We start from the raw sequence: 72,089 nt of genomic DNA, 5'->3' as shown, positions 1-72,089 counted from the left end.
TCTGGCAGCCAGACCTTTCTCACTGCTTCATGAGCTGAAAGACCCCCAGTGCCCCCAACCACTCCCATGTGGCACTGGCAGGGTCTGATGTAGCCATCACATCAGAGAACCATTTAGATTCCAAAGACCTTTATGACTTCAAGTCCCCCCATTAAGCCAGCTCTAAGCTGTGTCCCTAAGCACCACACCCATGAGTGTTTTCAATACCTCCAGAGCTGGGCACTCAACCACTTCCCTGAGCAGCCTGTTCCACTGCTTGGCAAACCTTTCAAAGTGATGAAATTTTTCCAAATATCCAATGTAAACCTTCATTGATGCAACTTGAGTCCATTTCCTCATTTCTTATCACTTGTTACTTGAGAAAAGAGAGGTCAAGCAGATATAAGGGAGTTCTGAAGAACAAAACTCGACCAACTAAATTAGGACACCTAAAATGCCAGCTGACTGAGTGTGCAAGTGTCCGATTTTAGTAAATTGACCAAATAATTGAAATCTGAAGGGCTGATCCCAGACCAGTACAGCAAACTTACTGGAACCACCAGTGACAAATAAGCAAGTCATGAAAGCGGCCAAGAATGATTCCCAAAGTTACATAAACACTAAATATGTCACTTTTCCATTTTATGTCTCCCATGATAAACTGTTATGAGACATGCACATGGCTTGGAACAGATAATTGTTGATAACCCTGACTGGTGGGAGAAGGAACCATCTGGCAGATGGAAAACAAGAAGGTGCCAAGAATTTAGCAGACTAGGGGGCCTGCGAATTTATGCATAGAGGTCTGCAGAGAGGAATATTTAGACAAAAGTTCAGCAACTCTGTTTCTATCTATACACAAAACAAATTGGAACATCAAAACTATCCAAATAATTATGAAAATTATTCCTGTTAGAAATTCATCTTGAAACTGTGAGGGAAACCAGTGAATCTAAAACTGTGAACTTTGAAGTGAGGAATTCTTTCTGCATATCATGATTAATCACAAATGGTTACAGCACATAGCATCACATTTCATTTTCTGTCCTTCAGGTTTCTATCCTCACTGCTTTTAACATGCAAATGCCTTTATTCATCCTCTCCTGACCTTGCTGTGTGGTATCATTTGTTTCTTTCAATTTTCCTTAAAAGTATTTCTTTCTCGCTATAGCAGAGAAAGAGCAACCTCTGATAAGCCCCGCTTTGTATTCCTTTCCTTTCTTCTAAGTGAATTTCTTTTGCCTCTGCTCTCCTCTTTATCCCTCCTTGGTAGAACAAGGGATATTGCTGGATGCAGCATTCTAATTGTGAATCCACATTTTTCCACTGAGATCACCAGTAATCAGCCACTTCACTGCTGACCCTTTGCAACAGCTGTGCTGCAGCCAACATCTCTTACAGTTAAAGGGAAGTGAGGACATGACCCATGTCAGTAGTCACAGGCAAAACACATTAATAAATGTATGTAACATATTTGGTGATTTTGGGGCTGGTTTTGCTGAAGCATCATGGATCACCACAAGGACCACACAGCACTGAGGTTTCCCAGGGAGATGATGCAGGCTTACAAGACCCACCAAGATAAAACAGGTTTTATCCAGGAGTAACCTAGTTTGATCTCATAAGCTGACCCTGCTTCGAGCAATAGCTTGGACCAGAAACCCCCATAGGCCTCCTCCAATACAAATTGATGAGACCATGATTTCCAGAGGCACTCTGAAATATAACTTCTGCTGACTCCTGTATAATATTTCAATTCCAGTGAAAATGGTACATGCAGATATTCTTGAAAAATCCCACTTAAAGCTTACTAGAATCTTCAGATTTCTTAATATTGTATCTGTAGAGTCCCTTCCAATTAGCAACTTCCACTTCAGTTGATGCTGTGACAAAGGTGGCTCAGCAGATCCTTCCTCGCTCAGGCTGCTTCACTAATAATATTTCATTTGGGAGTTACTGCAACCACATTTTCATCTTGTTTTTCAGTATGAAAGACCCATTTCCATTCAAATCCCATCAGAATAATGACATTATACCCAGATAGAAATTTGCAGTACCTCATACTAAAAGCCCTGCAGGCTGTGCTGGCTACTCACCAATTTTTCTGAGAGGAACAAAGAGATGGTATCCCACCACTGGACCTCAATTCCCTGCCCATCACCCTGTCTATAACAAGCATATTCCTATCTCAGAACTGCAGTGGACACCAAAGAGCTCACCCACATCAGTTGGTATAAATGAGTCTCTCACATACACAATTTTCTTCAGTAAAGAAATATGCCATATATTTTTACACACATTTTACAGCTTTGTGTTTCACTGCAGAAGCAGATGATTCTTTAATCCCAGTTCTCCCATTTTCAAGGTCATTATATGATTATTTTTTTTCACAGGAATGCCAGCTCTTCATGGATCAAGGGAAGACAGGACACCTGACATTTTGCACTGATTCTCACTGAATTTGCATTGACCCAGACTCTGCACAGTCAATAATGCAGGCCTATTCTTGCGTTCCTTTCACAATCTCATGATGCAGGGAGCCCCAAGCTGCAAATTAAAATAAATACAAGGAAATCTTCCAACTTGCAAATATAAAACAGTCTGTGTTGTACCAATTTTATGCATTTTCTTTGCAGAAATGACAACTTACATGAAGAATCATGGAGGTCACGACAGCCAAGAGCAGTTATTTAGACACATTAAGAGAACTCATTTGTTTCCAGGGAATCCAAATAAACCAGATAAACCTTATTTTTTACTTTAAATATGTGCAATATAATGAGTATTGCTGAAATGTTATTCTATGTATTCTTTAATTCTAAAACATGCACATTTTTGTAAGATCTTGCTCAGGCTCTCTGATAAATGCAAACCCTATGTACTGACTGCCAGGATAACTAGCAGAAGACACTGACAGTTGAAGTCAGATACATCAATGGCAAGCAGTCTCAGACTCACTCACAGCTTCCAAATTAAATCTGCTTACCTTATTCACATGCATAATTCCAGCAGAGTAATATGTATACAACACCCTTAACTGAAATGGCAGTAGAAAAAGAACATTTTTTATCCATTTGATGAAGTAACAACACAGGCAGCACTTGCCCCATGTTCACTCTGTTCACTTAAAGCAGCCCCACTCAACTGGGCACAGCTGGCATTCGCTGCTCCAAAAGGACCCATGCCTGCATTTATGGGGAAAAGCTGGAACAAGGTGTGCAAGAGCTCACATTAAACACCTTTCATTTTCAACACACCACTAGCAATTAGAAATTAAAGGGGGAAATAATCTCACTACTCTTCTCATGGCATACAGGATGAGAAACACTTGTTTCAGGATTGCTTATAACCATCAGTGTTTCACCTCTAAAGACCCAAGTTCTAATCATAATGGAAATACAAGGTTTGTGGGTTTAAATTATGTTCCTCTTCCCAGTCATGGCATGAAGTTTAATGTCTGACAAATTACACAGTGATTGGAAAAATAAGGGACTTCCTCCTTTTATTAAGAACGAAAGATACTTGATCTAACATTTTATCATTGTCAGCTCTATGGTTAGCAGCAGCAACTTGCACTTTTACACATCTTGTGGTTTAGTTGATTCAGTGGAAGACAGAGGGTTTTCCTGTTCTCATGCACTGAATGATCATTGCAATTTACCACACCTGTTTGATGCTCTGCCTTTGCTCACAGCAGAAAGCAACACTTAGTGGCCCATTGGCCTTTCTCTTCCATCAAACCAATGTGCCAAGTCTTCAGAACCATCTCCCACATAACTGAGTGCACCCTGTACTTTGTTTATGATATTTATCCTTCACCAACAGAAGCACTAGCTTCAGCTGAAAAAGCACGCTGTGATTCTTAAATCAGACAGAAAGCAAACCCAGGACTATTTTCAAACTTAAAACTCAAGTTTATTCTGACCACAGCTAGCTGTCCCTCCTCACAAAAGGAAAACTTCTTTTGTACCATGTTCTTCGTCTTTCTGACATGCTATTTTTATCCTGTAATTTTCCACATTTAAAACTTTTTTTCAACTCTGTTTGGCTTGTTAAAATTCCTCCAATTCTATTTCCTGAATATAAAAAAGGGCTAAAAATTGTGTTTTAATTGCCAGTTGTTCACATACTTATTAAACAGAGCAGCATTAAACATAGGGCTTAGCCCACCAGCATTTTACACAATCAGGATCCCATTCAGTTTTCCTGAAGCTTTACCTGAACAAACATGCAGTCCTTTATTTTCACAAAATGAACATTGCATTATTTCTTCTGTTCACCAAAGCACACCAGGGTACAATGTACAGGATGTTGGGTGATTCCTTGCTGCAATGTAGTAGGTGGAGCCCAAATTATGGACCAGATTCAGATGCTGTAACTCTACTGGCAGTGTTTGTATCAGGAAAGTGAAGCAGATGCTTGTAATGCACCACTATTAGAAGAGCAGCGAGTGCTCTCTCAGAACGACAGGATGATCTTTTTAACATAATTAGGAGCCAAAGAACATTTTTGGAAGCTAAATCAATTGGGCTCATCTGTTTCACACTCCCAGAGGCAATTGATTCCTGTTCACTTTACTAATCCTGAAAACTTTCCCAAAAAAGACCATGCAGAAATGACCGTGCTTCAGCTCCCAAAATCAAAAGAGCTTTTGCATCTCCAGACCTGTGCAAAGTTCCACGCTGAGGCCAGCGGAGCCCAGGCGGTGTCCGGAGCTGGGCTGGGGCTCCAGAGGGGCTCCCAGCTCCATCTGCCTGTCCTGCCCACAGCAGCGCTGCCAGAGCACCGCCAGGGCAGGGGGCAGCTTCAGAAAGCAGGCATGGACAAAAAGCAAGTGTCCTGCTCGACAAGCAGCTCAGATTTTCAAGCACTGTCCCCAGACACAACAACTGAAGAAAATAAAAAACCCCACTGGGTACAGCCCAAAGCCAAACATTCAAAATCCTCTCAGCACGGCACTGAACATGCACAGTGGTAACAGAAAACACATCATTCCAAAACAACACAAGTACCTTAATCTGTATTTTAAATACCAAATTAACTATCCCTCCCGTTTCTAGCACTGCTGTCTGAAATCTGGAAATATATCCTAACAGGACAATTAAAAGATCTCCCATTGCTAGATTTGATGTTATTTCACTGATGGTGAAAATGAGCTGAGGGAACCGATGTGTAATGCAGTCATTCAGCAAGTGTATAGGCAACCTTATGCAATAATCTTTTAACTAGTTTATTAAATGTTTTTCTTTTTCAGAATAAATTCAACATCTAATGCCAAAATTTTATCAAGAACTCAAAAATCTTAGTAGCCAGTTATCAGCTCTTTGAGTTACAAGAAATAGACATATTACACATCACTAAAATTTTCACACATACACCCACACATACACACACACTTATCAGCATCCTGTTTATATTAATTTATTTTCACAAATCAATCTCCTTTTTCCTACTCATACTCTTCACATTTTCTGAAGGCACAACACCCAAATAGGCAATGTAAAATGTACTTCCTGTAGAAAAGTCTGTAGTCTCCTAAGAGAACTGTTTGGCAAAACTACGTTTGTTTAAAAACTCAAGTTCCAAAATGAGCCTTCAAAGAGCAGCAGAGAACACCAAGATTAAAAACTACTTAGGGTGTCTGCACTTTTCATATGCAACACACCACTTAACCTTTAATAAATCAGGACTTTTTCCAAGAAATTACAAAAGCAGAAGTAGTAAAATCTCTTTTTTCTTTTTTTTTTTTTAATCATCAAGTTTTAACGATGGGACAGACTCTAGGCAGAGCTCCCAGAAAGAGCCAGACCACCATCTGGCTCCATCACAGAGCAATGACAATTCACAGGCAACGAGTCTCCAACCAGCACTCTGAAATCAAACGCTGGGCTGGCTCCATAAAAGCTCTATTACAGCCATGAACACACAGCTGTACATTTCCTCCCTCTTAGTATATAAATATACCCTCAGACACAGACAAAGGGAAAAAATTAATCATTTTATGCATTTTTCTATGCTTCCCTGCTATGCCTGTTACCAATCAATGTCAAGAAATATCTTACATATGTTTTGTTAGCACTATAGAATATATATAATATATATAATTTTATTTTTGTTTTCACACATGCTAATGTTTCCAGAATGATAAATGTCTTTTTAAATCCTGCATTTCTTGTCACGCCATAAATCCACTTCTATTTGACAGTGACTCCTGGACATACATGTCAAGACAAAAATAAATACTGCTGCGATGGCAAACGTTTTAAAACTCTTAGGACACTAATACAGTGGCACTTGAAAGACTTTTTAAATACAACTGAAAAGACAATAGTTCAGTAGAAACCTGCTTTGACATAGTCATACAACCTGCACTACACTTGCGAGATCTGTACTGTTCCTGCAAGAGCAGCTCCTGATCTTTGTACACGTCAAACGTTGCACTCCAGCCCTCCACCCATACCCTTTAAGAAGTCCATGTTGTTATTTTAAGCAAGCATCCCCTCCAGCTGTACATAAGCAACACTCTATTTCCCAAACAATTGAGGTAATTATAAAAATGAATATCATTTATTATTTTCTTTTATTACTATCATGTCTGAACATTTGCTTTCATACAAAAGTCTGATTTTCAGCATTATGTTTTCCAAGGGCATCCCCTCCGCACCAAGGGAGATAAAGATGTGTTAGGAATTGTGCAAGTTTTTGTTACCATCTTCAAACCCTCAAGAACTTCATGAACACAATTTTGGTACAGATTAACTGCCTGATGTTTTAGAGAAGGAGGAAGGGGCTTTACACATATTTTCAGTTCCACTTGATTTTTTTTTTTTTTTTAAATCATATCTAACCCAATGTAAGGGGTGGGTAATAAAAAAAAAAAAAAAAAAAAAAAAAGAAAATTAAAAAGGAAGAACGAAATCATCACATTGCTGTATGTTACCCTTCAGCAGTCTTTGGAGGAAATCGGAGACCAGGTTGCTTTCCCCGGCTCCCTCCCTCCCTCCCTCAAGGCAGCGGGAGCGGCTCCCCTGCCCGGGCTCCGCAGCCCCGGGTGCCCGGCGGGCGCCGCTGCCCCGTCACAGCCGCGGCTTCCTGAGCAACGTTCTGCTGAGGTCCTTCACCTCCTCGGGGCTGCCGACCCGCTCGTAGCCCAGCAGGGCCATGGGCTGGTGGCAGTACTCCTCGACCTGCTTGATCTGCTGGTAGCTGAGCGCAGTCCTCCAGGCACTCAGCGCCTGGGTGGCGTTCCTGGCCGACACCACGAACGGCTTGGAGGAGTAGCCGGGGCCACTGGTCATGTTGAGGGCGAACTTCTCCATCTCCGGGCTGACCGCCAGGTTCACAAAGCCGTACACCTGCCGCAGGGTCTTGATGGGCTCCACCACCAGGTCCTCGTAGCGCACGGCCATGTAATTGCCCTGGAGCCAGTCAGGGGGGTGCAGAGCAGTCTGCAGGGTCTTGGCCATGCTGCTGCAGATGACCTCCATGGCACCCAGGGCATGGTAGTCCGAGCCGCCCCCCGCCTCCTTCTTCCCGCCCAGCTTGTGGCCAGCATCAAGGAAGGGCATGCGGTGGATGTGGGGGTCCCGGCTCCTCACCACCTGCAGGCTCTCCCGGATGAGGCCGTGCCGGGACTTGATGCGGGAGCTGGCGACGGCCCGGGGGTCCCGCACCAGGTGGATGACTTTGAGGTCCAGGGTCGGGTCCCGCATGAGCGGGGCGAGGACGGCCAGGTCAAAGACGCGTACGCCCTTGATGACCAGCGTGTGGTACTTGTGGCATTCCTCCTGGAAGCGGCTGAGGCGCTGCGGGGGACACTTTTTGCACACCCGGTCGTCCACCATACCCACCACCTCCTTGCGATAGGCCGGGCAGAGGGGCGAGGAGCAGATGACCTTGTTGGTGGCCGCCCCGAAGATGCCGAGCGTGGTGAGGTTCTTGCCGGCGCCCGCCGTGCTGTAGAGCTGGAAGACGGAGAGGTCGCATCGGTACAGGGAGCTCAGCATGTCGCGGGCCGCCCCTTGCAGCGACACGGCGTCACCGGGGTACAGCTTCTGCCAGACGTGCCACACCGGCTCGTAGAGGAAAAAGACCTCGGGGTTCTGGTTGAAGAGCTCCCCGAAGAAGGACGAGCCCGAGCGCCAGGTGGTGAAGACATAGACCAGCTGCCGCCGGGTGCCCGCCGGGCCGCGGCTCCCGGCCGGCGGCGGCGGCGGCGGGGGGTGGTGGCGGGGGGCTGCCGGGGGCTCCCCGCAGCGCCGCGGCTCCCGTCGCCACTTGTACTCCAGCAGGTTGAGCGCGGCGAGCAGCAGCAGCAGCGCGTAGCCCAGGCACAGCGCCAGCGCCTTCCGCCGGCACACTTTCATGCTGGGCGGCGGCGGGGCCAACTGTTGCTCAGCGCCCCGGTGCCCCGGGGCCCGCGGCGGGCAGCAGGGCGCGCCGCCCCCGGCGCCGTCTCCCGGCCGGCCCCCCGCGCCCGGCCCGCATAGCGCAGCCGCCGCGACGGCCCCGCCGCCGCCGCCCCCGCCCCTGCCCTACTTAGCAGCGGCACGGCCGCTCGCCCGCCCCGCGCTTCTCCCGCGCCGCCATCGCCGAGCGGCCGCGGGCGCCGCCGCAGCGCAGCTCACGGCGGCCGCCGGGGCGAGGCGGAACCGCGCTCCGCTCCGCCCCACGGCGCGGGGCGGCAGCGAGGGGCGGGCGGGGGCTGCGCCGCCCCGCCGGAGCGCATCGCTCCCCGCCCCGCCCCCGCCGCGCCGGGAGAGCTCCGGTGCCCACCGAGGGGCGGCCCCGACCGGTGGCGCCCGCCCCGCGCTCGCCATTGGCGGCCCCGCCCCGCCGGGCTCGGGCTGCCGCGCTCCTCCCGCTCCGCCCGGCCGCCTCCGGGGACACCCGGGCTGAGCGGCACCGAGCCCGGCCGCGGCCCCGCACCGCCGGACTGCGGCGGGCGCTTCTGGAGCCCCTCGCTGCCGGGGCGCTTCCGTCAGCCCTGCCCGGCGGGAGGCTCCGCACCGGGTGGCCCTCGCACGGCGGAGCTGCGCCGGTAACGGGAAAAACAGAAGAGGCGGAAAAACGCCTGAAAGGCCTGAGGGGATTCCGGGCTCAGCCCCGTCTGCCTTATCTTGGTTTGTGCAGAAATTCGGAGTTCTCAAAGCTTCTCCAGAACCTAAAAAAAACCCTCACGCTGGATGTTCCTGACAGAGCTCAGCACAAACGCATCGGCCCGCAGCGTTTTCATAAGCGGTGCCCCTCGGCCGTGCGGTGGCCGGCGCGCGGTGCTGCCGCGGCCCTTGCGCAGCCAGCTCGGCGGTGGGGCCCGCAACTCCCGGGCCCAGGTGGGAATCAAAACGGGCAGGGCTTTCTCCTGTGTCCTGGACACACAGCGCTGTGTGAAGGGCAGCGTAAGCAGTGCTGCAGCTCCGGCAGCGCCGGTGCTTTAAAGACGACCACATCCCCAAAACGCGCCTGAAAAGGGCACGGAGTGGCGGGTCCCCCGTGGCCAGCGCGCTTGTGGGACACCGGCTGCCCGATGGGCTTCCGGCAATGCCCAGTGACTCTTTTGGAATTTTCTCCGCGGTTTCCTCCGTCCCCGGCCGAGCTCGGAGCAGTCCGGGGCTGCTCACGAGTTACAGAACATTTGGCGGATCTCTCCTGTCCATTGCTTTCTCCAGCCAGCGGCTCTCGATAGCCACGGCCCATCTCCCCGGGCAGCTGGGAGCTGCTGGGCGGCTGCCCCTGGCTCAGACCAGTCCCTCCACAACAGATGACACTGGTGAGATTTTGCTGGAACGTTTATTAACAGCACGGATCTGACACTACAGCAAAAGCTTTTACACTCAGAAAGCAGATGAAGCACAAATTCACCCGGTGTGTGTCTTGCCTGGTAGCACACTGTTTAATAAAGGCAAGAGAACAGTACAAGAGGGTGAAGGAGCTAAATGTGTAAGCAATCTTCATATCCCTTAGAAAAAAATTTCAATACTCCCACATTTTCTGCAGGGATATTAACAGCCATGCTCTCTTTCTGGAAAAACTTCTAAGCCCTTTCCAGCCTCAAAGTAAAAAGTAAGATCCGTAGCAGGAGGGCTCCTCTGTTCCCTGCTTGATCCTCCGAGCCCTGGCAGGGCAGGGCGGCAGCGGGCTGCGAGCACGGAGCTCTCCTGGTGTGCGACACCAGTGCCACCCTCAGCCGCTGGCCCGGCTGCGACACGGCCATCAAACCACACAGGCCAGCCAGAACCGCGCCACGAGCTGCCAGGGAGGCTGGTGGCAGTGCTTAAATGTCACTGTGACTTTTCGTACAGAAGTAATTTGTTAACAGCAGACTTTAAATAACCATTAAATATTCAAGAAAAAGTCTCTATTTCATCAAAAGTGAGGGGGAAGAGGAAGCCGGGTTTTTTTTTACCCAACAGTGCTCCAGAGGAAATCTTTAAAGCCGCATTGTGTACAAATTATTTGTATCTACTTGGCAAAAGAAATGTGCAGTTTAAACTTGATGAGCTTAAAACGATTGACTTGTAACTCTTGAAGCACCGTATATAATGAAAAATAATAAACCTCTGGAGCGTCTTGTAGTACAAAATTCTCAGTTCATTTATTCTTTAGCTTAATCCATGAGCTATTCACATAAAACAAGACTTCTGCTTTTTTAATATACTTTTATAAAGGTTCACATCAAATATTTATTTGGCTTTCCATGCTCACTACAGATGAAGTGACCATCACCTAGCTAAAGGAGAAATGTTTCTTTTTCATTCTGGAATGGTCTGTGGTAGCATCAATTAGCCTATATTAGATGATGAATCAGTACAGCAGTACTGAGACACTGGAGTTTATAAAGCAATATCTCCCACCACTATTGTTCTGCAGCACTAATGCAATAAAGGACAGAGACTACAGGGAGCAAAACCAATTCATAGCAGTGAAAAATCATTACAATACCATGAAGTTCAAATTAATCCTTTCTTTCCATTTCACTCGGCTGAAGAGAGATATGAAATTTTCTGAAAAAAGCTACAATGCCAGCTCCAATTCTTACAGCGTTTAAAGTTTAGCAGTAACAAATAAAGATAAGCAAACATGAACTGCAGGTATAACATTTGGAATGGTAAAACTAATCAGTAAACCCAAACATGAAAAGCTGTAATTGGATTCTGCACCTTCCCTGCTGTTGCACAGTGGTTGCATCTCTCTGAATCAGCGAGTGCAGAAGAACTGACAGCAACGCTGCCTTCATCAAACTGCTCCAACTCAACAAGGAAAACACGAGGCCCAGCAGCTCTTTAATGTGACCTATGTGCTGCTAAACAGAATCTTTCTTTTCAAAACTGGAGCAAGGTATTCGTGCTGTGCAGGTGGATTCGAGCACCCAGGCACAACACAACTGCAATCAATCAGGTTCAGTGCAGCTGCTTTATCCGGTCTTCCCAGAAGTTTCAGACCTGGTAGTCAAGTCTGCACTTTGCATAACTCAATGAATATTGAATAATTTTATGTGGAAGAGATTTATACAGCCAACTTTGAATTCACAAGATGGGGGCTTTGTTTGGTTGATTTTTTAAAATCATCTGTTGCAAAGCATTAGAAACACATATGGCAAAGAAACACAGAAGTATAAAAAATTGTAAGAGGCACCGAAAGTGTGTGAAAAAGGAACACTCTGCAGCTGAACAAATACAGCACTTCACAAATATATTCAGGTACTTCAGTGTATATTTTCCACCCTCTATTTTACTTCATGTCAATCTATTTTAGGCTCACTAATTTCAGTATACTAGATCATCCATGTCAAATAATAAAAAGTTTCCTTTCTTCAAAAAGCAAAATTCATCATCAAAAAAGTAAAATTCAAAGCCCCAACACTTCTTTCTAGGCCAGCTATACTTTTTGACAATTACATGCAATTTCCTTTGAGGAGCAGAAGAGAATGCTCCTTTTCCAGTGCAGATTGTAACCACACAACAAAACTCGGAAGTAGGGTGGCTGTATTTACCTCAAACTCTGCAGCCAGCAATCTGTAAAGTGAGGATAAGTACCTAAATTAAAATGTCCTGATTTAAAATGTGAGGAGAAAAAAAAAAATTTTCTTAATTCAATACTTAAATATTTTATGCTACAGTTTAGTATTTTATGTTTAGTAACTATGTTTATGAATTTTATATTTAATATTTAGGCAACCAAAATCCTGACTGGCTGAATTTCTTCCTCCCTTAAAGTGATACTGCCCAGTTCAGAATTCTCCAAGATGCCCTCCATGACATCCCTTCATTTAAGTAACAGAGCTGAAAAAGGGTTCATCCTTACTGGAACACTTCCCAACTTTCTATTTTTCATGCTTCAAGATTTGCCTTTTTCATGTTCACAAGGATGCAATGGCCACAAGGAGAAGTTTTTCCTGAAGTCAAACTTGAGCAAGATTTTAAAAATTAAAAAATAAAAATTTTATTTTAAAAGAAATTGAAAGATGAAGATATATGCTGTTACATACCTAGGTAAGTTAAGTTCTGGGTGCTGATTAAATAGTTCTGTATCTAGCCTAATCTCTTCAGGATAAATAGAGATCCTGAATTCCTCAAACAATGCCCAAAAGTGAGATTCTTAAAACTAAAGCATAAGCTATAGACTACAAAATGTGAACAAAATTTATATAAAATCGAGTAGCTCTCAAAACTTGGGAAATGTATGAATTTGTTTAAGACTATTTTAGTCTCACCACTGGAGATAGTTGAGAAGAATCTGTACAGTAGCATTTAGAATTGTAGGTGTTTATATTTTGCACCCTTCCTTTTAGTATTGTGCATGATGTCTTAACTTATTCAACATGTCATGCAGCAGTGGCAGCTGATTTCCCTCAAACGACACTTTTGTCCAGTAATGTTGAATCCTTCAGCAGCCATTCCATTAAGTGATGGCTGCCAAAATCTGCCTCCTAAAGTATCCATTTTCTCTTGATGTTCCTTCTGAACTGTGTGTGCAGAAGCAGCTGGCAGGGACCAAAACTAAAGCAGCCACTCGTAAGCCAGAAATACAAAGCCAAGTGGACAACCTGTCTGTAACAAGCTGTTCCTTTCCACTCCGGTTTCTCTTTCATTTTCGAGTAGCACAGGTGACATTTTCAATAAACTTAATTTCAATAAATGTTTATAAATTTTTGTTTGTGAAGCTGAAGGAATTCCAGAACTTTGCAAATGTCCTGGGGACAGTGGAGTGTAGATTAGTCTCTATTTGTCTTTTATTAAAATTAGAAATCTTTTTCAGCCGTTGTGTAACTGGTTCAAGTTCTAAAGGAAATTAAGAGACTCTAGTTTTATAACTTTATTTATAAAGTTTCACGTACCTTTAAAACAACAGGCAATGCACTGTTTCACATCAAAATCTTCCCAAACCTTTAGCAGGTCACACCTAAGAGCTACCTCAGCTCCACACATTCGGGCATCTCTAAACTCCCTCCAACTAAATCCATGATCCTGGGTTAATGATTGTCCTAGCACTGTCCACCCGTCGGGGCTTGGGGTGCCCCAGAGCCCTCCAGCTGCTCAGGGCAGCCCTTTCCCTGGATAACATCCCTGTCCCAGGGGCTGGATAACAGGGTAACATCCCTGTCCCAGGGGCTGGATAACAGGGTAACATCCCTGTCCCAGGGGCTGGATAACAGGGTAACATCCCTGTCCCAGGGGCTGGATAACAGGGTAACATCCCTGTCCCAGGGGCTGGATAACAGGGTAACATCCCTGTCCCAGGGGCTGGATAACAGGGTAACATCCCTGTCCCAGGGGCTGGGTAATATCCCTGTCCCAGGAGCTGGGTAACAGGGTAACATCCCTGTCCCAGGAGCTGGGTAACAGGGTAACATCCCTGTCCCAAGGGCTGGGTAACAGGGTAACATCCCTGTCCCAGGGGCTGGGTAATATCCCTGTCCCAAGGGCTGGGTAACATCCCTGTCCCAGGGGCTGGGTAACAGGGTAACATCCCTGTCCCAGGGGCTGGGTAACAGGGTAACATCCCTGTCCCAGGGGCTGGGTAACAGGGTAACATCCCTGTCCCAGGGGCTGGGTAACAGGGTAACATCCCTGTCCCAGGAGCTCTCCCTAGCACCAGGTGGTGCCAGGTGAGGTCACCCCACCGCTCCTGCTGCACCATCCCAGGGGCCTCACTTGCCTCTCCTCTCTCGAGGACAGCAGGCAGAAGCCACACAACAATGCTGCCTTGGATCTAAGCTCTCAGGCAATAGAGAAAAATAGCTGGAGAAATCCTATCTGACTATGGATTGGACAAATTTAAATCCCAGGGAAGAGAGTTGCCAATCTTTGTGCTTGGCAAAAACAAACACAGAGCTTTGGGCAAAAGAGTGAGAATTCACTTTCTCTCATAAGTAACATACAACATGCTATAAATGATTGTCTAGGGAGGTTCTTGAAATTAATCTATTGCATCTCTTCAAAACTCAGAGTAACATAAATCATTCGTTAATTACTTGAAAATCCCCAGGAATTGAGAAAAAAGGGACTCTATCTGTGGCATTTTCATATTTTTACTCCATATCACAGTGAAAACTTTCTGCAGGCTGGCATGAAAGATGAGTTTTCCCCTGGTGAAACTGCCTAGAAATCAGGCTTTATTACAAAATTGCCTTCTTTCTCTTTTTTTTGGTTTTTTTTTTAGCACAATTACTCTGTACAAAAACAGAGGATGAGAATCTCCAGCCCCTTAGTTCATGCAATGGTCAGAATTCAATCCCAGTCTCATGTTTGAAAGTTTATAGCAAATTCTTTTCCAGAATTTGCCCAAGGCAAAAGTCTCCATTCAATTAATCAGCAGACTGTTCTTTTCTCATAGCACAGACATGGAAGATAGTCTGAAATGCCAGAAAAAAAAAAAACAAACAAATAAAATAAATCACCAGCAATCCAAGAGATGCGGATTTCGTGGTGAAAATGCCCAGTATCAGCTGCAGTGCAAACCTCTAGACTCTAAATTCAGAAGATTCATCTCTACCCTCCTGAGTTTCTATTTCCAACAATGTGGTCAGTGCTTGCTCTAGCAGGATCTAGCAGGTGAAAACATTTGGCTAAATCATTCCTGAAACACCAGAGCTGGACCTCTTTAGCATGGCTCAAAAAAGATGAAAACTGGTTTCTACTCCCAGTGATGGCTTTGGTGATGATTCTGATTGCTGGTAATGATCCTGGAAGTTCAATCCTGGGCACAGGCTGCTCCATCTTCCACAAATCCAAATGGTATGCATCAATTCCACCCTCCTCTTCCCACGCCAGCTAAATTTTAAAACAAGAACAGTTTGTCATACAGAATTAAGAAATTCTGCCAGGTTAAATCTTGCTGTGAAAGATTTCTGAGAGCTTTACACAGACCTTATGCTTACCCTTTCTCCTTGCTCACCTCTCTATAGGAATAGTTACCATGCACAAGCTCTAATCTCAGACCTAGGTCCAGCCTCAGGAGGCCAAGACAGATTCAGGAAACATATTCCACACTTGCTTGCAGGCAGCCTCTTAACAAGGTCTTGAAGAGTCAAACTGATGGTCTGTATTTAAGGCAAACAGCTACAGCAAGTCCCCCAGTCCGCACAAGACTAAAAACAGAGCAAGGTCCAGGGGTATCAAAACATCCCATGTTTAGGAACTCTGAGCTCTAAGTGGAGATTCTCAGTAACTGGGATTTCTAATCTATCCCAGAGGAATACTCTGGGCTCTAACATCAAGAGTTCATATCCCAGCCTTTCCCATCTTGTGGGGGCATCTGAGGTCTCTTTCCTCTTTTTCATCTTTCACAGATCTTGCAGAACCTAAATTATCTTGGAGGCGTTTGCTCCTCTCAGGTTTGAGTGCTGTGTTCAAGTGTCCCTGGAGCAAAGGCGAGAAGGAGAGAGGCACAGCCTGGAACAGCTCACAGCTGATCAGGGATGGTGCCAGTTCTGCACATCCTGCCCTGCACCTCATCCCATGGGCCTGCCCACCCCGTGCTCATCACCCCTTCCACAAGGCAGGCTGTCAAACATGGCAGCAGAAAGCACAGGAGAAGAGAGCAGGAGGCACAGGGAAGGCTGGAACAGGACCTGCCCCCAAAGCAGCACCAAGGTGTGACACTGGCCCAGCCGCAGCACCAAGGTGCCCCTGCAGCACCAGCCAAGCTCCACGCTCCCCCTGCCCTCCTGCAAACTGCTGCCGGTGCTAAGGAGCTGCTCATCTGCTCCCCACCCCAGCAGCAGTCCCAAGTGGGAGTTTCCTTTGTTCAGGAGAGATTTATACAGACAGAGTGAGCAGCCCATGCCTCATTAGAGTTAGAGGAGCACAAGGGTCACTGTTGACAGAGGAACAGCAGCAGCCATTAGGGTTGGACAACACAGGCAGAACAGCAGGGAGCAGCAGAAGAGCTGGCGAGGCCAAGGAGCGGCTCATGCATAACAGGCATGAACACTGCTCTCTTCCAGGTTAAAAATAACACCATTTCCGGATATCAGCAAACTGACAGTTTTACTGTCACCATGTCAGCTGGAAAATTTTCTGTATAAAATACAAACCCAAAAGCAAGTAAGACAAAAAAGTCCATCTGAAACTACCATTTCCTCTTTAAAAAACCACAAACAGAAAACTTCCCAGCTTATGACAGTTACACTGTAGAACATCCCAGCATAAGACTGGACATCAGAAGTGGCAAATGGCACTGGCTCACCCACTAAAGCCAACACCGAGACAGAGGCAGGAGGACGAAGAATCAGCATGCAATTGTTTAAGACTTGTGTATCCTACAGATACAGAAGGGGAAGGAGATTTGGACAAAATTAAATCAGCATTTTAGTTGTGATGCCTACAAGAGTGGCTTACAAATTGAGGAGCAGCAGCTCCAGCAGCAGCAAGAACCACCAAAGTGCTGGAAGTCTTGCAACAGCACATGCAGCAATGAGAAAAAGTAATTTTAAAATACTATTATGAGCTGTTTTAATAAAATGTCCTCAGCAGCCTTATTCAGAAAACTGATAAAATTTTCAGACTGACAATATCAGGTTCATAATTTGATAAATCTCATTATACTGAGTAGCTTAATTGATACTGAACAGTGCTTGATTTAAAGAGAAGATAGCTAAAATTCTCATCTAGGTTATGCCACTGTTGCTGTCTTCTCTAGAATATTCACCATAAGTATTCAGGGTAGACCGAGAATAGCTGAGAACCCTCCCACCCCAAACTCCTCACACAGCTGTACAAAAGTGCAGCAAGCTCTCTATCTAAAAACTACCAAGTTCAGACCTTAGTCCATCTGCATGCAGCACTACAGAAATGCTTTGTATTTTTATTTATTCAAAGCATTAATTCTGCTGAAGCACTGGCAATGCCTGTGGAAGAAAACCCCAAAAGCAAGCTGCCTCAAGTGATTAGAGTGAGTCAGAACAGATTTGCCATTTGTGGCTGATCTTGCTTTTCTCATCCCAAGATTCTGGTTTTTAAGGCGTTACATGAACTCTTTGCTCTTGTCACCAGGACAGATGAATTCACATCAGCAGTAGTTGTGATTCTAAATATATGCTTTAGAAAACGTTGATTTGTTATCCTTGCTCCTAAGTGGTTGTTGCTTCTTATACTTCAAAACCTGCAAAGGGGAGGTGGGGAGAGACCACATGCACATGTACAGTGTCTGAATAAAAACCCGACACTGATGTTCAGAAACCAACTCTTCCTCAAACAGTATTACAAAAAACACATGCAGCTGCTGCGCAGGGAAGTCAAAGGAAGTCAGAGTTTTAAAAAGGCGGTTCAGATACAAACACTTCTGTAACACTGAAGATTTTAATTGTTGCAAGGAGCTCTATGTACTATGTAGCTTTCTGCAGCACACAGGGCCCACAGGTCATTGAGCCTGATGAAGCCGGGGCCAGGACTGGCTCAGAGCAGAGGCACCTGCAGCTGCCCCTGGAAGACCTTTCCGTAAGCGCCGGGATGTCCAGGAGTGCAGGGCAGGCTCCACCAAAGCCCATCAGAATGGCAGTGGCCAGCACAGGTCTGGGAACATACCATGGACATTCCCTTTCCAATGTCACACTGTTCCAGGCTGCACAGGGGTTCTCAGCCAGGCTAGAATTGGGCTGTCCAAGCCACACTTGGTTTCTCTGCTTTGGAAAAGCCTAAACACTGAAGCATCAACATTTCCCTCTGGTTTCCCTAAGGCAGGAGAGGAGCCTGTTACCCACTCGTGTCTCTGTGCCCTCCTGAAGTAAAGAGTTGGATGCTCACACACTGAGGGGTCTCAGAGGACAATGGGCTCCCTCTTCCTCTACAACCACAGAAACCAGGGAAACACAGGACCACACCTCCTCAGGACAGTACTTTGTTTCACAAGGATTCATATGAATGCTACTTCCTGAATCCCCAGTCAGTTATTTACATTGCCCATTCAGCACTTCACCACAAAAGGCTGCAGGAACACAAGCGATAATGCAGTAATGGCACACGGTGACTGTCCCTTGTCACTGCAACGAGACCTAAAGAAAAATGGATTTCATAGGCAGCCTAATTTTAAGTCTTCAATAATACTTTGCATCTTTTACAAATACCTGTTACCAGATGCCACCCCCTTCCCGCTTTTCTTTGCGGAAAAGCCAAGCTATAAACAAAAGTACAAAAGCAGGAAGAAATTAAGACTAAACAGGATCAAAAGATACTCTTTTCTTTAGGGCAGAAAAGCCCAGGCAATCCAGTAAAGGACACAGATTCTTAATTGCTTTTAGGAGATTATTGGGTAAGAAAAGCTGTTTTAGAGCCCAGGACACAAAGCAAAGAACAAGAGGTATTTAGAGAACAGATACTGAAAAAGGTATTGCATAATAGAGCACTTACAAAATAAACCCTAATGGGTGCGCTCCTTTGGCTCTCTTGCTACTTGGCTTAAGCTTTCTATAATCACTGATGAGAATTTTATAAAAGCTGAAATGAAAATTAATTATTGAAAAGTACCTGAAATGCTAAGTGATTTTCTACCCTGAGGGTTTTTATTTATTAAATTAAATATACAATTGATTCTGCAGATAAAATACTCCTGTGGCAAAGCATCTTTAGTCCCACTTGACCCCAGAACACCGACATTCATCACTCCTCCATTTATAAACAGCTACAAGATAAAGGTAATGAAGAAGTTAATTGGATCTGAAGTGATCATCTTTCCACTGCATGGTTGGGATTCTCCCTGTCCCCAAACTGCTTTTAGTACCTACTTTTACTTCTAGAAAACCTCATCTGGTCTGTGCCAGGTATAAATACACAGCATTTAAGAAAAAGATAAATTGGTTTGTAATAGTTTAGCACCCAAAATCTCTCCTGAAACACCGTATATTATAGGGAGAAAAAAAGTACAAAAAATAAACTGCATATTTCTAAAACAGATTCTTTATAATGTATTTCAAACAGATAAAAGGTGTATTCTTTTCTCATTACCAATGCATCTATTCAATACTCATTCTAAGAAAGGCTTTACAGTATGCATGCATTCTTCATATTTTCAGTGTTCCAGATCACTTCAGAGTTCTCATTAGCAAAGAGAATTCTCCATTTAATTCTCACATACGCAACAATTTACATAATCTTATAACAAGGTCTCTCATAAGGAAAAAAGAGAGAAAATATGGTTTTTTTTGTAAGACCTTACAGATCCTGCTTCTGGAAGTGCAGCCAGTGAGGCCATTTACATGTCCAACAGGTCCAATATTTACAAATCTCTAACTGTGTGAAGCCTGTGGATACACCAATGTACCAGCAGTGTAACAGCAGGCCCTCAGCCAGCACTCTGTGCCTGCAGCTAAGCAGAGCTTTGGCTTTTACAAACAGTTCACAAGAGGCCAGATCCCTTTTGATTCTATATTTTTATTACAATCTCCCCACACCTCCATGTATGAACACTGAACCCTCCCCGTTTCTCATCCCTCCCCTTCTCCCACTCACAGAAAGGCTGCATGGTAAGGGGATGCAATTTAAAGCCACATCAATGCCTAACACACAGAACAGGTTTGGAGAAGGGGAAACCCAACACGAAATAAAGAAATTAAATAGCCTCTTGAATAAAAAATATTAATAAATATGTAATAAAATTTAATTTTTCCCATCTTGAAGAATTTTCACAACAGAGGAACAAATTCAATAAAATAATGTAAAAACTGTCCTTTTGCAGGAAAAATCAGTTTTAGAAAACAAGAGTCTATTGAAGGCTGCAATTACTGTATCTATATGTAAGAAATCACAAAGCCTCAGGCTTGCTGTCCTTTAGTGTTCCCCATGTGTGCCACAAGGGTGGCTTGTTACTGAGACATCACACATATGCTACACACACCCCCAGAGGATGTGTCTTTGCAGAGGCCCTTTTTTAAAAATGAACAAAAACATTACTGTGGTCTTAAAAATACTCCCTGTGATTAAAATGGAGACATAGGAAGCAAAGATTTACCTGTAGAGCTTATCAGGGAAGGTACCAGACTGTTCAACTCTTCTCACAGTAAAATCTCAGAGCAGGGAAGAAACCCCATCCACTGGATTGAGAAGGTGCCTTTATCTGGACAGCCAAAGCAGTGAGAACAGGAACAGAGCCCCACTGCACTGAACCATCCAGCAGCGCAGTGTGTCTGAAAGAGTACTTCCAAACAAACTCTGCACTCCCTTAGGAATCTGGATCACCACTGGGGCAAGAAAACAACATCTTCATTTTCTGTTCAGATTTTATTTGAAATCTAATTCAAATTGTCAAAGCTACAAAAAGGGGGAACATTTGGGTTATTTCTGCTATGTCACAACATTCTAAAAACAAAATTTCACTACTGCCAGCAGATCAGTTACACACATTTGATGAAACTTCTAAACACAAAAATGTTTCTTTTGGGAAATAGTCACAATGAAGATATTTTGTACAATATAAAACAATGACAGGTCTACAGATGCCGATACTCATGAGTATACACGTGCATTCACAAAAAAAAAAAATCAGGAATGCTTTTTTGTTTTTAAACAGACTGTTCAGGCACAAAAACAAAACCGCATTTCCAGTAAGTGACAACTTCATAAAAAATATTGTCAGTGTTTGCTTTTCTTTGACTTCTTGTGAGATCTGTGAGGAGAACGGGACTGAGACCTGGATTTTTTCCCTGACTTTTTAGGGGATCTGGATCGTGATCTTCTTGATCTTTTGGGTGTCCTGGAGCCAGATGGCGACCTGCAAAAAAAAACCTTGATGTCAAATACTAATAGGTAAAAGCACCTTTTCCTGAAGTTACTCGTATTCATTTATTGAGCCAAATGATGTAGAAAATATTTTTCCCTAATAACAAAAGTAACACGTTGATATCTTGCTTTTGAGAAAAAGGCCATTTCTGTATTATAAGGTTTTGAGAGTATTTTGGGCTTATCTTCAGTGCTTAGAACCCACATCAAAAATAACATGCACTCATGTCCTTAAAACCCACATCAAGAATTCACAGCCTTTCACATAACCTCAACCAGCTTTGGCTCTTGTATGAATTGCAGCCTATATCCAAACAGAAATGAAAAATTATGTTCAATTGTGTTACAATGAAATACTTCTGATTCTCATCAAGCACGTTCAGATTGCGATGCAACCCCACAGAAAAACAAGGGACACTGAATTTACTGTCATCTAACCCATCTAATATATGGATATAATATAATGAAAACTGAATGAGCATCATATTAACTCTAAAAAAAACCCAATCTCAACTACTTTTCTACTTTTATTTGAAATCCTCATTTATATAAGCACAAGAATACAGTAGTTTTGTGCTATGATTTTTCCAACACCATCAAGGAGTTTTCCTCACCCTGAGGAATTTTAGATTAGTAACATACTCTATACCTCTATAAAAATTGGAAGGTGAACTTGCAAGTTTCAAGTTACAGCAGCATTAGCAGAATAATAAAATTTCACCTCAAGTTTAATATTAACTAAAGACAAATATTTGTGTCAGAGTGGAGGTTAGGAAATAACAAATTTGGAAACAAAACCCCATAAGCAGTATCTGATGTTTTTTTCCCCTAGAAGACAAACTGGGAGTGAGGAGCTTCATGTAAGTAAATTATCAGTGAAAGGCTGCATGGTCACTGTAATTTGAGAGGTTCTACAGAAGGGCTACAGAAATATTAGAAGGACTACAGAAGACTTATCCTTTGAAAAGAAAAAGCTAAGAAAGCAGCATTTCTTCAAATTACCAGTGAACAGGTGAACAAAACCACAGCAGAGCAGAATCTGGAGCCATCAGGGCAGGAGGCTATGTGCACCTCCAACCCCAGTGCCCAAAAGTATTAATGAGGAACATGCACTACACTGTGAGAGAAAGTACCCGAGTGTCAAATGTGCTCTGCTGCAACGCCCCCCAAACCCCAGCCAAACACAGCCACCAGCTTCCTGAAACAGAGAAGATACCAGCTCACCTTTTGCCTTTTTTACTGACATCTCTGGGAGAATCTTTGTGTGAGGAGCGGGAGCGGGAGCTCTCCTTGTGGGAGCGCTCGGAGCGCTCGGAGCGTTCCGATTTGGGCGAGGGCGACTTGGCTCGGCGGCTGCCGCTGCTGCGGGACGGGCTGGGGGAAGCGCTGTGCCGCCTCTTCCTGCAGGCAGCCACACACATGGGGAGGGAAAACACACAGTAAGAACAGCTGCTCCTTTCTGCAGGGATTTGCTTTAGCCAACGTCATGTCAGTTACTTGTAAGGAATTAAAATACTGTAGGCTTTTTATTATTAAAACAGAAAATCAAGTTCAACATGTGCAACAGATTTTCTCTGCTTGAAAAAAATCAAGGCCTGTGAGTCATTTGGTAGTGTAAACACATTCTGTCACAACTCCCTGAAAAGCAAGGCCTTTTACCATAACTACACTTAGAACCAAGGCAGAGTTTGGCTGTGTAAGCACTAGAAGATCAGTGTCCACTCTGTCCCAAACCCAGCTGCTCAGAAGGATTCGCACTGTGAGGTGAGTAACTCTGAAACCACGTGTATCATTTGTGGTCTGTCCTCATGACAGTTTTCTGACCCAGGCACTGCAGGCAATTCACTGCTAAAGACAGTTAACCCCCATTGGTGATCGTTTTACCATGCTTCCCCAGGGCATATATGAGCCAAGGGACAACTCTGTTTTACCCTCTGCAGAGTAAAAGTGGCAATTCCTTTGACATTTTGGAGCATGTTTTAATAGCCAAAGCATGGGTTTTGTTTGGTTTTTTTTGCTTTGTTAGGTGGTTTTGTGGGTTTTTTTTTTAAATCAGATGTGTGCTATAAGGTAATTTCAAGGCTGTCATTGCCTGTAAAGACACTGTGAGGGTTCTCCTCCCACTCACTTTAGTCCAAGGAGAGGCATACCTCTCTTTCCGTGTTGGTGTGCATTCCTCCTTTTCCTTCTTATCTTTGGACCTGGTCTCAGACTTTTCCTTGTCCTTTTTGTCTCTGTCCCGTTCTCTTTCCATCTCTTTTTCTTTTTCCTAGATTATCAGAAGCATCATGATTTCAGACAAGGTGTGAATAAGTATTAAAGGCAATCAAGCCAATGACAAACAGTATAAGAGCAGTGATCACTGATGGAACACAGCACATGATCTGAACTAATGGTCACACCCTCCCAGCTCTTCAGCTCTTTGCTCCTGCATGGGACACAGCACAAACATTTACTGTAACACAAACTAACAAAAACATGAAGAATATCACCCTGTGTGAGAAAATCTGAGTATCTACTTGGAAATGAACAGTCTTCAATGTTACAAATATCAGGGAAACATTACAGCTGTAATAGATTTTCTAAACTAAATTAAACATGGAAAAACACCAGGAACCTCTTTCTACTTCAAATATGTGCATTCATCCTCATTAATCCAGACTGAAAATGGATATACTCTCATAAGTAGAAGCTATCTAAAGACAGAACAAAAATACAAACAAGATTCTGCAATAACATCTACTCTATCAAAAACAAACAACTATAGTCCATTTCTAGGTATCAATAGGACCATTTCGAAAGAAAATATATACCCTGAGCACACTGAGTCTGTCTGTCAAATAGAAAATTAACTATACAAAAATAAACCTCAACAGCAAATCCGAACACAGAGATCAGATGCTGTGGTTTTTAGTACCGATCATTCAATAAAAAAAAATCAATTCCATGGCAAAAAATAAACAGATATTCCCTGCATACCCCATAATGAAGACAAAGAAGAGGTGATTTAGCTAAATGGAAGAAAGGGGGGATGGTGGGGAAAAAAAGAAGAAAATAAAAACAGCAGAGGGAGGGGAGGTAACCTAAGTGCAGGAAATACCAGGACATTTGTACACACCTAGTCTCATGCTCTTTTCACAGCAAAGACTTAGTAAAACCCGCAAGTGTCCCTTTTCCTATTCTTACAAACTGCTGTTAGGCATCTCTAAATCACTGTACTCTCAAGATGTGCCAGGTTTATTTGACAGAATAACTACATATTTCATCCTGATAAATAAGAATAAATTGTATTTTAAATAGCTCCAAGTTTCTAGTCTCTAAACAATGTACAATGCTGCTGGGAAATTACACTTGAAAGCTTATTATAAGTTTGATAAACAAGAATGACCAACCACCAAGTTCATGGGAAATGTAATCAGGATCAGTATTACATTACTGTTACAAAAACTAACTTTATTATGGCATTAAAGCAGAAGATTAAGTTATTCCCTTAATAACGGAGTTACTATTGTTTCAAAGAATAGTTGTAAATATTGTTAAATATTTCTTTCTTTCTTGAAAGAGAAAATTATTAAAAATCCAAAATATTATGAGCCGGTTGAACTAATTCAACACAAGGCATCTAAAATTTTATCAGGACTGTTATTATCAATTTCTGTTTGTTTAAGCTACTGCCTCACTAAGCATTCTGTGCTCACTGTACAAATCATTACTTTTATAGAAATCATCAAGAAAGTGGGAAGTTTTACAATACAACTACATTTAGAAAGAAAATTCTAAAAGCTTTATAAAGTCTTAACTGCAAAGATCAACCTCCAATGTGTACATCTCATTCAGGGATCAGTTTAGCTAATTTTTAAAAGTCTCTTTCTTCAAGGTACTATGAATTAGTCAGATATCGAGCACCAAATAATGCAAATAACAAGTGACAGAAAAAACCCTGGTGGAAACTGCTTATTTGTATTTAGCTTCCAAGGAACTGCATGGGCGCCTAATTTCATCACTGATCTGTCAGGCTGTAAAACCAGATGAGAAAAGCAACTGTCACTTATCCTCCCTCACTAAAGTAATGTCCAAAGAGGTTATGTTTTTAAATTATGTTTCAAAGGTCTGAGATCATATCCTATCATCACATATAAGATGGTAACTTTTAAAATCACTCTGACTTCATAGTCTAGAGAGATCTTCTAAAAACGGACATGGTACAAAATTCAGTCACATTTGGGTGATGGACGAGCTGGAATTATTTAGGAAACTTAGACACTGGAGAATCAGAAACAAATATGCTGCTTAAAACTATTTTCTCCCTTCCCTGGGAAGCCATTAGCACAACAGATCAATTACTACAAGCAAAATGAGAAGTCTGATGAACATCTTCAATTGAGAGCTGTCCCTCTCCTTTCCCACACCTAACAGCTTGCTTCATGCAGTACATCCAGGAGCGATCTCAAAGGTTCCTATCCCCGCTATGTTCCCAGCTGTACAGCGGGAAACACTACAGGATTTGGATTAAAAAAGGAGGTTGTATGTGTTCTGCAGAAAGCACTTGGACTTTGACATGCAATTTGACATAACAGTAGCATTTTAACAAGAACCATGTGTTGTTATGTTTAAAGCCACCTTACATTCAATGAACTCAATAAAAGCCTATCACAGAATCAGAGGCAAACATAAAGAACATTTCTTACCCTCTGGAGCAGCTTGTCTCTATAGTGTTCAACCTGTTCCTGAAAACTCTGGCCTGGCTTCTTGGGTCTTTTTCCAGACTCTAACTCATCCTGAAACTTCATCACCTTAAGCTGTGAAAATAATACTGACCATTAGATTATTTGGCTTATTATTATCCAGTTAGGCAGGTGGCTGAAAATGAAATTTCCATGATATATAGTCTGTGTTCTTCATTCCTTCTATACAAGCTTGTGCGCAGAGATACTACATTTATTTAAACTGGATCAAAGTAACAAAACCACACACTCATCTGCAGGCACCTGCAGTTGTTTACAGACATGGTGAGAACTAAAAATAGAGGGAATTTTTTTCTGTTATGCTACTAAATTCTGTGCCCATCATTAGTACACCGCACCCTTGTATTTCTTGGGTCATCTGGGTTTTTTTTTTTTTGTTTCAAAATGAAATAATTTACTGCAGGTGTCAATATATTCTTTAAACTTCTCTTGTGTACTTCAAAGTTTCCATTGGAAACTGCCTTTTTTTCCATTTAACCCTGAATGTTAAAATCAAATGACTGACATAATTAGGACATAAAACAATGCACCTCCTCTTCAGGGTTGTTTGCACAGAGTGGCTGATTTGAAAGAACTGATTTTTACTAACATAATACTTTTTCATGTGCTAACAAGCTTAGCAACCAAATTCAGTTCCCAAGTGCTGCTAAATGTAAAACTAAATTTGCTGCAGTATCTCCAACAGAGTCACAAAGTTAAGCAAATGTCCGAATTTCTCCATGTGTTGTTTTTCTTTGTGGGTTATTTTTTTTGTTTGGGTTTTTTGGTTTGGTTTTGTTTTGTTTTGTTTTTGGTCTAGATGAACTAAAACCTTCTCCAAGTTGATTCACATCATGAAACTTCACTCACATCTCTTATTTATCATTTGTCAATTCTTTATTCCTAGTAACATGTCCTTGTACAAACAATTGTTCCTTTTTTTTGGAGGAGGTGTCTCTTTTTTGGAGAAGGAGGGAAGAGCCTGGTAGTAATTCAGGTTTTGTTTGTCAGCCATCTTCCAAATGTTCATGCTCTGACCCTCCTGGCACATCCTGTTTCAAGACTGACATTCTATATATGAGTGGATTTTTTCAGTGCTTGAGCTTTTATTTCTAGCAAACACAAAGTTATTTTCTATTTGAAAGTATTTCATTCTTCCACACTGAAAACACACAAAGGAAAAGACTTTGCAACTGTGTCCATTCTGATTATCTGAAAGGATTCTTATTCTCCAGGTCCTCAATTCCCTAATATGAAGTAGTCACAAAATCAAACTACACGTTTTTTCTTCCCCCTCAAAAATCAAGCAGACTGGATCTAATCAACCTTTCCAGTTACTGACAGAAATGAAAAGTATCACAAAAACAAATTAATCATAAGTATGCTAAGAAACATAAAACCCAAGCAAGGATAACGCTATTTTGAACAAGATCCCCTTTCCCTTCAATTACAGAGCTTATGCCAACACTGCATTTTTTATTTTAGTCTCTAATATATGGGAACAACATGCTTTGGGGGAAAAAAGAACTAAAACAAAATTTCTAAAAAACCACTGTTATCTCATACCACAGTTTTCTGTCAGCTGTTCTGCTTTCCTCCCTCACTTACAGAGCCTGCTCTACCTGCAGTTGAGCATTTTTTCTGACAATTCAGCCAATGGAAAACTGTCATCATCATTTGTCACATACCATCTTCTATAAAGGCATGCTTTTCTTCCCTCACTTTAAAAGCAGAGTTTCAAAGGCAGAAATACCTTTCAGAACCATATACTCAGTGTCACTGTGTATCACCTGTTCTGTTACAAAATCCAGATAGCCTTCCCTACCATCACATAAATTCCAAGGTCAGCAGCTGCTCAGCACCATCAGTACCAAAGAGGAGTACAGAGGAGACAGCTGATCCAGGAAGCCTCTTGGGCTGTCATGGCATGAAGATGCCCATAAGACTTTAACTTTGTTTTCCCAACTAAATAACCCATGTAATTTAAAAAACAAAACCAAAACAAAACAAAACCCTAAACCAACAAAAGTCCACAAAAACCCTCCATATCCTCGTAAGATGTGTCTCTTTACATTTTTAGCCAACAAAGCTGTGACAATCTCTATTTAACCATATTTTGAAAGCAAGGAAGCCCAAGTCTCTAGCCCAAAGTAATCTGAGATGAAAATAAACTAGGAATCCAAACAACAGGCTTCACCTGACTTAATAAGCTAAATGGATGCAAAAAAATGCTGACACGCATGGCATGTGTTCCATGGGCATACAACCCAGTGCTGGCAGGAAGTTTAAATGGCAAGAGGAATTATTTGCATGTAGCTTCTCCAGAAACTGTGGGTGGAGTGGGGGGATGAAGATGGTCACTAGCAGGTGCCTTGAAAGGAGAGAAAATAGGAAAGGCTACATTGTGGTAACATCTCACTCAACACCTCCCCAGACTCCAGCTATGGCAGGATCATAGGGTTTCCTGGGACAGCTGTGGTCTTTTACAGACCACCCAGAGATGGATTTCTCCTCCACACAATTGCTGTATCTTCCTTTGAACCCATGCAAACTGACTCCTTTTAAAAGATGCTGTGGGCAGAGGAAATGAGTACATCCCCTGGGAAGGTGACTAAGTGTTACAAAGTGCTGAGATGGTATCAACAGCTCACTACAGAAAGATCAGGCTCTTCCATCCACTCCTGCGCTCCAAGCACAGGCTCCCCCTTCCACCCTTCCCTTGCACCAACTGCAGTGTTTGGCTGAGCCTTCCACAGTCCAGAAGCTCACCCTCTTCCCCAGTTCAATTTTCCTTCCCTTAGTGAGAATGTATTGGGTCAAGGGAAAATCAGCAAGTGTCAAAGCTCACAGGATCAGGATGTTTCCTCACCCAGCAGAAGTGAGCAGTTAATCAGATCAGCTCACCCTACACCTTCATGTATACAAGCTTTTGCTATCATCCATCACCACTGTACCTGTGTTTTATAAGAAAGTTCCAAAGGCCACAAAAGAATTCTCTAAAAAACTTGACCACTTAGAATTACTGTTTGAACTAAGATGCTTGGTTATATCCCTTCACCATTTCACTGCTCACTGTACACTGGCCATAGTGAACACTCTTCTCACAATCTCTCCATGCAGAGTACAGGATACTCATATCCCTATCATACAGTTAAAGATACTCTCCCACCCAGGAGAAAAAGATTTTTAATACTTGGGCTTGAATCTGCTTAAGCATCTAATTGATAAATTCTGTAAGCAGTTCACTTTATAAACCTGCACTGAGAATGAACTAATATATCCTCATTGCAATGGTTATTCCTTAACCATTCTTGTTCAACAGACAAGAACTGGTAAGCCTGTTCATTTTCAGGAAAACATCAACTTTTATGTGGACTATCCCCAAAGTCAGTAATATGCATAATAAAATGGAAGAGGAAAACGTTTCAAATCCCTGTGCCAAAATTTTGCAATACTAATTCCTTAGACAGAGCAGCCTCCCAGAGCAGAGTTCCCAGTTCAGAGACCGCAATGCAGAAGTGTCAGATATCACTGGAGTGGCTGTGAGTGATCCCTACTTAATGCTCCACTGCAGGATCCCATTTCTCACTAAGGACGAGCTCTTTCCCATGAGCTCAAGACAAACAGTCCACAGCATACCTCTTGTCTGCTGGTTCTCATCTGGAGACTTCCTCCCCCTCTCCATCTGAGGAGTGTTTCAAGGGTTCAGCCTTAGCTAGAAGCTGAGACCTTGATGACAGCCCACTCAGAAAGCAAACAAGCCAAAGGAATGGGCACCTTTTGCTACCATGGCTCAGGGACATCAGGCTGCTACAAATGAAAGTTCTGCTTTTTCCATTTAGATACCAACAGGTGTGCTGTCAGTAGCCTCCCTCACTTAAAACTGATCAGCTTCCAAAAACTGTCCTTTGTTTTCTAATCTTCTGCTGATATTGAGTCCATGCACAGGGTCTTCAGTGCAAAAAGGCTTTTTCACAAGAGGTTACTCCAGTTACACAGCCTCAACTGTGTGAGAGTGGCCACGTTCACACATAATTAATTTGAGATAAATTAGCTGCATGCTACTTATTAGGATGAACTAGGTAGCTAATCACTACACATTTGATGAAAGATAGGAATTTCTGCTTGGTAAACAATGTAAGCACTCCAGCATAGACTGGTTAGAGACAGGACAGACATCCAGCCAGACCATAGCGTTTTGGTTTTGTTTAGAACAGTCTTGCTCCAACAATGGCTGTCCCAAGCCCTAGATTTTACCAGAAGCAGAGCAAAATATTTCTTTGAAAGCTTGATTTTTCCAGGAAATCTGAGGAATAGGATTTCTGCAGCTACGATATTATCAACAACAGATGACAGATACACTGACGTACACATGTGAAATATTTCTGCCATGGAGCCCTCTGGCACCCTCCATCACATTCACAGGTTGCCAAGTGTCTTGGAGCAAAGCAATTCCTTGCTTTTGGCTTCATGTAAAATAGAAATAGTCAAAAACTTAAAATAGACCAGAATCTTCTGAGTAGTCATCACCTTCAAAGAAACAATTGCTATAAACAGCAAAACTATTAGTTAAGCAAAATCCAATTTGTCTCATCTGTTGTTATTATTAAGCCACAAATCAGTAAGGTATTTAATAGGGCATTTTGCACTACCCTCAAATGAGCCAGCTACAGAAACCTACACAGACTGCAAATACCAAAGGGTTATATTTTATTCTAGTGATGATTACACATAGCTCCTGTGACCTGACAAACAAATACTCAAAAGTTGAGTATTCTGCACACTAAGCACCCTAATCCAGAGAAAGGAATAATGGAAAACTGTATTGAGCTTTTTAATACCTCTCCTCTGTGATATCCAGGAAAATCAGTTTTGCTCTTGGTAAAAAATAAATTGGACTTTCAATACCTTGAGGGGGCAGGGAGGTACTGACAGAGCACAGCCCCAGGGTGGTGTAACAGGATCCAACCCTGCCCCTCCTGCAGCTGGGGGTATCAGCAGAAAGGCTCAGCAGGAACTGTCCACACCACTGGTCTCCTACTTCAGTCAAACTCTGCTTTCAGGTCTCAGGTGACCAACATAAAAGTGAGTAAAGCCAGCTACTAAAAAGGACTAAAATCCTGTATAACATTTTGGAAGCATTGATATGTCTGCATTCGTGATGAGCCTGCCTCATGCTGCAGATGAAGCCTGTGCTGTGCTTTGTTGTTTGGAGTATGATTATCAAAATTTGTGCAGCAAGGTGGAGGCAGAAGTAAGATACCCTAAAGAAAGGTCCAAAGAGGACTATGCTGCTTCATTTTGTCTTTGAGTTTATCTACACTCTAAGGCAATACACTTAATGAACAATTTAAATAATAAAATTCCCATTTTTCTACCACTTCATAGCACTAAAGTCTCTTTATAAACAGGAATATACCTTTCTTTTAGATGTCCCAGGGGGAAGAAAGACACACAACCGCCATAAAGACCACTCTGAAATCTGAGTTATAATATAAAGCAAAGTGCCAGTCTTTTCACACTTAAAAAAAGAGTTAAGAAATCACTGTTCTTCAGTGAAAAAAGCTCTGGTCCTGCTCTGTTCTGGTCCTGCTAAGTTCTGAAAATAACTCACACTTCAGAAGGATTAACAGGGTCATGAGGGAAGAAAACAAAAGGTTACTAACTTGCCTCCTCTGATGGCACCAGTCTGATGGCTGAGGCCAAAGTTTGTTTCTTAATTCACTTTCTCCTTCCAGCTAACAAGCTTAATTTACTAACTGTGCCAAGAGAAAGAATTGTTGCATTATTAACGAATTTTTAAAAAATGCATGAAAAAATGTTTCTCAGTTTCCCTGGCAGTCACTGTGTAGACCGCATAGCTAGAGAATTAGGTTTCACCAATTTTTTTGCCAAATTTTTTACACAACATTTTTTTACAATGCATATTAGATGGCCTAATTGTTAAAAGCTGGTAATTAGTTGTTGTTTTCCTCAGCTCCTTTCCTCAAATTTAATAATGGATGTGGGTTTTGGCAGGGATTGGGTACATACTAAGAAGAAACCATGAGTGTGAATGCTTTGAAGTAGCACAGGAAGTACTTTCCTGTCAATGACAAACTTGAGGAAAATTTTAAGTACTCCTACATAATGTCTGAAATGTTCTCAAAAGAAAAAAAAAAATTCTCCTCTTCTGGCAATTCTAAAAGTCTGAAACCAAAACGGTAATTTACTTACCAAAAGGAATTAAATGCAAACATGCACTTGAAAACCTCAAATATTCACAACCCAAAACTTCTACTGACAGTATACATTGATGAAAGAATTTAAAACACTTGTGCAGTGTAAAACTGACAATGGTTAAAGCAAATCACTGCCTAATCTGCCTCCACAACTGCCAAGATAACATCTGTAAAACAGATACTCGATCTGAAAGGAGCTCTTTCCATAACTGCTACAATCAATGTTATACAGCAACATGAAAACTAGTTTCACTTGTACTTTCATTAGTCCACCATGATGTATTTTCTACAAAAACACTGCCACCATGAGTCAGGTCAGAAATAAATCCCATTCAGCTTCTCACACTCAGAATTTATTCACTTAATATGGCTGTGTATCATGAACTTTCAAACTGCTGTGCAAAGCAAGAGATTTCTAAGTGCTTAGTGAGAGTCTATTAATTTCAATAAAATCTGAATAGTTAAAAGGAGGCATATATAAGAGAAACAACATTTGTGACATTTTAAAATATTATGGACTGAACATCTTGGAAGAATATTACGGGGCTTTGCTAATGTCTGATTTTAACTAACTAGCACAGTATACAGGTAGGCAGCCACAATTCGACCTTCAAAACATTACCCAGGTCATTTGGAGATGCTTACAACTGCAATAAGCATTTAGCAACTTCTTAATATCATTTTAGTGCACTGAACAGAAGCTACAAGAATTCTGGTATTCAGTGTCCCCTGGGTTTGAATACTGAATACAAGCCAGGAAGTCACATACTATTTTAAACCTGATTTTACATGGCAGTGTATGTCAGAAAGACTTCACCGCTACACAAAGCTTGTGTTAAATTCCAGTCTAGTTCCCTTCTCAGTCAAGCAGAAGCTCAGAAGCCAGAACAAAGCCTTAACAACCTCTGCTGATCAAGCTTAACACTTACACTAACACCTGTGCTTGGAGAAAGGAGAGAAGAACCAGGGAGCCAGCCCTATGAACTGCAGGTAGTGCTTCAATTAAAATACCTCCAGTTCCAGACTACGTGGGTTAGCTGTGTCTACTTCTTTGTTTGATGGCTGAGACAGTGGAAAGAGACACTATTAAATGCAATAAAATACAGACACTTCAAGGCAAGAAACAGAGAAAACAAGAAAGGTAGAGGACTAAGACCACATCCAAAAGATAATCCCAGAAGTTAATTTGCCAAGGGGAGGAAAGTGTAAGGGCACCAAAGCGGTCTAACGCTACAGTGGTACTGAAACAGAACACTGAAAAGGAACAGTTGTTCTCAACATGCAATATGCCTTGACTCCATTTTTAATTTTTTCTTCTGTTATTTTAAATGTCAAAACCAGACAAAGTAAGGGTGTGAACAAATAAACCTTTACAAAAATACACTGGACTACAACAAAAACCCACTACATAATAAGACTGTAATTATTTCAGAAAAAGTAACTCTCAATCATATGTAGAGAACTCAGGGTGGGCTGAGGACAGGAAAGCTACAGAAGGGTGGCACAAAACACCCCATGCTCACCTCTATCTCTCGGAGTTTGGCACGCTTTTCTTCACTCATTTCTGAATATTTGACTGATGACTTGGATTCAGGCATTTCCTCTTTAATAGGATTGGAATACATGTGTTGTTCTTCTGACTTAGAACTCTGCGTGTCTTCCTCATCTTCACTTTCTTCTTCTTGACTTTACAGAAAACATACGGAATTAACTAAGATGTCACAGATATCTTAAGCATATATTAAATGTACTATTTCTCTTACTTAGTTTCTATGATTAGTTACTAGTTTTGAAATCCGTAAAGTTAGAATACATATCTACCTCAGCTACAAAAGGAAACCCATTCCCTCAGCAGAACCTCAAAGTGCTGTAATGTTGCTTTTCAGGTATATTAAGTTTAATAGAAGAACAGTATTTGCTACTTTTGCTTTTGGGAGATAAACCTGAGAGATGGCAGGTACCCAAAATTATATTCCCAAGCTGGCCACTAGAGTGCTGCAGGACTTCATGCAATGCAGGAAGTATTCACAGCATTAACTAACAGATGCTCTCAGCTGCCTGAACAGCAAAGAGAAAGACAACTCAAAACCAACTTCTGCTGGCATGGAGCCCATCAACATCCAATGAAACACCTCAGAACGTGACTCACTGTGCTTGTCTCAGCAGCAGAATCACAGGTTTAGATTCATTCATATATACCTGATAGCAAGATTTCCATACTACCTTAGCTCTTACTATTTGATGCTGAATTCTCAAATCAGCATAAATTCAATTACAGTTAACAACTCTACCAAAAGATGTGATTTATCACATTAGAAAAAAATCATGGGGGCTGAAAGCATGCTGCACTAAAAACCTGAGTTTTCTGTTTTCTTATTTTCCTACTTTGAAAATTGCATTTTTGTTCTTCTCATGTAATAACATATCCATCTTATAAGGAGCTCCAAACACACTCAACTTTAGATATATAAAGTAAGTATGTTTTCATGAGAATGAAATAGTATTTACTTTTGAATTTCTTCCTCCTCAGATTCTTCATGTTGGTCAAAAAGCTCCCACTTAGAAGTAGTAACAGCTAGAAGAGACAGTAGGATAATTTTAACAACAAAAAAAAACCTACCACTTAATCTGAAAATTAGTATTTGTAATATAATTATAGTAAGATATATACAGTATATAACATATAACAAGAATTGATGGTAAATAAGAAATGTGGTAAAATTTACCAGCATCTAGCACTTAATACAGACTCTCTATTTCACAGGAATATTCAAACCAGCCCATTATCAGAATATTTACTATTCACAGAGCTATTCACTCACATTGCATATCACATTGCAATAAATCCTTCAAAAGCAGACAAGTATTTGTCAGTTTAAAATATTATCTTTCAAACCAAGATTTTAAAAGATTGCCAGCTACATACCCAGAATTTTATTTTTTTTTTTGGTTTCCAGTATTTATGCTTAATAAACTGGAAATTACTTTTAAGGGTTGATAGATTATTAAAGCAGAATAACTGTAACAGAATACACTATTTTCCTTTTTGGTTAAAAATTCAGTGAACAAGTTACAACAGAAAATCCTACTATGTTACAACATGAATCTTATTAGCATTTTAGCACAGATCAGCTGAAAATAATCATTACGTAAGTGACATTATGCTTTCAGTTTACTTCAGAAAAGATACTTTCAGAACTAACCTTGAGCTTCCAGTTCCGATTCATCCACTGCTTCCCACTTCGAAGGGGCAACTTTAAATATAGGCTCATTCTTCTTTGAGTCTTCAGTTGTATCCACTGGTGGAGAGAGAGACACAGAAAAATAACTTAAAAAGCTCTTCAGAAGTTGAAACTGAAAAGTACTACAATAACAGTCAGAATTAAATAATGAAACAGATTGTATAATCTTAGTGTTTGCAAAGTAAAGAAACCAAGGTTTAGATCCTGACATGCGTAACATCAGAAGACACCTCCTGGGCTTCTGAAGCAATTACTATCTAAAGATAGTAGAGCATATTGAAATTAATCAACCTTTTACAAAGCTATATGTCAGATCAATTCTAGGCTGAATTTCTAAAAACTACGCAGAAAGATAAGATCAAAGACAGAAGATTCAATTTGGAAGCTGAAACATTTCATACAAGGAACGCCATCAAGATCATCATCCAGTGATTTAATTGGGACTCCATCCAGATCATCAATAGGAGCAGTATCAATTGGAATTCCATCCACATCTTCCAGTGGAGCACCATCGAGCTCTTCTTCAATGGGAGCACCATCAAGATCATCCGGTACTTCCTGAAAGCAAAAAATATGTCATTATTTCAAGTACAAATCAACATTGCTTTTCTTTACTTCTCCAATTATCAAATAATTTCTTTTTTAAAAAGCACTTTTATAAATATCAAAACCTCCAAAAAATCTGCTTCAACAATTTTTGCTAACAAGTACAGTTGCTTATTGTAGGGAAAATAGCAGTAACTTCATGTAAAAAAATTTATAGGCAAGAATTTGGAATTTTTACACAATGTACTGGAAGCTTTCCAATACTTGTATTAAAAAGAAGAGCTATTAAGTTGAGGTTTAGCTCAAAATCAGTCAATTAGAGTCAGATAAATCATACTTCCTTGATATGAAAGCTACCCCAAGACCAGTAAAATGAACAACTGACAAAAATGGATATTTAGCAGGAGCACCAATTTAAGGAACACGCAAATTATAAATACAGCTGTGTATTCCAACTTTTTAGGTACGGGCATTGTCCTTCATACGTGTGTGTTCACCCTGCTCTTCAACTCTGAGGGATCTGCTTTAGTTAAATTATACTGCGGGCCTCTCTCTCACTGCTCTGAAAGGCATCTTTCCACACAGCTACAATGCCTGAAACTCCACTCAGAATTCAGACAGGCATTACAGAGTATTTCCAGCACAAAGGAAATACCTGTCCTTCTGCACTAGTCTTTCCTCTGAAACACACAATATAACGCCACCACAGCACCTAATCTACTATCAAGAAACACATGGACAGAATAAACAGTATTTGCTTTTGAAAATATGTTACACCTCTACTTAGGAGCAAGGACTTGGAAGGTTTATTCACCCTAAAAGGGAGAGCAAAATAATCAGTGCGAGCCCTATTTTATATTAACGTGTTTTTCCCTGCCATCTATGAGCATCGCTCCTGAGGTCACCTACCTCTGTTTCTTTATCTTCCATGATATTTACAAGCCCCAAGAAAATATTCTGCAGTTTGATCAGAAATGGTTCTGGATAGATTGCCCAGTCTTCCCATGCTCGGAAGCATGTCATCACCCGTTGCTAGAAGCAAGAGGAAAAAATAACTGCTAAAACATTTGTATTGAGAAATTTTATGTGATGGGAAATAGACCACAGAGAACTACTACTGTAGACAACTGTTCTTAAGTAGTTCCATACTGAAGTATATTACAATGATACCGTCGCTGGGCAAGACTAGTAATTTTATGAAAATACATTTTAAGAATTCTCATTTGGATTTCATTTTCCCTTTAAATTCCTGTTACATTATCTATTTTGGCTGTTGCCAGCTCTATCCTGACAGTAAATTTCATTCTGTCCCGATGTTCAAAGCAGGTGCCTCTCTACCAAAACTAAGAGAAAATATCTGTTTGTAAAATAAAATAACTAAAATTCACATTGGCTTACACATATTATTGAACTGAAATTGTGTTCCTACTCTCATTTTGCTCAGCCTGGAGAAGTGAAGGCTCTGGGGAGACCTTAAGAGCCACTTCCAGCACCCAAAGGGGCTAAAAGAAATCTGAAGAAGGATTTCTTACAAGGGCAGGTAGTGAGAGGAGAAGGGGGGAATGGCTTTAAACAGAAAGGTCTGTTTAGATTAGCTACTGCCAAGAAATTCTTCAGTGTGAAGGTGCTGAGGCAATGGCACAGGATGCCCAGAGAAGCTGTGGCTGCCCCAGCGCTGGAAGCGTTCAAGGCCAGGCTGGATGGAGTTTTGAGCAACCTGGTGTAGTAAAAGGTGTCTCTGCCCATGGCAGGGGGCTGGAACAGACGATCTTTTAAAGTCCCTTCCAAACCAAATAATTTTATCATTTTTCTTGTTAAAAAGCATATTTGAAACATGTGTTTCAGTTCAAGTTGACACACTTAATGTAACTGAAGATGTAGATACATTAAAAAATCTGCCTCTCTTTATCATACAATTTAACAAAGTTTCAAAATAGCAGATAACTAAAATTGATTCTCAATTTAGAGCAATTGAGAGCAGAAGGAGGACAACCAGGATGAAGATCTTAATGCAGATTAACTACTCTGTAAGCTTTGTATTTAAAGTTTCTGACTGAAAAAGAAAAGGAAATATTAAGTGCAGAGGCATCACAGAAACAGAAGGAAAGGGGCTGAGCATGAGAAGCAGAGCGCATTTGACCTCAAAAAACACTCTCAAGTACCCATTGTCAGATTATCAGAACTCTAAAATAAAGCCTGACACAAAAAAAAACATTTAGAAGCAACTTTATGCTGTCCTGCCCAAGGAGCTTCTTTCCCACACTGAGCACAGTGTGGTTTTTCCCACACAAGTCCACTTCTGAAATTGAAATACAGGTGGCCCAAGAACAGTAAGAATGCTAGAAGGCCTTGTTTGCAATTCAAGTAATAGACAGATATCCTCTCAACTCCACAACTGTACATCTACTGGTACACTTAAGCTGGCAGATGCTCATTTCCTTCCTTAATTTCAAGACTACCCTTGCAAAAGAGAAAACTTCTTAAAAACTTATTATTTTTAAAGCCTAAATAGGGACCTTGATGGCTAAGCCATCTATCATAGTATGCAATCTCTTGTGCAGGAACATCTATTTATGTGACTTCTATGTCATGTAAATAACAATGAAATACATACCTTGAAATTTTCAGACTGTAAATGGCCTTGTATTGTACGGTAAGTAGCATTGAGATCAGAGAATATCTGACATAATTTTGTTTCAAAACTAGAATTAAACATATACATTTCTTTAGTTAAACTTTGTAATATATGTTTTCTGGACATACATAATTCATGAAAATACCTGGGACACAGGACTCAAAAGCACAAGGTTCTGATCCTTATAGTAGCCATGAACTGAACTATAAAGCAAATATGATTACTATATATTAAATCACCTTGGACAACAACAGAACTGTGAAGGGAGATCTTCACATCTGCTGCAGTCTCTTTATACACCCTGGAAAGATTGGAGGACGATAAAAGGAGTTTTACAACCTTAAACAGAATGAAAGAATTGTCTCAAAATTCAATCTGTATTTTAAAAAAATTCTTAATTGTATTCTAATTTATTCAGTGAGGCCCTCAATGAAAGCACAGTGAGCAACAGCTGCCCAGCTTCCCTTGAGCTTCTCACAATGTGCAAAAAATAAACCAGCACAACACAGACACATTGCAACAAGAAACATCAACTGCAATCACTAGTTTTGTAACATGCTGAGTATTTCCCACCATGCTGCCCTAACATTAGAGAGACTCCAGGAACTAGACACAAACATTTAATATGACAAAGATTCTGTCCCTTGGACATTCTTCCTAAATTCTGCTCAGCACCTTACAAATAAAGTATGTAATATCCCCTTATGCCTTATCCAAAGTTTATGGAAAATTACACCCCCCATATTTTAATAAAAATAAGTATGTTTCCAAAATTTACTTCTTTGCTTGAACTACCTGCTATACCATATCCTGAATTTTATCTACAGGCTCTTTCTGTCAAGAAGACATGAGGTATTCTCACCTTTATGGACTTTCATGCAAGTGGTCCCTTGCATAGGGCACATACATTTTTTGCATTACCAACATGCTACATCTTACACATTTTCATGCAAGCAGATATAAATACCATCAGTCCGTAATAGGAGTAGCACAAAAAAGTCTGAATTTCCTACAACCACATTTATCCAGAGATGTACATACAAAGACAAACAGAAGAGGTTTTTTAACTGCCAATCACCTAAAATATTATACTTACAATTTTCTATAGTAGGAAGCATTGGCAACTTTAGCTGAAGAGTTGTATAACACATCCGACACTAGATACAATCTTGCAATCTACAATAAAAAACAGCCAAATTAAGATAACTCCAATTTAAATTCTCCTGAAAATGAAGGTATTTTCACAGAAAGACTACAAGACAGTTTAAACTATCTGGAAGTACCTAATTAGAATTGAGTGTAGCACAACTATATTATTAATAAACATGTTAAGAGGCAATTAGCCCCCTGTTATGCTGCAGGGTACTAACTACTGTAACATATTACCACAGCATTACAAAGGAGAACCATGGCATTCTCATTTTAATTGCCCCGTTTTAACAGATCATTTCACTATTTTAAACTTATTATTTTATATTATTTACAAGCAACTTCAGAAAGAATAAAACATATTCTTATAAATAAATATATATTCAAATAAATAAATATAAAAAAAAAGAGACCATACTTAAATTCAAGTCCACCTTTTAGTACAAAACCTCAACACTGCCTGGAACTTACAAAATAATGCTTGTAAATCATATGCACATGCTGCAAAGTGAGCTCTTCCCCCAAAATACAAGACTATAGAAAATCGCCACACCTTCTTAGGAAGAGGAGTCTTGAGGATAGATAATGACTCCGTAATGCAGTCCACAATTTCTTCAGCAGCTTCCGCATTATTTAGACAGAAAACCATTGCGTCACCAATATCATTCTTCCGAGGTGTTAATCCACGTAGAATTTCCTCTAGTTTGTCCCTCTGTCTGAAATACCAGGAATTTTAATACTTTCAATATGAAATGAAAAGTACTTTTGTGAATTTCCACTTAACAATGTTTTTTTGTTTTTCCATCTTTAGGAGAAAAGCAATTTTCAATATTTTTATATTCTTTTGCCTGAGTTCTTTCAGTGATTCATGAATTTATGTGTCCATATTACATAAAGTGCAAAAAATTCTCACTCAAGTCTTGATTACATACAGAAATCAAGAAAAATAGCTGAAAAATACCTAATCAAGCACATCAGTATCCCTAATAAAGCTATTTTTCTGGATTTAGTTTAGGCCTAAACCAAATGGATAAATCTAAAGCATGCAAGTCATTTCTGCCACAGAATAACACTAGATTCAGAAAGTTAGTAAATAAACAATTACTTCACATTTTTCCTGACCTGCATACACAGAGAACATTTTTTAAAGAATCTCTTTTTGAACCTTTCCAAAAGAAGGTGTAAGAAACAAACTGCGTATTAAAACCCACAGAAGCATGACTGGTGTGGTAACTATGATGAGAAGAATAAAACAAGCAAAAAAATTCCATATGTTAGTTAGTACAGCAGCAAAATTAGGAAAAGAAGGTCTCCATTTCCACTACCATAGCAATTCCCAGTACACTGACACTTCACAGCAAAGAACTCTGATGATCTCTCTCTTCCTGTTTATGAACAACTGCTCCCAATTTTAATTTCTGATGAACAGCATAAGTAAGTTTAATACTACAGCAACAGTTTAGTTCCTGAGGTCACAACAATGTTGAGAAATATGCTACATATCCTCAGCTACAGACAGCAGCAGAAAATGGGGAAAAACTCTCATCTTCCTAATCCCTTTCAAATTAAGGGTTAATAACAATTGGAATGTAAGGTTCAGTGATGACAAGAAGGTATTTAGCAAAAAGTATGATCAGAAGCACTTTGGTTAAGAGACACTCAGGCATGCACATAATACTATGACAAGTATGACAGCTTTCAGGATGACACAGTAGAACTACAAAAACACAACGGGCAAACCCAGGCAGCTATCAAAGCAGCACCATCACTCAGTGGTGGTACATACTCTTCCTTAAGTGCACCCTTCTTGTTCGGCTCCTCCACAAATGCTTCTGTTTCTTGCTCTTCTGACATCCCATGCAAGTATGGATTCAATGGTGGTGGCCTCCAGAAGGATCCATTTTTGAACATACGGAAATCTTCTGTCCTCCATTTGGTTGGAGCATCCCCCTACCAAAGAAAACAGAAGTATTTTTATTTTGGTGTTATTTTACTTCACTATGCTTGAAGCTATGAATTATCACTAAAATCCTACTTGCCTGAAGAATTGAATAAAGCTTCCATCTATAATATACATGGGCTGGAGTCTGGTTTTCAAATAAAAACCTAAACCAAAGAGCAAAGAAAAGACACAAAACATATTATAAATCTTGAACTGACATAAATTTAAAAGAAGCAATAAAAAAACAAACAAACAAACCCTGTTCAGAATCCCATCTCAGTTGCAGAGTGAACACAAGGAGCTAAAATCACATACACCCACAGCACAGCCAAGCAGAACATGTGCAACTGCTCCACACAGCCATACACACACAAGCACACACACACACACACATGCAATCTGCAGAGAGCGGAGCTCCCCAAAAGCACAGCAATGCTCAGAACTCAAGAGAAGAACAAACAAGGTCAGAAAGAACTGTGCAACCTCACAGCAAAGCAGAAGAATCAGTGCAAAGAATCACTACAGGAGCAACTGCAAGCTCAGCACAAGTGATGCAGGAGTTTGCAGCTGCAAAGTGAAGTGACTCATCAAAAAAATGAATGACCTTAAGTATTCCACCAGTAAATTATCTGGCAGAACACTGGCAACATTTGACGGAGGATGTGGGAGACAAGCAGACCATTTTTAATGGCCAGGATATTTTGACCTGCGTATTTTCTCACTTTGCATATAAAAATCATAATGAAGCACTTCAAACTTACTGCAAATAAAACACTGCTAAAAGCTCATTTAGCACCTCCCTGAAAGCCTTTTTTCTGAGACTGCATTTCACAAGAAGTTTGGAGACCGGTCCTTTTTTATTCTATTAATGGCAAGCACCGGAAATTCTCAAAACTTCCCTACGTCAGCTAAAGTTTAATTCTATTTTAATTGACATAGAAGAAAAATTACTCCCAGCTCTTGCTAAAGGTTAGAAACTAGGCTCCAGGAAGAGTGGACTTCACATTGAGTTTGTCTATTTGGGGAAGGAGGGGGATTTTTTTCTTTTTTTAAAATGTATGCTATTGCTTCCACTGATTGTGAAACCCTCTGAAGAGTATGTGTTTAATGTTATTTATTTAAATATATAGAAATGTATTACATTTTGTATGTGTGTACTATTTTACTTATTTATATGCACACATTAGTAACAACTGGAATAAAAATGTGTTCTTCCTTATAAAAGGATAGTACAGCCATAGGTGCAATTTGTATAGTTTACATCTGCACATAAAGATATATACAGAAAAAGCCAGTCTTATTAGTATTTGAAGAATGCAGAATATTAGTAACAGTGAAAATAGCTAGTGTTATTTGCAAGTGAAACAATGGAATAAGCACCTGAACATTGGGTTGTTGATTTCTCGGTTCATGATCATGGCTTCGAACATGGGCCCTTCCCGAACCACAAACTCTATCATTCGATGTATCAAAGCGAGCAAATTCCTACAACAATAACACAGTTAAAGAAAAATTGATTCAGACCTAACACTATATAAAACTACACTCCACCTAAGATACTACAACTGTGCAGGAGATTATTATGCTGTATTGTTAAGAAATCTGCATAAAAGATAAGGCAACATAGAACATATTATAGCTTTGCATCACAGACACGGGCATTCTAAAAATCAAACCATGCCTAGCAGTGGAGTAAGAATTTAAGAAACCTTCCTGAATTTCCATGGCTTAGCCTACAACCATGTCTTTCTTAGCAGAAGCCCAATACACAAGTATGGGCACTTGAACACCGAAGTACAATTAGCTATCAAAAACTAAGCCCTCATCTACATTGTCTAGGGTAAGACTGAAGTGTTAGCTGAAGTTCTACAGGAGAACAAGTGGCTGAATATTTTGCTCAAAATAAAACACACATACTTCTGAATATTCAATAGAATCAGTATTCAGTTTTCAAACTATTCAAGTATGAAAGGAAAAGCAAATAGCCTTCTTGACGCCAAACAGGGAGATGTATGTATTAAATTTAGATCATCTCTTTTTGGTCAAGACTCAACTGTTGGCATAGAACAAAACTGTCCATTCTTTTGTGTCATACCATCCCATGTTCCCTCCCTCATACACCCAAGAGAATTAAATCACCATTAAAATAAAATAAAAATCTGTATCACTTCATTCAGCGCCAGGCAAGAAGTGGATGTGAAGTGCGCATTTTTCAATGCAGAGTCGCTTCTAAGCATGCTAACAGGAGACAGTCATAAAAGCTTTATCAAAAATAGTGATAGCCAGTTTCCACCCCTCTGGGTTTTATGGAAACAGGGTCCTGAATTTTTAAAATAGATTAACAACATATAGCAAAAGCTTCACAGCACGTGTCCTTTGAATGTGATGCAAGCCAAAAAAATTACAGATTTTTACATTTTTGAATTTATTTTCTTGGATGCAACAAATGGATATTGGTTCTTTACATGTAATTCATTAGATTTCCATACTGCACTTTTTTAATGACTTTAATTCCATAATTACTACACTGTAAAGTTGCAGAATTTTCTATTACTTCTAAGCAATGAGGTGACTGCTTTCTCCCATGAGTACTCCAAATTCTGCCACAGATATAATGCACTAGATTAAAAAAAAAATAACTTAAAAACATAGTAATTGAATATCCCTGCCATCTGGAAGTGTTCTTTTGAACCATCTAGCATTGAATCTACATTTGCCTCAAATATTACACAAATAAAATCAAACTGCTACCACTTCAATTCTCCTGTCTGCTTTTTATAATCCCAGAAACATTGCAAAGAGGACATAGTTGCAACAATTCTGTAGCCATTTTATTTACAGCAGTGTTCTGAAAGTCTAAACAGCCATACTCTTTTTGTTATATGAACTGTATTGGAAAACATCAGCAAGAAAGAAATCTACAATTAGCTTCCAAGCCTCTGAGCTATTATCAGCATTTGTTTATTTTAAGGCAAATCCAGTGTGATCACTTCTGACTTCCTGCAAATTATCACTGGTTTTCATCTAATTTTTCTTTCATCAAGTCAAATCAAGTTGTGTAAGAGCAGCTTATGCTTGAACAAGAACATCTGCTTTGTGAAGACCTCCGATGTATGAAAATAGATTCGGCTCATCCTATTTCTGAAAGAGGTTGTTACAGGCATTTTGGTATGTAAGATGGGACTATCTGGAAGTGAATTTCTCAGAAAAAACTATTGATTATACATATTCAAGGTTTGCTGTTTACTAAGTAAGAGATGTTAAAAATGGAATTGAAAATTTTTAAAGGAGAATAATTAAATGTATTATCCCACTGAAGGCAGTCAAAATTTTTGCATGATTGCATGCACTGAGTAATGCATGGTCTTAGCAATTGTCATTGGCAACTTCCAAAATCATCAGGAAAAGAATCATTAGAAGTGTTTTCAAATACAATTCATTTAACATGAGTTCTTATCATACAGGCTTTTAAAATGCTACAGTAAATAAAATGGACATGGAAAAATAAAACTTTTTCTCTGACAGCTACTCTGTGAGCACTGTACAGTTTTACAAGTACTTGTTCTACTACTCAATGTTTCTCAAATCAAGACTCCTCCTGGTCGCCCCCATTATTCAAGTCTACCCAACAAAAACTGTACTGTCCTAAAATTCCATCAAAAATACAGTACATTGGAGCATGTACTGACAAGTTTGTTAATGCACTATAACCAGCTTCACAAATCTCCTTCTGCCCCCTCCCCCCACGTAAAAAAAAAGAAAAAAGGGACTTTGTGACAATTAAGACAGTGTAGTAAAAAAACTATAGTGCATCATTTTAAAATGTCATTTAGCTTAAGTTGGCCAACAAAAAAAGGTTTTTCAGTTATAATAAAACCACATTTATTGGAGCCGATCGTACCAATGTCTGGTCAAAAACTGTATACTTTCCCAATCCATCCCATGATGTTTTCCTGGTCCCCCGCTGCCGCAGACAGTTCAGCTGGTGTTGCTCACCAAGGCCAATGTCAAAGAGAATTTGGTAATCTTTTGTGCTTCTTTACTTTTAAAACAGTGTTGTGTTCCTATGTTTGGGAAAAGGCTTTAGCTTAACTGAGCAAGAGTACACCTAGACTAGCGTGAAGGCAGGAACAGTGATGGGGACCAAAATGGAAAAATATCCTTGCAATAATACAAAAGTATCTTTTTCAGTGACAAAAATTATTAACTGCTGCATTTAGAGAATTAGCAGAAATCAAAAGTGATTTTCAACTGAACTGGTTATAGAATGTACAAATAAAAAGAAAAGGGCGGGGGGGGGATAAAGAAAAGGAAAAAAAAAAACACCTCACAACTACACCCCAGTACTCAAAGGTTTATGTCAGGACTTGCGCTGCATCTGTAAGACAATACTTCACCCTAGTGTTCACTCATAAAATTATCCTGCATCTACCTCTAGTGCTCAAATTAAATGCAAAAGATAATTACTTAAGTTTACCCTCACTTAAAAAAAAAGAGTTAATAAGACAAGAATAGTTAGACTGCAAACCACACACATTTCTTTTTAAGAATTAAAATAACCATTGCTCAGTCAAGCCATTACCTTTTCCACAACATCACCATTTTTCTTTAAAATTCCGAAGGGGAAATTTTCTATATTTAGATCAGTAATAATAAAGAAAAACATGTACCTTTCTGTTGGGATAACCACTTTGACTATGGCTTGCGACAGAGTCTGTATATGAAGTCACATCAGATAATAAACATAGAATATGTGAGTATTGTTAACAAGTAACAAGCAAAAATATACATATGCAATGAAAATACTACACATCTATCACAAACTTTGCAGGCAATCACTGCTGTGAAGTTATAACTAAGCAATTACACAAAATTCAAATGGTTGTGTCAGTGAACCATGAAGGTTCACTAATTTCAAAGTATCAGAACATTCCTGTCAGAATGTACATTGAGGCACTGAATAGGAACTATGCTGAATATATAAGAAAGGAGTTCTTAAGTTTATGAAAAGATTCTAAGCTATTTGACTTGGATCACGTTGGTATTACTTTATTCCCAAGTCTTACAAAAAACAGCCCTGACATTTAAGTGTCATTCAAAGAATCAATAAATTCTTACAAATGTAAATCAAGTTGGTTTGTGATTTCAAGATACTTACCCTTTTATCAGCTAATATTCCACAAAAAGAAATGTTTGAAAACTGACTCCATAAGTAGCATAAAATACTTACTCAATGTCCAGATTAATTACCTTCTACACAAAATACATCAACTCTTCTAGGGTAAAAATAATGCTACCCAAATTAAAATGTAGGATTTTCTATAAGGAAAACAATTTAGATACTGCAATTTGGCAGCCAAGAAAAGAGGGGGACGTAGGAGAAAAAAATCCAGGGAGCCTGGAGGGGGAAAATGATAGCCAGATTTTAAGCACTAAATTAACAAGAGCCAATATACTGTACCCTAACACAGACATGAAACAGAGCTTCATGAATTAAGTAGGTTCCCTTGGGCTACAGCAGGGAGCCAAAGAATTTGCAAACTAAGGGCTGCCAAAGTCAGCCTGAACAATGCGAATCTATGAAGCCATTGAAATACTGTCACAGATGTAGTATTTAACAATGAGATACGGCCCAGGGTACTGTAAGTTACCTTCTCAAAATCTTCCTTGTTTTTTGGTGGTGGTAACATTGGAGCATTAGGGTTCTTCAATCTCTCCCTAGGCTGGGCATTGAAGGGCAGTCCTGACGGGGGCGGTGGCAGGGTGTGCTCCATCATGGAAGGCGGAATGTAGATTGGATGTGGTGGTATAGGTACAGCTTTGCCCCAGCCCAGCTTCATTTCAAACGACATAATCATCTTGCCTGAAAAAGTGAAAGAAAGCAAGCCTCCATTACCACAATGCTATAAATTGGTTCTGCATCACTTGAGATTTCTCCTTGTTAAGTGCAACACTTAGGTTTGCCTGCCACCATTTACCCTTTGCCTACATTGTTGATTACTGTTATTATATCTATCAGACTACAACACAGGCAAATGGAGGTCTATTACACAAAATCTTCTAATAGTCTTCCCCCAATGTCTTTTTTCAGGACACTGCAGTAAACAATTACTATTGTTTGACAACATTCAGTTGTCAGTAGAACAGTCAAGTGTAAACTGAAATCACTGCCAGCCTGGTATCTACTGGAGTTACAAAATACATCTCACTTGTCTGATAAAACAACCTGAAAATGCGCTTACAGTCTGCAAAGATAATTACAGCCCTGAACCGAGAAATCTGTTTACCATTTAAATTCTTCAATGCTCTTTCAGCATCTCTCCTGTTCATAAAGGCAACAAAGCCACAATTTCTTTCTCTTGCTCTTTCTTCATCAGTTCTTGGCCACATAATTTTAACACTCGCTAACGGTCCAAAGCGGCCAAATTCTTGACATAACATCTCTTCATTCATCTAGATGAAAAAGAGGTAAAAATTAACATTTTGCCACTGTATTTCTGTGACAGTTGTTTGTATTATTGACCAATTGCCAAAATTTTAATTTTTTTAGTTTCTTGAAAAACACCACTTAATTGATAGCCCTCCCCAATGCAATGTACTGCAGAAACAAGAATCTAAAAAACTGCACTTTTAACTGAACACACTCAAATTTTTAAGATATGATCCACCTTGCTTAGAGGTATCAATGGAAAAATAATTTTAACTGGGCTGAGATTGGTAGTCTAAACCTTAACTTTTCAGCATTATGTACAGAGCATTTACTCCAATTAATATTGCAAAAAAAATCATCTGGACCCAAACATGCCAACACCGCACTCCCTGGCTCCAAACTCACCTGAGGATTGATGTTTCCCAGATACAAATTTGTTGTGCTTGGATCTCCAACATCATGTGACCCTGGTGCATAATCATCCAGTACTAAAATAAAGGAAAAAAAAAAAAAACAAAAAAAAGTCATAATCCCTGCTATGCATTCACGTGACAAAATTACATTGAGTAAGAAAAGAATCTGTATTACCACCAGATGATCTGTTTCTTCTTGAAGGAGCATCCACTGAATACAGAGAAGAAAAATATGTACAGTTTAGTCTACAAATCTCGTAGCCCAGGCTAACATAAAAAATAACATCTACTTACTCGAACGCCGCTGCCCATCTGAATCAGACTGGGGTGGTTCAAAACGACTCAATCTACCTTTTGTTTTGTGCCTTTCATCACGCTCCTCTTGGATTCTACAAAGCAAGTTTGAAGTAAGCAACAACTTAAAACCATTCTGAAGTTTTTATTCTAAAATTTTGAATTAACTTTACAATTATGAGAATTTTTCATATGAAACAATGAGTTTGTTAGAACTTCCAAATTGTCAGTATGTCTGAACTTCTGTTTCATCAACTGGAATGTATCTACCAGAATTAGTCCTGCTGCATGCTTTCTCACCCATACTATCACGGTATTTCATTCTCAAACAAAATTGGAAATAAGAAATGTGCTCTTAAAAAGTGACTCCAATTCCACATCCAACTGCCAGAGATCTGCAGACCACTCAGGTGACTTTTCAAGATGCACACAACTCCTTAGTCTCTATTCACCCTTCTAGCTTTTCTAACTCTTACTCACAGGCACATGACTATTTCCTGAATAAACTGGATTTCATCTCTGTTTCTATTTGGTTCCCTGCAGTCTGGCCTTAAATCCTAATATGAAGATACTGAATCCCAGGAATAAAAGGCTGCCAGTTTAACTCATTTACTCCAACTAAGGAACACGCAGCAGTGAGGCTCAGGCACTCCTCACAAAAGCTGCATATGGATTTAGAATGTTGTACCTACCACTTTCTAATGCACAGATTCCTTTGTTTTCCATTTCTAGCATCAGGATAAATATATGGCATTCAGATGCACTCAATACATGTGCTGCTCTTTGTTGTATTACCACACAACTGGAAGTGAAACAATCTGCTTTTTCAAGCATTGTCCAGCTTGCTTTTAATACTATGTAAGTTAAAGTCTCTAGTCTTGAATTACAACACTTATGTCTGCATTACACAAAAGCTCAACCTCCTCCTACAAATTCCTCTGGATATAGTTAAGAAATACTGACAAAGCTCATTCTTTTCAAGAGTGACAGACATTCCATATACCAGCAATCTCTCTGCTACACCCATGTACTGGGTTTGCTGGTTTTGGTAGTGGGGGGCTACAGGGGTGGCCTCTGTGACAAGCTGCCAGAAGCTTCCCCCACGGCTGGTGAAGCCAACACCAGCCAGCTCCAAGATGGACCCAACAACAGCCAAGGCCAAGGCCAGGCCCATCAGCAATGGCAGCAATTAAGCTTAATTAAGTTATTTTAAGCTAAAATAGTTACACTGTTTCACAAGCATTTGAGGGATAAAGAAAATAAAAACTTTTTTTTGTGAAACAACTTAGCAAGAATGATCATAAATACTGTCTGTAAAACAAGGCAAAAACCTTGGATTTAGTTTGTTTACAATAAAAATTAGCAAACTTACTGCTTTAATTCCTCTTTAAAAAGTTCCAAATTACTCTTTTTCTTTTCCTTCTCTCCTTTCTTCAAAGGCTAAAATTAAAGAAATACGAAACAATACTTCAGAAGACAAAATGAACACGATTAAAAATCTTATAACAAGACTTCAGAAAATTTCCATGCATATTTTACCCACAGCTTTCAAACCAAGTAACTACAGGAGGAAAAAAACAACAACAAAAAAAAAACAAACGAAACAACAACCAAACAGACTTGAAACATTCAGACTGAGCGCTATCAAACACAAAGCTAGAAAATAAAAAATTAAGGATAATTGAAAATAAACTTTGTTACTTCTCACTCTCACAATGCAATACATGTGATCAAACACTCTCTCTACTACATACACATTTAAAACAACTGTGAGGAATTTTGTCACTTTGTTCCATTTGGAAACTAGGATGCTGACTATACCCCTAGCAAACCATCATGCTCTAATGAATTTCATAGACATGTGTACATATATATGTAAATTATTTTACATATATATATCTCCAATTATTTTATCCATAAACATTCTACTTGAAAAGAATTTCCTTCTCTTGCTTCCTTTTAAATGTAAATACAGTCTGAAAAAACAGTTACTTTAAATAGTTCAAGATCCTCAGGAAAAACACTCTTGAATGACAAAGAATATGGATACTGCAATACGACTTTTTTTTTACAATATGTTCCTTAACTAACTCATGTGAAATATTACCTTCAACAACATTGTTTTTATATAATCAAATTTAAATGAAAACGTTTCCAATAGGCAGACATACAAAATATTTGTGTTACACACTACAGCTTTGGAAAAACTGGACTTCCTACTCACCCCAGGCAAAGTTGTTTGTTTGTTTTTGTTTTTGGGGAGGGTCTGCCAAATAAATAAAATCATTTTTACCTCATTATCTTCAATCACCATTGGACAGGGCAAGTGAGTAAACTGCATTACTTCACAAGTATTTATGAAAAATTTGAAAAGCAGTAATAGTCTTACAGTACAAACACTTGCATATGACAGAACAGAGCTCAGAAAAATAAAAAAAATGCTACAATTCATTTCTGCATCTGTAGAGCTTTACATATAATGAAAATCAAAACTGCCATCCAGTAGTACCCCACTGGTCTAACACTGACATTTGTTTAAAGCCGGAGGGAGGTAATGATGGAACTGCCCACAATTATCACATTACATTCATTTCCCACCCTAACAGGCAGCATCATACATGCTTCACTTAGGTTTTAAAATAGTAGTAAGCTCTATTAAAAGACTTTTAAGACATCCAAGACACTCATTACACATACACATTAGTAACAGTAATCATATGCAATTATCACTTGACTTGAAGACTGCTTGTTCATATTTTTAATATTTTCTTTACTTTTTATGATGAACCTTGGTTAAAGAAAAAAAACCCAAACAACTCCAAAAATGAAAACAAAAAAAAACTCCATCAAACCATGCAGAAGACAAAATAAATTAAATAAATCAAGGTGTTCGGCTTCAGAACTGTGCAAATTCTGGAACTCAAAGAGGGACTTCTCAAACTTCACCCCCCTCAAAAAACCCAAAACAAAACAAACAAACAAACTCAAAGAACCCTACCATGAAAAACTTGAATCAACACAAAGGTCAATTTACTTTTTGGTTTTAAGTTAAAAAAAAAAAAAATCAAGAACAGATGGTAGCAATAGGAATTGAGAAGAATTGCTTCTAAAACCAGAACTTCCCAGGACTGAAGCAGCTGTTGCTTTGCAACAGTCGTCACTAAATCCACATCCATGAGATGTTTGTCCACATTAGGAGCAACATAGTAAAAGAGCAGTGCTACACCAGGTGCACTGTGCCACAAACAGGGCTCCTGGACCTCTGCATTTCTTCACCTTCATATCTGCAATGGGTTCAGGCAACTCCAAATGCCTACCTTCTCTCAATACGTGACACACGCAGATAAAACTACTCTGCAAAATCACATGACCCTTTTTCTAAGGACTTCTAAATACATCAGGATGAGTTAAGATTCAAGTGAGAAACTTACAGGCTTTTTGGTTTCTATCATTAGGAGGGATGGAGGTTTCTCATTAGATGGCTGACTTGGTTGATTTTTTTGATCTGAGAATCGTGACGAAGGTTTATAGATTTTACCCCGTTTTTCATCTGTTTCATGCTCCTCTGAAATGAAATGCAAGTTGAAAGCAAATTTTATTAACTAATCCTGCACAACACTATTCATTAGAAAGAATGCTGCTCTTTAGTCCTCGCCATTCAATTCAATAAATTATTTCATTTTTAAAAAGCTGATAATATAAATTTTACATAATTTAACATGTTTTAATATGAAGAAAAAGAACACAGATCAGGTAGTCTAAACCAAAGCATTTCTTCTTCTTTTGGTTAAAAGACAAATCACACCACTCCCTACCTCAGTCAAAGCATAAAGTAGATATTAGCATCAAGTTTTCTTTTCTGCTTCTAATGTAATGTATTAATTTTAAAATACAATTCAAAGCCAATCTTTATCTTTACGCAAAGCCGAATGACCCACCACCTCCAAAAAAAGATTAGTTATACCTTTAGATGCATTAACGATTCCTCCTCTTACAAATGTTTTCACTTTATTACCGTCACCTCCTTCAAAGGCAGCAAGGAATTCTTCATAAATTTCTGCAGCAGCCTTCTCATCCTCCTACATAACAAATGTTAATCTATTTACTATCATCACAGAACAACCTTCACTAGACAGTTACTCTTAAATTAGCTATATGACATGCCTTTTTATTTTTTAGAGTTCAAGCTACAAACTGCATCAAAGGAGTTTCAATTTTAGACAATTCAAATTTCTGAGAAATGTGGGCAGAACACAGCACATAACAAGCAAAGCCAGTGAGGATGTGTGCTCCAATATGTTCCTTTCCAGAAGTTTACACAGCAACATTCAAAAGATGCCAAACAGAAAAGCTCAAATCAAAGGCTTATGAGCCTGGAGCTTTGTTGGCCTCAGCATGAGAGAACAGCGCTCATTCCATCTCAGCCTTTACAATCAACCCACCTGGCTCAAAGAGACCAATAAACAACAGAACCACCTTTCTGCATGTCCCAGAGAACAAGTTCATTCATTGGATTAAGCTGAGACACTAAATTTAGGACTATAATGATCTTTAGGCCAGTATTTCTGACAACCCAGCAGGAGATAAGCCACTGGAATATAGTATGAGTTGTGAGTATGAAGTACAAACCCCAAATTTTCAAAATTTCCACCTTACCAACTACCAGATACTATTTCATAAAATCTGGACACTCCTGAGTAATCTAAAATGCAGTATCAAATTTTAAGGTTTGTATTAGTTTCCAATACAGTCAATCGACAAAAAAATGTTTTGCAGAACTAACGAGATGTGTACTGAAACAATTTCAAAAATGACAGGTACTCTTTGTAATGACTGAAATCCAATGATAGAGAGCAAAGGAAGAACAGAAAATTACCTAAGGTGATGGCAGTCTCCATCCTGAGCAATACATCAGTGGATTACTGTAATTCCCTATTTCAGGAAGCCAGAGAACTTGATTTCTCACAAAGAAAGGAGTAAGCCTCTCTGTATTGCAATGCCATGGATGCCAAAAATATATTATACATGTAAAATACAATTCTCTTTCACTCTTAAGAGAGCTACAATTATCAAAACTAAGATATCAGGTGTAAAAGCTAATTGGAATTTAAAAGTAAACTTATTTGAGCTCTGCATACAAAGTAAATTTTTTCATTGTAGACCATTACCTTCTTTTTTAATTCTTCTTGCTCTTTCTTGCTCAGAGTCCGTTTGGCAGCACTCATTTTGCCAATACTGAATGCTTTAAGTTTACTTTCCATTAGAGGCTGCAAAGGGAATAAGAAAAGACAGACATCAAACTGTTTACAAAACAATTAAGATAATGTTAATTTTGAACTTGGTCTAGACCAGTAACTCAAATAAAACAAAGAAAAGCCTTTCCTGTACTTATCTCTGAAGCTGTCATTATCTAATACAACTAAAACAAGAATTTAAATCTGTGTGGCTTCTTTTAAACAAATCATCCCTGGTTTAATGAGCAAGTTTTTCATGCACCATTCAAACAGATGAAATCTGAAGGACCCTTGTTGTAAGAGCCTGGACATTTATCACTGTGCAGCACTGCAGTTTCTAAACCTTCAGAAGTACATGCTTTGCACTACGGTTCTTCCCCCTTCCCTCCCCCAACCCCTCAAAAAAGCTTTTCTATTTTGGCCAGAATAATGTTTGTGCGATGTAATGGAACAACCAAATGGATGCTGAATTTTAGTTGTACTTCAAGGTTAAAATTAATAGCTTTGCTGGAACAACAAAAAACATTCCAGGGGTTTTCGGCTATCAGTTAAATGAAACAAAAAACTCATATTCAGCTCCTAGATTGTTTCTAATTTCTTTCCAAAACCCTTTTGAAGGAAGCACTCCACATAACAGTAACTTCTGAAGTATGAAATGGAATTCTTAAAGCTCTATTCTGGTAGTTAACAGGCACTAAAGCATCACGAGAAGAAAAAGAAAGACAACGGAATGGAGAGCATGTTCCAAAGATACGGGCAGTGGGAAGTTAAATGAGAGAAAAGGCAGTTTACCAGTTTCCAGTTTCTCTGGAAACTCCTACCTTAACACAGTAATTCATGAAGAATCAGCACAGTAACAAAGCTCCAGAAGAAAAAACATAAGCTATGAGCCTTGTCTTCAAAATATTTGTCATGCTCTTATGCAGAAGACACAGGGATCCTTAAAACTATGTTTTTTGCAATGACAGTTCTTTAAAAAAATATCAGCTCAATAAAACATCAAGACAAATAAAGGAAACAAACGTTGAATTGTAAAAAAATTCTGATACCAACTGGAGAGGGTTTCCTCTGGGAATAATTTTCTTTGTAAAGAGTTTTATTTTTAGTATCAGCTTCCTATTAAAAAAAAATTTACATTAAAAAGCACCATGAAAAACCAACTGTTTGAAATATCTACAATTTATAATACATGGTTAGCATGACAAACACCTCTTAGATCTGTGCCAAGCATAGGACCAAGCAGCTCATATTTCTTTGAAAGTGTTCCCTCTTCATGACAGAAAGTAAAGCTGTCAGTGACAAATTTATGCAGTGATGTCTGTGAAGTTATTTGGCTTATGACACCATGTTTGTCAACATGAGCTGCTGTGACAGGTTTATCAGGAGCTTTTAATTCATCTGTGTGATTTTAATTTTATAAAATCCAATCTTCCAGTTGCCTGAAAAACAGCTTCTATTTCAATTATATAACAAACAATATACAACCTTGGCAAAACATGAGCACACAGCTAAGGCACAGCAATGCAGAAAGAACAAATACCATGCTCCTACCCAAGGCTTATCCTGTCATCAGAAAATAATCTCTCACAGTAATGTCACAGGATACCTGCAGATCAGCCATATGAATATTTGTTCTAGTGACATAAGGGAAACAGCTGCAAGATAAAGAGTTCTGGCACTAAGATCTGCTCAATTTAGAAAGGGGCTCAGGAAAAAAAAACACCTTCCAAGTGGCAGGAGCAATATAAAGTTAAGAAGATTGAACTAATTCATGCCTGCTAGTTAGATTCCAGTGGACAATTATTATCATTAACCATATGAAGCTTCACAGAATTCCTAACAACAGAACTATATAAAACTTGCTCCTTCAAAAAATGCAAAATACTGTAAAAAAGTGTAAATCAAATGATAGAAGCAAAGAGAAACTTGCAGCTGAGTAACCAAATCTCTGTATGAAAGCAAACTTGTTTAAACAGAACACTGCATTGACTGTAAGGTGGCACAAAGCATTCAAGTTCCAGTTCCATCAGTACAAAATACTCAGAAGACATTCAAGAGCAATTGTTCAAATTGTATCAAGTAAAAGAAATCAATAAAACAAGCTACTTCTTTATGAAAAGTTTCTCCTAGCACAACTCAAATAATGCTGTCTTACAAGTAATTTAACAGCTGGTAATTGACTTTTGCATGTACAAAATCAAATTGAAATCTTGAAGAAAATCCAAACCACTGAATTGTCTGGTATGAACTCCCACTTTGACTCCTGCTGCCTGCTTTAATTTTAGCTCAGAAACAGGTAGGTCTCCATGTAACACACCAACCACACAACCAGGCAAAGGTCTCGTCACTGAGGGGGTAAGGGGTGGGGTGGCCAGCAGGACCAGGTTACTCCTCTTACCTTGTCCTTTACCATATTCTATTAGAAAGAAAAATAAAGGATGGAATTAGGGCCACACTGTCCCAACTTTGAGAAGCCAACTATATGTGAAAAGGCAGTTCAATATTACATGACTCCTAGGATTGATCACCTTGTATTGTCAAGCATTCCTCAGTATAAGAGACAAATCCATACAGAGTCCTTACAGCTTCTTTCTGTTCCAGTACCATTATGGATGCAGTACCATATAGCACAGCTTCCTACACTGGTGCTTGCTTTGAAAGTTTCAAGGAGTATTTTTAAACATGAAATCAATGGTTCATTTGCAAACACCTACAGGTTACATATCCAATGCATCAGACTGCCTGTAGCAAGTAGTTTTCTTCAAAAACAGGCCTATTCTGAGTTTGTGGGTCTGGTTGGAATTTTTTTTGTTTTTTGTTTGTTGAAGTGTTTTGGACTTACATGCGAATCAGCAGATCCAGTGGTATGTACTGCATCTGGCCCTCTGACCTGACGAGAGAATGATGAGCAGGTGAGACACACAACAAGAAACAGACAAACTGGGGGGTTTTTCCCAGTTCTTGGAATGTGATTTTCATTTCAATTTCAACATCCAAATATACAGGAACAAAGATACATATAATATATTTAAAGGATATAATTGACTTAGAGCACGTCAGAAACAATGTCAATATAAGGCAAATAAGGGACAGACCTAAAGACAGACCATTAAAAAAGTCTGAATTTCCACAGCTGGGTTTTATAAATAAGTCACTAATGGCACCACTGAGAAAAAAAGTAAGTTAGCTACATTGCATCTTCAAGAGTTGTCATTAAAGCCTGTTAAAGATTACATAAAGTGCTTGACTACACTTGGCTTCCTATAAAGTAATTTCCAAAACTGTTTTTACTATATTGTGCATAGATGGAACCTGGCCACCTTAAAAACCTTAATTAGTAGGTTGTCATTTTGTAATTGATATGATTACTTTAAACCTAACTGAACCTTAATACCAAAACCATCATATATACAAAATCAGGTTTTAAATGAGCTTAAGTGATGGAGAACACGCTTTTAAATTACATCATGTCTGAATTCCAGAAAACCTGACATAACATCTACTATTAAGATATTATTGCCTGATGCACAATTCATACCTTAATTGAAAATTAAGTCAAAATAACGTGTTTCCATTAGCTGAAATCCATTTGTTAGTTACAGAACACTTGCATTTCTCCTTATTACCAGGAGTTAATAGTTTATACCAGAAATAGTAATATATGATGCTCATTTCCAGTCTTTCAAACCCAACAAGCACCAAATGCTACTCTAGGAGATAGTTTACTAGGCCTTGTTTTTATTGTGTGTCCTGCTTCTTCATCAGCTAAGACAGAGACATTTCTCTTTCAACAAATATATTCCTGTGTTACACAGTAAAATCAATTTAGAAAAAAATGATCTTCAACAGAAAGCATTTCAGCAACTAGAATTAAATGCACAAAGGTAAAGAGCAAAACAAAGACACCGCCTTTCCAAGGGAGAAGCAAAAGGCTTCTAGGAATATGTCTGGAGGTTTTTCAAGAAAGAGAAATGGGACGGGGAAAAAACAGGAAAAAAAGTCATGTCTTACTCCCAAAGACGTCCCAAATCCCCTTCCTTGAAGCACTGTGTACATGACCCACAAGCACATCTTTGCACAGAAGCTAGTAACAAGCTGAACTGACATGCAGTTCATTAGAATACACATGGAAGCAAATATCTCAGGCATCTTTTACTAATGCGATCTCCTGCAAACTTCTCCTCCTGTGTACTTGGTGTTGGATTTTTTTTGTGATCCACAACTGCCTGCGGCACTCAGATCAGTAATCTGTTATGCACAGGCCTACATACTGCAGAAACACAGCCTAATGAAAGCTGTCCTCCCCACAAGAGTTTATGAATGTGTAGCCCAACATCACACAGATAAAAGATGTACACTGTGAAAAGAATTCCAGAGCATGGAAACAGCATTCTTCCTGCTGCCAGCTGCCACCCTGCAGCAAGCAACACAGCAGCCGCAATTCCAGCCTTCCAAAAAACAATTTGAGACCTGCAGTTAAAAAAAATCAGTCTCAAAGGTGGAGCAGTACAGTGCTGTCTGCCTTAGTATACTGACACAGATCAAGCATTGCTCCAGGAAAGGAGTTCTGGCAACAGCAGAAGGGAATGGCTACTTCCTGATTTTCCACATCTGTTTCATTTATGGAAGTTTTAGATAGCGACACCTCCCAACAGGGACGGTGCTGAAGCTGCTTATAGGGAGGACAAAAACAAGGCATTACACAGAGTAATAAACAGTGGGAATGCTCAGTTCCAATGCCAGTCACAATGACAGATTATCCTGAGGAAGAACATAAAAAATAGTAAGACACTAAATCTGCTTCTCCAGCAGCAAGCAGATGATACTGCTCAGAAAGGCTGCAGCGTGTGGTAGCACAGAGATTCTGTGGGAGTACAGCGGCACTCCCCAGCCCACTGACAGGAACCATGGCACTGTGGAGCCACTTTGAACATTAGCTGAGCAGCAAAATTTCTATTAAGGTGCACTCAGAAAACTTCCAAAAGCAGTTTTAGCTTTCACACCAACTGTACCCCAAAAAACCTGGCAGCTTTGGAGAGCCACATTATTTTCCTCCTTCAACAATTCTTATTTTTAAGGTCTTCTCTTTCCTATGTATAAATTTAGTTCTACCTTTGATACTGCTCCTGACCAACCAAGCAACTGTTCTGACAAAGCACAAGATGAAAACATTCTTAACAAAATTACATATTGCTATCTGCCAGTTTCTAAATAGCAGTTATTTTAAAAAATCACAAATTCTCACAACACTGCACATTGCATCCATCTGCACTGCCTTGACAAAAGGGGCCATTTTGTTTCCTTAAGAGTCAGACCAGCTGCACTGATTCCGCGGAATCAGTGTCTCACTAACAGAGGGAAACATTCTAGAAGATGTTCCCCACCTGTGTTGAAATCTGGAGCGGCATTATTTTTTCTGTTCTCATCGTGTCAAGTAGCTCAACTGAACTTAACTGCTGAAAGAAAGACACACAAAGCTCTGCTCTAATGTGATGAGATATGAGGACAGCTCCCTCGTGCTCAAAATGCCGACAGAAAAAATGCAGCGAATCCAACTTAGTCACTGCCAGCATAAACAATTGACAAATGCCTCTTTATCCCAATTCATTGCATCTCTGTATGAAAACTATCTTTTTTTTTTTTTTCCTCAACCAGATTATTTTACAGCTGGATCACTTTTTCCATCACTTTCACTCTGCACATTTCTCAAAGCATGTGCCAGCACAGCTGAAGTGTCATTTCAGCAGCCTGCATTGCTCCTGCAGTAACACACAGCCCTGCTGGACTCCAGTCCTTGAGGTCAGGTCACCCAAAGCTTCACTACTGAGTCCAGCCAACTTCACTCAACCTCCAGGAGAAAAACCAAAAACTTCAAAGGACCATACAGATGAGATTTATGACAAACTTTCATGAAAATACCAAAGCAGAGTCATCTCTGAGATTCTGATCTTTATATTTTCTTCCAAATTCATGGAAGCTTCCAAGGAAAACAAAGAGAACAGCTCTTCAAAATCTTCATTCCTGCCCACAGTTCACATGGCCACAAATCCAGCTCTTCATGGTTTCTCCAGACTTAAAAATCTTTTGGTAAAACTGGCATGATTGTGTTATTTCACAAGTATTTAAAATATGCTGTATACAATAAATATTTTTTTTAATTAACACTGATGTTATTTAGTGAAACAACAAAGAGCAACAAAAGCACAGAAGCTGCCAATATAACCCAGGAGACAATCTGTGGTCTTCTAAATGATAAATGGTATTTTTACAACTGTAATGGCTACAACTTAAAACATAAATGAAAGCCCCATCCTTGAAAGAACCAACAGCTTCAAGGTGAAACTCTGAAAGACACTCCGATGAAAGCCACTCCTACCCTGTTTCAACACCTTCCATTGATCCTGCCCCCGTACTGGTCACACTGAACTACAGCACTGTTCCTGGTCTAGCTGCTCACTCAGAGGGAGAGATGGGAAGGTTCAGCCAAACCATTTTCCAATAACTCCGCTGCCCAAATCATGCCAAATCAACCAAATAGGACAATGTTTGGTAGGGAAGAAGTAGCTAAGGCTGGGACTGGTTTGTGTCAGCACTGACAGCTAGGAAAAACAAATGGGAACACGTCATAAATTAAGATGTCAAAATTCAGAAAAAGGAGGTTTCCAGCTTGCCTTATCCTTTTTATTCTTCCTTTCTCTTTACAAAGTGCTTGAAAACATCTGCAAATTAGGTTATGGCTACTGTGTTCAGTCTTTACAGTTACTGGAATAATGCAGATTAATGTTAGTCCCTATCAAGTCAAAACTTGCAGACATGAAAGTAAATGGACAGTGACCTTCTCTGGATGTATTTGTACAGAATAGTATTCCATTAGAATCTTAAACTCAGATAACAGGTACAGCTTTTCAGATGAAAAAGGGAGAAGTACAGTTTAACTCAAGTGGAATACCGTTTTAGCTCAAATTTCCTCTGCATACAGAACACAATTTGAACAGCAGTCTATGTAAGAGCAGTGGCCATGCCAGACAGTCACTATGCTCAGAGGATACAGTAACGAAATGGAAGAGTCACTGAGCAGCTAAAATTTCATTACATGAGGATAAAAACTGAACATCTGTATCTGTCATTTGAGAATCACGTCCTACACCAATGTCCAGTGTAGTCTTTGGCAATCCCTCCTTTCTCCTCTTTAACTATCCTTCTTTCCTACTTGTATTTCTCCAAATCTCAAGCACAAATCTTGCTATTCTAATCTCAAAGTGCCAAAGGAATAGTTAATGCTTTTGCAACACGTTTCACACGGGAGACCCTCAAAGTTACTTAGCAGCTGCCAGTATCACACAAAGCAGCTGCCACCACAGCGATGCAGGCACTGGGGGCTCCCTGAACCTGTACCACCTCCAGCAATGCTTTTCAAACAGCAAATCAAACAGATTTGATGCCTGACTGACAAGATGTGATTTTGCATTATAAAATACATAACTATATATGATCAAAATAACTGGGTCAAATTCAGTACTTGGACTCTAAGACTGAAGAACAAAGACCAACCATTCTGAAGGGGAGAAGCTATTTTATTTCAGGCACTGGGTCACAGTTCCTCACAGAGCACAGAAAATAAAAGGTCACTGTGTCTTCCCAGCAGGTATCTAGAAGCCAGCAAAGGCACACCTTGGAATTGCCACTGAAACATATCCTATGAGTCTGATAGATAAAAAAAAATTTGTATCTGCAGAAGTAATACAATTTGCAAATACAATGCACCAAAAGAAGCCAACAACTTCAGTTTTAATTACATAAGTAATGAATTCTAAAATTATTAAAAATAATCAAAATGTCTGATAAATTATTAAATCAAGAAATTGAGCTAAATCATTATTTGCTCAATTGTTAAACCACAAGCATTTTCATATAGGCTCAACTAAAAATACACATTTTAATTCCTGTGTGAATAAACAAATTAAAACAAAAAGAGTAGTACTAATTTCAGTACCATTTCTTTCTGAAGACATCTGTGAATTTCTCAATGTATAAACACATCACAAGCATTGAGGGAATAACAAAACAAAAGTACTGAAGGGACCACACACTGTTCAGCCCCCTCAGATTTCCCAAGATTTACTTTTTGGGAAATAAATCTCAAGAGATAGGCATGTCTTATTTTATTTCACTTTTCAACAGAAACATTATCATGGATCTAATTGTGTACTACAGCTATTTTCTTTGGCACATAAAATAATATTGACAAGAACAAACAGCAAGATCTAGAACGTAAAGCATGAGAAAAATACTAGTGGAGAACGGCATGGATGTCCGGAGGAATGGGAAACTGAGGGGTGAGGGGGAAGCGCACAAAAGTGGCGAGCGAGGTACAGGATTTCCTCAGCAGGCCCTGACAGATGAACACACATCTGACCTTACATTCCCTAGGTGTCCTACTGACTTCCATGGGATGGAAGAGTTAACTGTCTCAACACACCTCTGCAGAACTGACTTCTAGGACAGAAAACAATTCCTATAAATTAATTATTACTGTATATTGAATAAACAGTATCATCAGTACAGAAATAGTAAATGACAAAACAAAAATAGTCTACAATGTGACTGCAAAAAGAAGGGAATCACATCTGAGTTGGTTTTCTGTACCATGTTATCAGTTGCTTTAATCAATAATTAAGTATTCTATTTCTAATTATACTTGAAATATGTCCAAATTTGTCTGATTCCCTGAAAGCCACTGTCCACAAATTAAGACCTATTTTACTACTCAAGTTTTCTGTCCAGCTCCTATTTGCCATTCCAAGCCAAAAGCAAGATAAAAAAACGTTTATTGGCAATATTTGGAACAGATCATATGAGGGAAACAAAAATAAAGTTCTCCTACTCTAATAACAACTGAGTAAACATGCAAAGTCTTTAAGTAACTACATTTCATTACCAACTGCATTAATCACTGCCGTTTCCTAGCAGCAAAATTGAAAAAAAAAAAAAAAAAAATTAAATAATCCTGGAAATTCCTGAGCCATAACACAGCTTTCTCTTCTTTGAATGATTTACACACCTGCACACCAAAACCTGGAGGATTTATATAATTCTGACCTAAAACCTGAAAAAAAAGTGAATGAAAGGGAGTAAACCATACGCCATCAGTGCATCCCCCAAAATATCTTGCCCTCTCTACCCTCCCAACAAGAGCGATGCTGCGAGCGCAGGCAGCTCTGGGCTGTGCCCACCCGCTGGTTTCAGAGCGCAGAGCCAAGTTTTCCAGAACAGCAGCACTACCTGTGCTCCCGAGCTGGAAATCCACCCAGCAGGAATTACAGGAAGTAGAGTGGGTACAGTGAAAAGCGCGGGGAACGCCGCGGCAGTTCTACGAAACTCGGAATTTCATCGCACTTCAAAAGAACCCACCCCATCTCAATTCGCCGTTTTCCTTCACACTCGAGAGCTGGAAACTAGCTCTGCGCGGGTATAAGCCCACGGTGGGAGAGCAATAAAGTGAAATGAAACCCGTCGGTGGGCACGGCTGGGGCTCGGGCATTACGGAGCAGCCCGCACCCCAGCCCGGAGACGCGCGGGCCGGCACAGCGCCTCCGCCGGGCCCCGCGTCTTCCTCCGCCGGGCCACGGGGACGCCACGAGGACAGAAACGTGCCCTGAGCAATTTCGGGGAGCGGAGGTGCCCTGCAAGAGGCCCGAGCCCCCGAGCCCCCTTCCCGCCTCCCACCCCGTCCCGAGGCTCGCGGTCACCCCGGGCTCAGAGCAGGAGCAGAGCAGGCCGCGCCGCCCGCGCCCCGCCGCTCTGCCGCTACCGGGCCCCGCCGCCGCGGCACTGGGTCGCGGGCCGTGCTCCTCGAGCGCAACGGAGCGAGCCACGGGCCGTGCCTCCCGAGCAGAACGGAGCGGGCGCGGGCCTTGCCCCGGGGCGGAGCGGCCTCACCTTCCCGGCGGGTTTCTGCGAGCCGCCGGGCGCCTTGTCCGCCATCTTGCTTCTCCCCTCGCCCAGCCCTAGCGGCGGCCAAGCGAGCGCCGATCCCACCGAGCCCGCGAGCGGAGGGCGCGAAGCCGATGGCCGAGCCGCCGATAGCTCCCACCCCCGGCGCGGCGGGGCCGCAGCAGCCGCAGGCAGCGCTCGCCCTGCACGTGTAACAGTGTGGAATGGAACGGAGACCGTTCGGAGCAACCCGAAACACTGCACCTCATTGAGAAAAGCCCTTGAATACCGAATAGGCTAACACAGCTAATCCTTCGTTACTGGGTTTGATATCACACTACAATTGCAACTTTATTGAACGCTGTTTAACTGGGGATTATAACCAGCGGTCACATTTATCATGAGTCTTGAATCTCCGTGGGTCCATGGGTTTTCAGAGTGGAATATGCTGGGGCTGAAATAATACTTAAGAAAAAGACAAGAAGATACACAGAAATTAATGAAAGCTTTAATCCACCACCTACCGACACCCACTGCCCTGTGAGTTAGCAGGGAGGATGGAGCAGGGCCTGTGCTCACAACCACCTGGGGCAGCAGAGCACGAAGGTTCCAGAAGGGAGATAAAAAAGAAGCAAAAGGAGAGATTGAAGAGGGCAGAGGAAACTGCAGAGGGCTGGAAGTTTATCGAGGAGGGCAAAACTCTCAGGAAACCTCACCGGCTGCAGATGTGCGTCCAGCTGCGCAGGGACATGGTCTGGTGAGAGCTGCTGCTCTGCCCGCAGCTGTATCAGGGTGACGGCTCAGCTGCGGGCGCTTCCATGGCAGCTGTCACCGCGTGTCAGCAGTACCGAGCAGGCTGGTCGGCGCGGGGACGGCACAGCGGCGCGGCAGCGAGCGCTCACGGCCGGCCGGAGAACGGCAGGGAGGTGTCGCTCAGAGGCGGAGGACGCGGGTCAATGTGCAAGGAGAGCAGGGCGGGCAGAAGGAACAACAGCCAGGGTTTCCTTTCCCTGCAGCCCGGCCGGGCCCGGCGGGACGCGCAGGCGCCGCCAGGGGGCAGGCGCGGCCCGCGCCGCGCGCCCGCCTCAGGCGGCCCGTGCCACGTAACGTGACTCCACCCGAAGTTACAAAAAAAAAAATGGCAAAATGAAAAAATAACGATCCCCATCGTTCCTTAGCTACGAACCGCTTTAGGCCGCGGTTCAATCCGCAGTGGGCCAGGCGGTGCTGCTGGGGGGAAGGCGAAGCAGGGAGAAAGGCCAAGCGGCAACCCACGGGTTTCCCCGGCTGCTGGAGCCTCCTGCCGCCCTCCGCAACACACCGCGGAATATTCTGGTAACGGCGTGGCAGCCGAGGCTGCAGAGAGAGCAGATGTCTGTCTGATACTCCTGAGCAATTCCAGCGATAAACGTGTGCTGTTCCCGCGGCTGGCACGGTGCTGGGTCGCACCCCTGCTCTGGAGGAACCTGCACGGTTCTCTCGGATAAATGTGACGTGGAACCACTGAGTCTTGGAAAGAAGGAGGGGGAAATAAAACCCACGCATTGACTGGCACAATTCCACCAGTCCTTTTAGGATATTTTGAGCCCCACACTTGCCCATAGAGGAGTCCTTCCACATGAAAGGATAGCGTTGGTCAAGGAGCATTACAGATGGATTAGGCAGGATTTACTGCTCAGAATCCGAGCCCCTTTCTTTCCCCATCTTTCTCCCTGTTTATTTGAGAACCATTTCACTGGCTTGCAGACACAGGATTAGTACCATCTGTGACCTGCTTTTGGGGTGGTTTTTAACATAGTAGTGCAAACAGGTGCAGCAATGAGTTGAAAGCAAACCAGCTGGGGAACTTGTACTGGCTAGAAAGGGCATTTAGGGCCACAAGAGAAGACACTAGATGATGCTTAACTCTCCTGAGACCATATTAATAAACCTGGCATGGAAAATGACTGGCGCTTCTGGATAAAAAACAGACATCTAGCTGGAAAGAGGAACATGCCCTTGGATGAGAGTTTTGGGGCCAATAATGTTTAGAAAATTTGTGCTCCATTTGGCCTCAATCCCTTTATTTTATCCACCTCATTAATCCATTTTAATTATCCACCTCATTGTTCAAATCCTCTGCCTACTGCTTAGCCTCTACGCTGTTTTGTAATTAATAAACTGCACCAAATTAAGAGCATCACAATCCAGAACATGCTGTGAAGAACAGGAAAGATATACTTAGAGTTTCAAAGGTCATCTCTAAAGATAATTTTTCAGAATGAACTCTACTCCTCAATCTGTACTATTTATAACACATTGCAATAGTACAGTAGCACTTGTGTACAATGAGTGAATGAGAACACATGCCACTGTTTTGGGCTTAATGGGAGAGCAAGGGTAGGAAGGAGAGCAGGAAGGAAAGGAAGCAGTGAGATGCAGAAATCCGTGGAGAATTAATGCTGGAAAGGGTAGGCTAATAACAATAACAACAATATTTAAAAGTAAATTGTAGACATTTTTCATTATAATGCAGTAAGTCCGGTTGCCTGCAGACCTGGGAATTGTTTAATAACTATTGTTACAATGACAAGTATCATTAGGCAATATACTTGGGAAAATCATGAATTATCATAAATAATTAAAACTAAGCTACATTAAGTTAACCACGTGCTGCAATGTGTTACACTTGTCTTTCTGGCTGCTTTTTCCCCCAGCTTTCAGATGAAAGCTCTCCACTGCTCTCACTCCAGGCCAGGGCACAGAACTGATGCAATTCTTTAGGAAATGTGGGTGTGAGGGAATAGGAAAGGAAGGATTTAGGGTGCCTTGTAAGTTGCCTACCATGTGGCAAAGGAAGCATGTTTGAGGACATGGGTCAGGCAGATTATGAGTAGGACAGAAGTGCAGCTGCTGAGCGTACAGGTTTGTAACTGTAGTTTCACACTTTCTTGTGTAGTTTCACAGAGTGACTCACGGATCACTAAAGCTGCTGCCTGTGTGTGTGTTCCCCAGTGCTTAAGCAGCAGTCTTCCAGCTTCTTCCCTTATTCCGCCCTCCACCTCCTCCCACCCTAGAGACTGAAAACCGCCAGCGAGGATTCTCAAAATAGGCAGCTGCAGCTCCCCCGTGCACTCGCGGGTTGCTAGGGAGCTCTGGGTGCGCAGCGCCAGCCGAGAGGAGAGGCGGGCAGCACTCACAGCCGGAGCACGGAGAGCCTGGGCTCAGTTGAGATGCTTTAGCAGGGACCACCGGAATAACGAAAAAGAGCCAGAGAGGCTGTCTGGGAGGTTTGCCTCTTAGGTTTCCAGCAGTCTGGACTTGCTGCCAGTGCTCTGTCTGCTCCCTGTCTCCCGGCAGGAGCCATCTCTCTTTGTTAGTCCATCTCTCAGTGCTGGCGCTTTATCCTCAGCTGTGAGTCTTGCTCCATTCCTGCCATTCAGCAGCTGCTTTCCCTTTCAGGACCCCACTTCTCTCTCCTGGGATACGTCTTATCAGGGAACCCGGGTTCTTTCTCCCCCTGGGAGTCCTCTAGCACCGAGGCACATTACGCAAAGCAGTCACAGAGGCAACATCTGACTTGCGCTGTCTGGCTGAGAAGGGTCAGTCATTTGCAGTGTAGTTTGCAGGCATTAGTGCAAGTATCAAATGAAGGCTTAATTTCAAAAGTTCTCCTGCAGCTTCTTGTCAGAGAGAATTAGCCTACGTGGCTAGAATCCAGATGTGCACAGCTATCAGCTGTTTGAAAGCATGGAAGTTCAAGATGAGTGCAATGCCAGTCATTCCTTTGCCATACTGAGAGTCCCTCCTGTCAGGTTACTAACAGTGGGTAGCAATTTGTGCTCTGCAAAACACTCCCACTCAGCACATACAAACAAAACAATTTCTTAGTTATGCACTTTGTAAGTGAGGGTTCAGTCCTGCAACCCTTGCAAAGGACAATCTGTACTTTGCTCTTACCATGAGCCCCTGGAATCTGGAACACTGGTGGATTTTGACGATGGAAAACATTAAATATGCACTCACCCAATATGTTATTCTTCACCACAGTGAAACTAACTTCACAGCAATACTTACATTCAGATTTGCTGCTGTCAAGAAAAAGGCAAGTTTTACCTCAAATCTTTCAAAACCAGGAACTTAAAAAAGACAACAACCAAACTTTCAGAGAAATTTTCTTAAAATGTGGAGTATTTTACTGTTTTCCATTTGGTGTTTGGTGTTTTTTTAGATATGTTTCCTTGTTGTTTTTTAAAGCATAAAGGATACAAACTTCAAGATATTAAACTTCAAGATAGAAAGGGCAGATAATTAGAAGTTTCTGATCACTGAGACATTAAAATGGACATTGCTGTGCAACCATGATGGTGTTGGTTACTGTTATTCCCTGTTACAACATCTACCTTTTCTCTCCTCCAGGTGAGGCTTTAAAATATAGGTATCACTCCCACTTTTCTTTATCTACCAAAGCTTTATAAAGTATAATTGACCCTAATTAGTTACTCAAGCAGGAGAAAGTGATGCAAGGTTTCCTGTTTATCCAGTCTTAAAAAGACAGTGAGTACAATCTCCAAAGGCAAGTTAATCGCTTCAGTATTAGAGCAAAGCAGTGTCTACTCAATTATTACAAAGTATTGTAATCACTGCAGTAAAAGGTTACCCATTTTAAAGAGATTGATACACATTCAAGAAAGGATTAAAAAAAACCACCAAAGAACAAAAAGACCATTTTTTTACGTCTGTGTATCTCTTCAGATGTTTTCCCAGAGAAACTGCAACCATGAGGTACAACAAACAAAGTTAGATGAGGCTAAAGCCTCCTTTTCTTTAAATAGAGTCAAATTCTACCCTCTCTCTTGTTCAGTAGAGTTCCATGGAAGATGTCACAACATAGTCAGAGTTGCTAAAAAGATTTCAGTGCAGGAGAAAACTCCAGAGGAAACAAAGAGGGTAAATGTTTTTGCTCAGATAAAACTTACTGAGAAAGAAATAATCAAAATCTTTCTTAGAAGTAAAGATATAAAAAGAAAAAAAAAGATATTATACAGGTGGAATTGTATGGTAAAAGGATTAAGTCAAGCAAGTGCTACTAAGACTGATATTTGCCAGTATCAGATGAATTGGGTGAGGCTAAAGGTTTATCTTCAAAAATATCTTAAATCTTCCAAACACTATCACTGCATAGTCACATTAGTACTTTCTTTTAAAGGATTTTTTAAAATTAGTTTCTTTATTAATTCAAAAAACCTGTGCATGTAAGAGAGCTAAGTACAACCTCTTCCCTAGTGTGCTGAGTATGTTGGAGTGCAAAATATGCATTTAGCTTTTTTTTTTTAATTTCCTAACCAAAAGGCATGATTTTGCTGGGTAGGGTTGAAGTAATTTAGAACTTTTTAGGGCTTTTGATATTTCAGACAAAATAACACCTCAGAAATTACTTAAACATGGAATAAAACAAAAGTATAATGTAGAAACAAACTCACATTTGGTATTTTAGCACATCTTTTCCTTTGAGTCTTCATCCAGGACTAATTAACATCAGCTTCCATGACTTACCTTATTAAACAGTACCTTCATCACTGTTTTAAGAGTCTTCTAAAAGGTTATTTGGAGAGAAAGCCTGCAGAAAATTCTACACATGCCAGGAGAAACTGTGGTATATGCTGACCAGGCCCTTCTAAATATAAACTCTGGTTAGAGAAATGCAGAAGTTCTTCATGCACTACATTACATGGACTCCTCTCTGTGACCTCCAGAAGTCCTGATTCTCCCTGGCTTACCACATAATAGTCATGTAATACTAACCTTGATGGACTACATATGAATAAGAGGCTATTTTGAGATTGTAAGCGCTTCAAATTGTAAGGTTCCCTTCACACTATCCCACAGCTGGCTTGAGAGGAGAAAATTCAATGTAGTATGTATGCAGTGATCTTTATGAAAGCCCAGGCTGTGCTCAGAGATCATTCTTGCTGTGAAGAGTCTGCCCTGGAAATAAGCAAAAGATCTGGATCATTAGCAATGAGTTCCATAAATGTGGCTGCTAAAGCATTAGTGTGTACCTCCACCAACACCCAGACAGTCCAGCGTCCACCAGAACCGTCAGTCTTGAATCACAAGCAAACCCTACCTGCTCCTCCCAGCCTGGGTTGCCTCAGTGGGCCATAAACCCAATGGGTGGCTCTCCCAGGCAGCCAGGCCATACCTCAGAACTCCCCAAGGCACAAGGGCTGAAAGCCTCCCACATCCCTGAACGTCAGGAGGCTGCAGGAAAGTCAGAACGTGTCAAACGAGCCCTGCTGCTGCTGCAAGGCCAGCAGTTCCCAATCTGCAGTGGATTCTGTCATTCTTTAGACACCATCTGTTGCAACAGCTGCTGGTGGCTTTCCAACAGCCTCTTTAGTGCAGGTCTAAAACCTGATTGCTCTCAGTCAACCACCCCTTCTTATCTAACCTTGATGAGAGAGACTGAAGATCATGGTCACTTTGGCCCTCTCCCATAGGGCATGCAATAGCATTGGCCACCACAAATGGCAGTGTCACTGCCATGGGGACTGGGAGACAGGATCACCAGAGCCCTACTGGGAACACCTGCATGTGTGAGGTGGTGGGAGCAGGGCAGGGGCAGGTATTCCTTAGCGAACAGCCCCCTCCCCACCACCTGCATCTGCAGGGATCCAGCACCCAGTCCAGCATCTGGCCATCCAGCATCTGAATATCTTCTTCACTGTGGCCACTCTGGTGAAGAGCAGCATCATGAGAAGCCTGACCTTTACCAGAGGCTGAGCAATTTCCAGTAATCCCCCAAGAGCCTTTCCTCTCCCTAAATCCCACACTGCTGGGTCTAGGAGGAGCAGGGCCCTGCTCACTCCTGAGGCTCCCTGCAGGCAGAGCTTTGTCAGTCACTCCCCAAGGAGCGTTCGCTTGCCGTGTCCGTGCACTCCAGCAGTCACCCCCTCTAAAACACATGGACATCAGAGCATATTAGGTCTGCTATCTGGAAAATGTCTTTTGTTTAGTATTTTGCTCCTCATGTTAGCTTTTCAGCACTGTTCAGTTATGTTTATTTTCTTAGCAGGTCTCCTGTGTAATGTAATTTTTATAAAGATTATAAGCAGTGTCATCAGTCTGCTCTACTTTTGAATAAAAAATGCATTGAAAATCACTTTCAGCAACACACTTTTAAGACTTTTTCCCTGATAACTTAAAAAAACCTTATTTCTGATTGCCTCCTTGTTCAGAAGATTTTTCACATTGTTGGGATTCACTATCAAATAGAAGATTTTTATAAAAAGCTTTGGACAGAATGTCCTAATTACACTTGACCTCAGTTTATACCATGTGACCATGCATGTATCTGAATATCACCACGTAAAACATACTTTTGACAACCGAGAGCTATTGGATGTTTAAGACCATCAGGAAACATGTTGAAGCAGCAGAGAGCAATCCCTTAGTCTGGCCCCTACCTGCACCTGCACTAGTGGCTTACCTTCTATTTCCTTCAGATGCCTTAAGGAATTGTAACGCCCGTACAGCGCTTTCCCCCGTATTTTTATATTCTGATTATGTAACTGTGCTGCTTGCATAACCGCAACGACAGTAAGTGTAGGGTTTGTCTAAGGATCAACGCGGAGCAGCTCCTGCCAGCCGTTCCCGAGTGTTCCTCCCAGCCGCCCCGCTCGGAGCGCGCAGATAAGGTGGGTGCCGTGTGTGTCAGTGACGCTCACCCCGTGCAGCCTGGCCGGGAACGTTTAGCCTAAAATAACATTTGCATTAACTGCATGAGATAATGTCACCAAAGGAATCAGCTCTCAGCGGCCTTACCGAAGCATACACGACAGACCGCCACCCAGCTGCCACCCGTCCCCTGTCTGAGGATACTTCCCCGGTCTGTCCCGCCTCCGGGGACCCCCCAGCCTGGCGGGGCCATCTCCCTTTTCTCGGGGCTCCCACCCGGCTCCTGCCGCACGCGCGGGCGCAGCCGCGCTCGGGGCTGGGCGGGCGCCCCGGTGCCCCCTTTGTGCTCTTTACAGCACGGCAGCCCCGCGGGCAGGCCCCCGCACCGAGCGGTGCCGGTGCCAGCTGACCTTGCGCCCGAGAAGGGGCTGCCGCGGGTCCGGCCCGGCCGCACGCCTCGCTGCGGGGGCTCTCAC

At 40.9% G+C, this 72,089-nt stretch overlaps 2 protein-coding genes across 6 annotated transcripts; both read right to left on the bottom strand.

The window, feature by feature from the left end:
• Positions 1-3,870: 3,870 nt before the first annotated feature.
• Positions 3,871-8,478, bottom strand: CHST2 (carbohydrate sulfotransferase 2). The gene has a single exon (XM_058844272.1). It carries the CDS (start codon positions 8,343-8,345, stop codon positions 7,056-7,058), a length of 1,290 nt encoding a protein of 429 aa, XP_058700255.1. The 5' UTR covers positions 8,346-8,478; the 3' UTR covers positions 3,871-7,055.
• A 12,196-nt stretch (positions 8,479-20,674) lies between these two features.
• Positions 20,675-64,970, bottom strand: U2SURP (U2 snRNP associated SURP domain containing). Of its 5 annotated transcripts, none has more exons than XM_058844324.1 (27): positions 64,671-64,970; positions 56,864-56,911; positions 53,956-54,054; positions 52,752-52,866; positions 52,219-52,352; positions 50,160-50,227; positions 48,788-48,882; positions 48,669-48,704; positions 48,486-48,568; positions 47,938-48,103; positions 47,302-47,513; positions 46,321-46,364; positions 43,031-43,135; positions 41,748-41,814; positions 41,495-41,658; positions 40,262-40,424; positions 39,656-39,735; positions 38,539-38,626; positions 36,834-36,956; positions 35,780-35,936; positions 35,340-35,435; positions 34,645-34,711; positions 33,660-33,822; positions 25,880-25,990; positions 23,342-23,460; positions 22,416-22,592; positions 20,675-21,183 (listed from the first exon to the last, which is right to left on the bottom strand). In XM_058844324.1, the coding sequence occupies exons 3-27, from the start codon at positions 54,046-54,048 to the stop codon at positions 21,045-21,047; spliced, it is 2,865 nt and encodes a 954-aa protein (XP_058700307.1). In that variant the 5' UTR covers positions 54,049-54,054; positions 56,864-56,911; positions 64,671-64,970; the 3' UTR covers positions 20,675-21,044. The 5 variants fall into 5 exon arrangements, with proteins under 5 accessions (XP_058700307.1, XP_058700304.1, XP_058700306.1 ...); XM_058844321.1 differs by lacking the exon at positions 64,671-64,970 and adding an exon at positions 63,961-64,051; XM_058844323.1 differs by lacking the exon at positions 64,671-64,970 and adding an exon at positions 63,961-64,051 and having other exon boundaries at positions 48,672-48,704.
• Between the last annotated feature and the right edge of the window lie 7,119 nt (positions 64,971-72,089).

This window comes from Poecile atricapillus, chromosome 8 (assembly GCF_030490865.1).
Source record: "Poecile atricapillus isolate bPoeAtr1 chromosome 8, bPoeAtr1.hap1, whole genome shotgun sequence".
Lineage (NCBI taxonomy): Eukaryota > Metazoa > Chordata > Aves > Passeriformes > Paridae > Poecile > Poecile atricapillus.
The sequence above is the reverse complement of the archived record's forward strand: the minus strand, read 5'-3'. Positions and strand labels throughout refer to the sequence as shown.

Coding starts and splice junctions, on each gene's coding strand:
- CHST2 (XM_058844272.1), bottom strand. CDS start 8,345: ATGAAAGTGTGCCGGCGGAAGGCGCTGGCGCTGTGCCTGGGCTACGCG.
- U2SURP (XM_058844321.1), bottom strand. CDS start 64,005: ATGGCGGACAAGGCGCCCGGCGGCTCGCAGAAACCCGCCGGGAAG. Junction 48,883..50,159: donor TTTAAAGAGGAATTAAAGCA/GTAAGTTTGCTA, acceptor CTTGCTTTGTAG/AATCCAAGAGGAGCGTGATG. Junction 43,136..46,320: donor GTGGTTATCCCAACAGAAAG/GTACATGTTTTT, acceptor TTATTGTTGTAG/GAATTTGCTCGCTTTGATAC.